At 39.1% G+C, this 72,089-nt stretch overlaps 1 protein-coding gene and 1 pseudogene across 2 annotated transcripts; both read right to left on the reverse strand.

Annotated features, from left to right (window-relative positions):
* Positions 1-3,038: 3,038 nt before the first annotated feature.
* On the reverse strand, positions 3,039-50,151 carry LOC104603166 (uncharacterized). 2 transcript variants are annotated; one of them, XM_010267126.3, is made up of 16 exons: positions 49,853-50,151; positions 49,734-49,762; positions 49,544-49,655; positions 49,353-49,450; positions 48,982-49,078; positions 48,785-48,874; positions 48,619-48,681; positions 48,412-48,486; positions 48,241-48,306; positions 48,077-48,154; positions 30,361-30,471; positions 30,166-30,243; positions 29,915-30,034; positions 9,762-9,805; positions 8,868-8,925; positions 3,039-3,428 (listed from the first exon to the last, which is right to left on the reverse strand). In XM_010267126.3, exons 1-16 carry the CDS (start codon positions 49,883-49,885, stop codon positions 3,420-3,422), a joined length of 1,161 nt encoding a protein of 386 aa, XP_010265428.1. In that variant the 5' UTR covers positions 49,886-50,151; the 3' UTR covers positions 3,039-3,419. The 2 variants fall into 2 exon arrangements, with proteins under 2 accessions (XP_010265428.1, XP_088748679.1); XM_088892553.1 differs by lacking the exon at positions 9,762-9,805 and having other exon boundaries at positions 49,853-50,149.
* A 5,940-nt stretch (positions 50,152-56,091) lies between these two features.
* LOC148789836 (zinc finger BED domain-containing protein RICESLEEPER 2-like) lies at positions 56,092-58,215 on the reverse strand (annotated as a pseudogene).
* Between the last annotated feature and the right edge of the window lie 13,874 nt (positions 58,216-72,089).

Below are 72,089 nucleotides of genomic sequence, written 5' to 3' on the forward strand. Positions count from 1 at the left end.
TTTTGTCGATACGCTACCAATATGCCCCGATACACCCCCAATATGGGTCTGATACACATGAAAGAAGACAAGACACCCAATTTCCATGTGTAGTATATGTTTTTCAAAGGTACAATATATGCCCCATATCGGGCGTATCATATCAAAATTTTAAACCTTTCTCTCTACCCTACCTCCAATCATTCAAAGTCCTTTTTGTTACATGTGCTTAGTTTGTTATCCTATCTTTTGTCATTCCAAGGCATTTTGAATTACATCCGACCTGATCCCTTTCAAAATGGTATATAGAGTAGCTCATCTCATGGGTCTGACCACTTCCATAAATAAAGTATTATTTCTCAATTTCTCTTTTCCATTCCTGATATGCCTACTTATAAGAGAGTGATTAATCCATTCAGGATTGTCTACCTACAAAAGAAGGCGGAGTTTATTCCCTCTCAAAGCCCTAAAAGCATGTTTAAAGAAAAGTTAGTTGTTGATTAAGAGCTCTAATCGAATTCCCTTTTTAACATCCCAATCCATAATAAAGCCACCCTCATCGTCCAAACTAGGGGCAACATTGAAGCCATCGGAATTTAACAAACTTCTTATGATTAATGCCTAAAAGCCAACATAGAACAAAGACACCATCCTAACATAGTACATTGTTGATTAATTAGAGAAATGACTCAAGGCCATCCTTGGCTGTTTTTTATTCTTTATGACCTTATGAATTGTCAAAAATCGCTTGTTAACTAGTTGAGCTCATGCAATAGACCTTTTTTTCAACAAACTAGCCAAATCCATAGGATGCACCATAGGGATTATCAAATGGACAAAAAATGAAAAATAAAAAAATAGAAAAAAGAAAAAAAAAAGAAAGAAAAATGAGAGTGTTTGAATGAATTTGCTCCACCAAAAGAATCATAACCGTATCTAGAGTGCAGAGGTAATAAATCAGGCATAGGCTATACTCAACATATGCTTCTTTAATATACAAAGTGTAGTCGATAATGAAATAAAGGGAGGTCTCCTATGGTCGCTTGTTTAACCTTGTGCATTTAATCCTGATAATATGAAGTAAAATCCCTTAATTGGCTCATTGAGCTTTTCTATCAGCATTTTCTTCACAATAAACATTTCCTAGTGATGAGTGTCAAAACAAGTAGAATGTTGTTAGGGTAATTGAGCAAAAGCTCAAAGAAAAGGAGAAAAAAAAAAGAAAAAAGGAGAAAAATGAAAATGAAAATGAAAGGAAGAGAAATGAACAAAAGAAAAAGAAAAAGAAAAAAAGGAAAAGGGAATGAACTTTTGATAGCTTTGCTGAAAATGAAAGATCAAGGAAGATCAGTGCAATAGTGAATTGGCAAATGAAGAATCAAGAAATAGTTAAAAGAAATTGAGGCAATTAAGATAATTTTATCGTTATGAGATCTTTCATGATGACACCTACACGCTAGTTCTGATTTTCCCTACATATTTACATTTGATCCCAAAATAAAGTCATCCCTAATCAATAAGAAAGCACGATTCATGTTAATGAAGATTATGAAGAGCAATGTCCATCCATATGACTATGAAGAGAGCCTTAATAAAAAATCAACAAAAATATAAAGAGAGAAAGGAAGTTTAAAAAGAAAATGAAAATGTGATGATAAGAGTAGACCCTGAATGAAATCTCTAAAGAGATGTCAGGTTAACTATTTCTGCATATTCACTTATTAGGTTGGGTTTGGGTCAACCAGACCTAATCCATTAAGGGCACTAATTGGCATCTTAATTTTTTTCACATAAAAATGATACATGTCTATCATCCCCTTCCAAACCCAGTGTTGATTATAGCTTAGGCCAAGGTTCAAAATTTCATAAAGTATCGGGTTGTATCGACTGATACATATTGTTCCAACAAGAGTCTGATACGCAGAACGTGTAGAAATCATCTGTTCCATTTTTTTTTTTGTATGTATCACACTGATACAAGCCTGATACACTTGTTTTTTTTATGCCCTTCATTCATTAATCTCTTTAATTACTTCTATATCTTTTTTTGGATGCCCTTCATTCTCTTATTAATTCCACTAATTAATGATACTCTCTCATTAATTCTACTAATTAATGATCCCATCTCATTAATTTCGTTTTGTTAGTATAAAAACTACAGACTTTAAATAATAGCAAGATTCAAACCTTGACCACTAGGTTTTAACAACTGTAAGTCACCACTAGGCCACACACATTTATTTGTTATAGTTGTATGCATTATTGTTTTTAAGTAAATTTTCTCTTTCCTTAATGGATATTTATTAATAAATGATAGAATTAATTATTAAAAATTATATACAAATAAATATTAATATAAATTGATGTACACACATAACATTTATATTGGTTATTCGAAAATTGATGTATACACATTCATATATTAGTTTTTTTTGTTTTCTCACATTTTATTTATTTTATCATTTTCAATAATTATTAATTGTAATTATTTATAATTAAATGATTGTAAATATGGATTTTTACATTTAAATAACTTATTTACAATCATTTAAAATTTGTAATTATTATTAATAATATATTTTTTTAGAATATATTTGAATTTCCTTATATATATATATATATATATCTTAATTTTGTGTCTGTATCCATGCGTATCCAAAACATATCCCGATACATCTCTTAAAATTATTTTTCCACTACACCTTGCATTTTCGATACTTTGAATCTTGGCTTAAACCCACATAACAGGTCGAATATATGATTCAATTGACTTCTGTTTTGTAACACTCTTTTTGGTTTGATAGAAAATAGATGTTCATTTGGGAGGGTTTTCACGCAACAGATTCAGGTATTGCAAAGTAGGGTTCACACAGAAACCCATGCAGTCATGTTTGGTGAAAAACATGCAAAGACAAAGCTACACTTGCATGAATTGCGAAATTGACTTTCGACCAAAACTATTTTTGGCAACTTCTCAGAAGTGGCTCAGTCAACACAGTTCAATCAATGCTGATGCCCTAACAAACAGGCCTTAAAAGAGAAAAATAAAGACGAGAAAGTTGTTATAAAATTTGTGAATTTTAGTAAAAACTTCTCTCAACATTCAGTTTCTCTCCTATTTTCTATCAAACCAAAAGCAGCCTTGTCTAATTACATTAGCGAAGGCATGATGAAGTTTGGTAAGCTGCAAGACGTGATAATTATGCACATTTTCAGTAAAAGCAGTTTCAGAGTAAACACATGAAGTCATAAACATCACACATTATATTTACAGCTAGTGTCCCAGACTAGCCAAGTTGATCCACCTATCAATAGTCCTTTCATTAGAGTAAGCTCATACGCGTGTCAGATGTTGTAAAGCATGCTATGGCCAACCTAAAACAAGTTGGAAACTGCATTGAACTATTGAGGCAGCATGGAGAAAAACATCTCATCTGATCTTACACTCCCTGAACATAAGATGATAAAGATGATTAAGTACAGTACAATTAATAATTAATGAAGGTTAAATTTCTTAAATCTCCCATGTTTTCTGATAAATGCTTTAACCTCCCCTGTACTTTGGCCTCTCTAAATTCCTCCCTTTGACATTCTAGAGAAATGCAAACCCCTTCCATTTGTTTGACGTTAAAAACGTAAAAATGATTATGTAGCATTTAGACATCCAATTTTCCAATGAATTACAGAATAGGAGTGTCTATTAACAAAATACCCCAGAAAGGATTTTTTCTTACCATATTTTGGGCGTATTTTAGTGAATAGACACTCCAATATTGTAATTAATGAGCAAATTAGAAATTTTTAAGTGTTTAAAAGCATGACATCATTATTTTAGGTTAAGTTCTTAACGTCAAATTAACAGAAAGGGTCTGTTTGTATAATTTCTCAAAAATGTCAAGAGAAGAATTTGAAGAGGTCAAAGTACAAGGGAGGTTAGAGCATTTGCCGGAAAACACAAGGAAGGTTTGAGTAATTTACCCTAAAAGTTAGGAAGAAAAGAATCCATGATTCATACAATTAATATCCAATGAAGCAGATCTTGTTGGATCCAAGGATAAAGGATGCAAATAAGAGCAGATATAGTGATGCTATAGATTAGTTTCTTTTACATCCAACTTGTTCAATTGTAAGCACCATTTGTGTTTTACCAGCCCAAAAACAAAGGAACCAGCCATGGCTTGGGCATGGACAAATCTATCAAATATTACTAAAACAGACACAATTTAACCTACTATTTTTATATTTGACCAACAAAACAAGTGTAGATTTAATCGTGTCTAGGGTTCAGTTATCTTTAAGTTTTATTAAAATATTGTCCATGAATGATGATGGAGCATCTTATGTGAAAATAACAGAGGGCAAGAATATGGACAACTCATTTTACAATTAGCTCATTATCATCATCATCATCATCTATTTCTCAATTTTTATATATTTTTGTAGTCTTTTAGGCAGCACAGGTAGTCAGGTACTACGGTCATTTTGTCTAGACATAGTTTAGTTCTACTTAAAATTTCATAATCATTGTTTAAATAGTTTAGAATTTAATTGAGTTTTCTTTTTTAAGTTAAAAGTAATGATAATAGTAAACTCCTACTTAAAATTTCATAATCATTGTTTAAGTAGCTTAGAATTTAATTCTTTTAAGTCAAAACTATTTTGTTTAAATAGTTTAGAATCTGTCCTAAATTTGTGCTGTTTCCTACATTCTAGCTTTCCTACTCAGATGAGAGAACCATAGTAAACTCCTATTAGGACTCTCTAGAGTCCTATATATAGAAGTAGTTGAAAGAGGGACTAGGTTAAACAATCTAGTCAAAATGATCTAGCATTCAAGACCCAATTTCGGCCAAGAGTGAAAGAGAGATTTTCCCCTCTCTCCCAACATAGTTTTTACAAAAAAAGAAAAAACCTTTTAGCATTATTTTGTAGTGCACCATTGTTGAATTCAATCCACCTAAAAGAGTGCAAAGGATAACACCCTCAATTCAAGTAGCAATTTGATCACCATTGGAGCTCCCTCATATTCAGTTGGGTGTGGACTTGGGATCTTGTTCTTTGAGAGTGAATACCACATTGGAAGCTGCACTGGTAGACTTCGTATCAGGTAACATCCTATCCAATTTGTTGGAACCAATTTTGACATGATTATTCTAAATTGATCCCATAGTTGTCAAGGCATCTGCCTAGGCAACTAAGCACTTTTTATTTCTTGCCTCAGCAAACGCCAAGCACTTTACAATAACTTACGACATTTTTATATTTTATATTTTTATACTTTGAGCTCATAATATTAGCATAAGCAATGCTACACCATAACATTCTTTTTATTACTTCACAAATCAACATGTATTTGTTAGTTTCTTTCTTTGAAGATTTTGAAGACTTAAAGAGTTACAACTTAGAACAATTGAAATTATGACTTCACCTTGTAAACAAGAAATACCAGTCAAATATAGAAATAGAGGATCAGATCAGCACCTATTGTGAATTTACTCCAAGCTAATTCACAATACTCAAAAGTAGAAATGATCTCTTTTAAATTCCTCCACCAATCCTCAATTCCTTCCTCACAGAAAATGTTAATATCATCCACAAAGAAAAAATGTGTCACAATCACTTCCTGCCTCCAAACTCTCCATCCCCTTAGGAGACTACTTTCATTTGCCTTTGTTATCATTCTACTAAACACATCAACCACCTTAGTGAAAAGCATAGAAGAAAGGATCCCCTTGCCTCAAACCCCTCTTTGCTGGAAAGAAGTCACTTGACACTCTATTAATCAGAATAGGATAATGGCAAGAACTGATGCATCCTCTAATCCATTTCGCCATCTATCTACAAAAGCCAATTTCTCCATGATCTCCCAAAGGAACTCCCAGTTTACGAAATCATAAGCCTTTAACAAATATAAGTTGCAAATTAAACATTTTCTCCTCTATTCCTCTTTTCCTCTACACATTCATTTGCAATCAGAATTTGGTCTACTATTTGTCTTCCCTCGACAAAAGCTTCTAGATTTTGTAAAATCACAAATGGCAAAAACTTGTTCAATCTCCCCAAGGACCTTTGCTAAGATTTCATTGAGGCTTCCCACCAAACTTATTGGTCTGTAATCCTTTGGGTGTAAAGCTTCTTTGTTCTCAGGAATTACTACACTAAAAGTGGCATTAGAACCCGGATTTCCTTTTCCTTTAATCCAAATGAGAAGGCGATATAATCATCTTTGATTATATCCCAGCATTTTTGGTAGACTGCTTCTCTACCAGGAGGTTGGTTTAAGAAAAGAGTTGGTTCGCTCTGCCTTCTCCGGTACAAGCCTTCAGGCATGTAAGATTTTAAAGCGCTAGGTTGGGATACCGAGCCATTAGTCACTAAGTTCATTCAAGTCCCCAAGCAAGTTGTCCCTTCTGACATCGCATTTACATAAGATTCTCTCCCAACCATAAGATTTCCTCCCTTCGGCCTAAGTTTCCTTTTGTAGCCTGAGATTATTCCTTCGCAAAACCCTGGCTTCCTTTCTTTTCAAGGACTCTTCCCCTTCTTTTGTGATATTTTTTTCTGCCACCTCATCTGATCATCTCAACCCTCCACTTCTTCCTTACCACATGGTACCAACCAGGCTATGTCACGTCATCTTCTACCTTCTTCCCACAACTCTAGAACAGTGCTGCTTTGGTTGCAATCCATATTTTGCGCCAAACTCCAAACCAGTAGATCAATTGAACAGGGGATTGCTTTTGACTTGCCACCTACAACTCTGATTCTTGTTGTGTGAAGGTCCACTATGTTAATCGCTTCCAAGACCTCTCCACATGCTATTGATACTTTCTCTAGCCAGTCCCTCACTGGTCTCCATTGTACAGAAGCTGAGATTAGAGTTTCTCGCTTCCGAATGGCTTTGTTAGGTTCAAATGGCTTACGCAGTAACATATCTTTTAGTTGTAATTTATGTGCAATAGCATTCAGAATCTCCTTCCAATCTTTTAACTTGTTCTTCACCGAAACAACCACTTTTCTCCCAGATGTCATTCCCACCACTTACATCCATTCCTGGAGCTATCGTAAAACAGACCAGAGAAAGCTTTTAGTCTGACCTCTCCTTATTTCTTCTATTTTCTGTCAGTTTACCTCCTTGCTTTCCCATGGTAAATCAACTTGCTCATATACTCTTGTAGCAGCCCTACCATAGCTTTCCAACCAAAGCTATTTCTGCTTTCTGGGATACAAATTACTTGTCTTTGTCCTCGACCAAACTGTTCTGTTAGCATCAGGAACCAGTCCTTTACATTTCTTCTTTGTTCAACCTAATAGAGCCTTTCTTCCACCTTCAACGTGTTCTTCCATCTTGGATGTTTCACTGACTGTATTGCTACATCTACAAAGCCTATGAACCAGCTTGTTGCATCAAAAAGATCCTCTTCTTCCTTCTCTCTAATCTTTAGAGAGTCTTTTCCTCTGCTTCTAGTTTACACGAGCAGAAAGTTTTTTGCCTCAATCTAAGCTTCCTCCATTTTGTTGCAAGCTCGAACTCTATTTTCATGGTAAAGAAATTTTGTGATGCAACATTTGTGAAATCCCAGGGTCTCTACTCCTGTTCTTCATTTGACATTTTTTCTTTTCCTTCTTTTTTTTTTTTGAAATAAAAATAGGGGTAGCCATCATTTTCAAGTTTTTTTTCTGGCATCTTTTTAAAACAAGAACAGGGGCTTCGCCCCTTCATCAATTTTTAGGGTTTTTTCTTCATTTTTTCAGAGACATAAAATAAGGGTTTGCCCTTTCTTCTCCTTATTAGTTGATTTTTTTTCTTCTTTTTCTATAACAAAAGCAAACCTTAGCCCCCTCTTGTCCTAGGTGATAGTTATTTCTAAGACACGAGCCTTGAAACATTATGAAGAAAAGGTTTATTTCTGAGAAACACGCCTTGAAGCACTAGGAAAAGAAAATTTACCTTTGCGCACTAGGCAACACCTAGTCAGGCGCCTATGCTTGCACGTGCCTTGAAAACTATGCTTGATCATAGAGAAGGACCAGTTTTCTCATGTGAAATTCAATTTCTAGGTGGGTTGATCTTAGAAATTTTTTAAATTTCTAGTCTCCACACCAAGGTCCAATCATTTTGGTCCAATACCAGTCTATTCTTTACCTATTAGCATTATTCCACCAGTGTGAGCTTGTCTTAGACTACTAGTCCCAAGCCCAGAGAAAGAACTGTGTCAGGTTGGCAGTTAAGCATTTGCCACTGTTATGGTCATGGCGGCAACCATAAAAAGAAGCGATTTGTTATGAGTCAAAGGGGCTACAAGGGCTAAGGGCAAAGCAAAAACATGGGTTAAGACTTGAATGATGATGATGATGACGATACTTTCTAATAGCATCTATGGCGTACATATTTGACTTGAGTCAAAAGCATGGTGAATGACATTGAATTTTATGCATATTGTGCTCATAGTGAGTGCTTCATATAAACCCTAGGGCAATTCTAGGTCTCGATTGAGTGATTCCCTTCGTTCTCTATCTAAAATACTAATTTTTGGAATTTTCTGACCTTTTATGAAAAGCTTGTTTGCATTCTTTCAAATTTAATCACCTCACCTGTCATTCCTCAGATAATTCCTCCACTATTCTTAATTTTCTAATTTTCTATATTTTAACCATCAAACAAAGAATATGCAATTCCCAATGACTTTACCCAGAACTTTTCTAACCCCTCTCAACCCATTTCTTGATTCCCAAATCTATCCAGCTACTTAATATAGTATTTTGGGTAAAATGATTTCACCAGTGCCTGACTAGATCACCATTGATTAGTGCTACCTGAAGTCAAGGTTCTAAAAAATAGGTCAAATAGGAGCTAACTAAAATAAGAAAATAAATATCAGGTGTACCTCAGCTGGTAATGAGAGAATAGAATCTCTCTCAGAATCCAAATGCCCATTCACTCTTCTGCATAAATACAAAAAGAGGTTGAAACAGATACGAAACAATGATGATGATAATAATAATAATAATAATAATAATAATAATAATAATAATAATAATAGTAGTAATAATAATAATAATAATAAAAATAATAATAATAACCACCACAACAACAACAATTAACAACAGCAACAAAAATAACAAGGAGCAGGTATGCTAGTTCAGTCATTTAGTAAAGAAGTCTAAATGAACCAGGGATCCTCAACCTGAAAAGAGTCTCCTTGTTCATCTCCCTAAACTACATTCATGAAAGAGATTTTGACCCAGAAGACTTTGCCATGCATTTAAAAGAACAAAAAACCTTGCATCATTTTAAAATAAAGTAAAAACAGTTTTGCTAGTGGAGCCATTAAAAGAACTCTAGATAAAGAAAGAATTTTTGAAGTGGCAAAGTTTGTCTGAGGCCCAAAATGGTCAGTTTTGCTAGTAAGAACAGTTTTGCTGATCTGTTTCTTCTCCTATTAATGAGAGGATATTCAGCCTGAAAGCCCTAGCCATGTGATCCAACAAGACCATTTTTATGTCAGCAATTTTTGTACTAAGGAATCAAAATATGGACAGCTAACATCAGTTGGCTAAAAAAACCTACACAAAATGGGATCTAGGGAAAACATTGACCATGGGATTGAACAAGCCACCACTACAAAAACCTATCAATTATGTAGACAGTTAAGATAGGCCACATTATCTCTCAACCTGGCAAATCAAGTATTACTTGACCGAATTAGGAAGCCTTTTCAAAATAATGATGATGATGATGATATATACAGGAAAAACAAAGAACAAATTAGTGTAAGTACCTTGGCCTCTCAGACTTTGCAAGATGTTTGGACATTATAGATGCCTGCATCAAGATGCAATTGTCCTACTTCAGTTGAACATGACAATCATACTCTCAAGGAGAAAATGTAATTTCTAGACTGCTTTGCATAAAGAGTGTTCTGCTGCAATAACAACTATATCCAAATAAGTTGTCCAGCACAAAGCCAGTTTTAACTGCTAGGCAAGAGAGGATGATAGGATTTCTCATAATGGCACCAATTTCAGTACATATATTTGCAGAATTTGATATTACATACAAATTTCTGCGGAAAAGATGGTTTACATGCTGAACTTGTGTAGAATAACTGAACTCAAAAGGAATTCAGAACAACCAGACACCCCTCGTTCTAGAAAATAAATATTCTCCGACAAAATATTAACTACAATCAGGGAAGGATGGAACTCACAAAATCACAATAGGGAAGAAAGTGAATTTTTTTGCCATGTCAAGAAGAAAAACAAAAGGCAAAACGGTATATCTCTAACAAGTTTCGAAACAGCCACTATTCTAAGCTAAACCAGAAATTCAAGAAACTCTCCAAGGTAAAAGTTCAAAATGAAAACTGTACAGAACAAACCTAAACAAACTTGCTAACTATATTAAAAACAAGAATTTCAAACAAAACTTTACTGGGCCTTCTGTTAGTTCCCTGTAAAGAAACATATGACTGCTAATCTAAAGCAATAACAAACTAGGCCTCCTGAAAATCAGTCAAAGAAAGCATTAACCATAATCTAAATTCTAAAGAAACTTCTATTCATAATAAAAGCGACATTAAAAAACTATTGGATTTCAAGGGCATACACTGTGCAACAGTTAGGTGAACGGAATATAGCTTCTGGATGTGCCTCTTGCAAGGGAATATCATCAGAGTAGTTGTTTGGCCAGTAAGTTTATTTCAATGAGTTTGTAGATTTAGTAGCAATTTGGCATACTCATCTACAAAATTTCTCTTTCTTTTGAGTATTTTGTTTCCTGAGTTGCTCAAGTTTGTTAAGTTGTCTGTTAACAATGTGAAAATTGTCAATTAGTTAAACATTGTAATTTTCTTGATCCAACAATAGAAATATTAGCGTTCATTTTGGTATTGTGCATACTGATGTTTGGGAATGATACCATAATCCTAATATAGGTAGTTTTCACTAATTACTTGTGGATAATTTCACTCAGATTTCTTGGTTGTATCTAATGTGTTCTAGCAACGAGTTTTCCCGATTAGCATGCCAATTTCATCAAACGGTTCAGTTGAAAAACAATTCACTTGATGTATGGAACTGTTTGAGATTAGATGCAAAACAGAAACTAAACAAACAAGAGAGGAAGAGAAGAGAGAGAGCTGGTGGCAATGAGTGTTAGAGAGTGAGAGTTCTGAACTTAACCTCACTCTAACACTCTAAACATTTTATTAAGGTGTTAATCTTTGATAAATTACCGAGAGGCCCTTGAGTGGGCAGAAAAATACAAAAAACAGAACATTACAGAGTATGGGCCCAAAATAAGGCCCATAACAAAGGGAAACATAACATAACATGAAATGACAGTCTATGGGCCATTCGGCCCATCTCCTCTACACTCCCCCTCAAGCTGAGCATAGATGTTAATCATGCCCAGCTTGCCAGTGTCATGTTGAAGCATTGCCTTGGAAATGCCCTTGGTGAGAAAATCTGCCAATTGTCCTTCAGAAGTAATGAATGGAAGACACTTCATCGGAGGAGACTCTTTCTCGAATAAAGTGTCGATCAACCTCAATATGTTTGGTTCAATCATGTTGTACCGGGTTGTGAGCAATGTTAATGGCAGCCTGATTATCACAATACAACATCATGGGTTTTGTCATGATCAATCCCAAGTTCTTCCATTAAGGACCTTAGCCACAACAATTCCGAGACTCCATGTGCCATGGCTCTATACTCTGCTTCTGCGGAGGATCGGGCCACAATAGATTGTTTCTTACTCCTCCAAGAGACAACATTACCAGCCACCAGACTGCAATACCCTGAACTAGGTCTTCTATCATCAATATTTCCAGCCCAATCAGCATCAGTATAGGCTTCAAGTTTCAAATGACCATGCTTGGTAAATAGAATTCCTTTTCTTGGAGAGCCTTTCAGATAGCACAAAATCCATTCTATTGCTGCCATACGAGTATCTCTAGGAGCATGCATGAACTGGCTAATGCAACTGACAGCATACACAATATCTGGCCTAGTCATGCACAGATACAAAAGCTTCCCAAGAAGTCTCTGAAAGACCCCTTTGTCTTCCAACAAAGTTCCATCCGAAGCTGAAAGTTTGTGACTCATATCAATGGGAGTTGCAGCTGATCTTGCACCCAGTTTTCCAATTGCAGACAACAAATCAAGGACATATTTCCTTTGGGAAATAAGAATCCCATCCTTGGATCTGGCAACTTCTATGCCAAGGAAGTATCTCAACTCCCCCAGATCCTTAATCTCAAATTTTGTACGGAGGAAAGACTTAAGGGTCAGAATGCCTGAGGCATCATCACCAATCACTATAATGTCATCAACATACACAATGAGATACACTGCTAGAGATCCACTTTTCTTTACAAACAAAGTATGATCTGACTGTGTCTGAACATAGCCGAATTTAACAAGTGCAACTCTAAATCTCTCAAACTAGGCTCTAGGAGATTGTTTGAGACCATAAAGTGATTTCTTCAATTTACATACCTTTCCTTGCATATCTCTCCCATACATTCCTGGAGGAAGACACATGTAGACCTCATGTAAGTCACCATTCAAAAATGCATTCTTTACATCTAACTGATAGAGGGGCCAATCAAAGTGAACTGCCAGAGATAAAAGAACCCTCACAGATGTCATCTTGGCAACAGGGGCAAAAGTCTTCAGGTAGTCAATCCCATATGTCTGTGTGTAGCCTTTTGCAACAAGTCTGGCCTTGTACCTCTCAATAGTTCCATCAGCTCTGTATTTAATGGTAAAAACCCACATGCACCCAACTAGATCCTTCCCTTCAGGCAAATCTACTACCTCCCAAGTACCATTTGCATGTAGAGCATCCATTTCAGTCTTCATGGCATCTCTCCATTCTGGAATCCCAAGAGCTTATAAGACAGACCTAGGAATGGGGTTAGAAGCAACAGAAGAGAGGTAGGCAAAGTATGAAGGAGAAAGCAGGTCATAAGAAAGGTGTTTGGAAATGCAGTGTGCTGTACACTTCCGCTTCCCTTTCCTAACAGCAATGGAGACACCAAGGTCTGGGAAGGATGATTCCAAAGGAGCTGAAGCAATACCTGTTATCTCATCTGTGATTGAGAATGTATGAGCCTCATCTGTTGTAAGGGAAACTACTTGCTCATTTCTGGATCTCTGCCTTTGATACACTTTGGGATTATGGGTAGGACGAGGAGGTAAAGAAATAGGGGCACTAGGACAAGAGGTATGAAGTGATTGGTCCTCCTTTGATTCATTTGGTGAGGATACAGGTTTGTCAATAGGCTCAACTGGGACAGTAAGAGGAAGAGCAAAAACTTGTGACAGACTCTCCCCCTGTGGACAATGTCCTTCCTGAGAGGAACCATAAAAAGGAGAAAGTTCATCAAAAGTAACATCCATAGAAACATGTCAGGTGCCAGTCTTTGGATCAAAACAACAATAACCCTTTTGTGTGGGGGAGTAACCAAGGAAAATACATTTGTGGGCTTTCGGTTCAAACTTATGTCTCTGCACACTTGGAATGTGAACATAGCAGGTACAGCCAAACACACGAAGAGGAATTGGGAAGAGATCCTTGTCTGGATGAAGAAGACAAAAGGGGGATTTAAACCCTAAAACCCCGGATGGCATACGGTTTATGAGATAGGTAGTAGTAAGTACAGCATCACCACAAAATCTTGTGAGAACATGTGAGGCAAACAAAAGGCTCCTTGCAACTTCAACAATATGTCTATTTTTCCTCTCAGCAACTCCATTTTGTTCAGGGGTTCTAACACAGAAGCTTTGATGAATAACCCCCATGTCAGAGAGATACAAGGATAAATTCTTCTCAAAATACTCTTTTGCATTGTCAGATCTGAAAACCTTAATTCTGGTAACAAATTGAGTTAAAACAAACTCATGAAATTGCCTCACAAGTCTTGGGACTTTATCCCGAGATTTCATTAAGTATATCCAAGTGAATCTAAAAGTCATCAATAAACAGGATAAAATATCTGTAACCCCCCATAGAGGATAAGTGGTAAGGCCCCCACACATCAGAGTGCACAATATGAAAAGGAAAAGAGGATCTTTTATTGCTCACAGGATAATTTTTTCTACAATGCTTTGACAACTGATAGGACTCACAATTGAGACTGGACACATTGACTCCCTTAAACAGTTTGGGAAACAAATGACCTAAAGCAGAAAAAGGTAAATGACCCAACCGACAATGACTCAACATAATTTGACTGACAGACTCTGGAAAAGTAGAACCAAAAGCAACATTCTTGGGATGATCAAAGCATAGGACAGGGGTGTCGAGCAAATTCCATTCGCTTCATGGCCACTCCCAATCACCTTCTAAGACTTCAGGTCCTGAAACACACAGTGAGAAGGGAAAAAGGTTACACCACAATTCAATGACTTGGTCAAGCTACTTACAGATAATAAGTTGGTATTTAATTTAAGTACATGAAGAGTGGAAGATAAGAGTAAGGAGTCTATAGCCTTGACAGTTCCCTTGCCAGAAATAGGGGCAAGAGAGCCATCAGCTAAGGTGATTTTGTCACGACCAGGAAGTAAATCATATGAAACAAACAAAGTGGAAAGGTTGGTCATGTGATCAGAAGCACCTGAGTCTATGATCCATGGGGTTTTGAAATTACCTGAGGTGGATGCATGGTTAGTAGAAGCCCTTATACCTGAGTGAGCAAATGCGGTGGTGGCTGGACTTCCAGAAGGGTTGGATGATGAAGTTACACCTTCAAGCTGGCTGATCATCTTTCCAAACTTCTCATTTTCAGCTTTCATAGCTGCCAACTGTGCACTGGTAGACTCAACCTCTGTATCTGTGCTTGTGGCTGCATGTGCACTTCCTGTCTTTCTACTATCATTCTTCTTCTAGAATCTGATAGGAGCAAGATTGGGATGCAATTTCCAGCAATTGTCCTTTCTGTGTTTCAGCTTCTTACAATATTCACACACCACCTCCTTCTTTCTTGTGCCACTGTGAGCTCCTGTAACCCCTTTGGGTTTAATTCCCATATTTGCAAAATGATCATTGATACTAACTCCTTGAACCTGCACTTGCCTCCTACTTTCTTCACTGCTGACCAAAGCATATGCCTGTGACAATGAAACATCTTCCTTGGACAAGATGTTTTGCTTTGTAATGTCATATTCAAAGTTCAGCCTTGTCAAGAACTCAAAGACCCTATTCCTTTCAACCAATTTCCTGTATGTTTCAGCATCCTTGAGGGTATCCCATGTCACAGCCTCTATCAAATCAATCTCTTGCCATAGAGATTTCAGGGTTGAGAAGTATGTTGCAAGTGACTTCTCCCCATGCCTTAGATTCTTCACATCACTTCTCAGTTTGTAGGCTCTGGCAACATTCAACTTCTAGGAGTAAGTTTCTGCAACACTATCCCAGATTTCTTTAGCCGAGTTCATCCACAAATAATGTTGGCTAATCTGTGGCTGCATTGAGTTCACAAGCCACCCAATCACTGTGTAATTCTCCTGCACCCATTTCTCATAAGAGGGATCCTCCTCTGGGGGAGCTTTCTTGCTCCCAGAGACAAACCCCCACTTTCCTCTACTGCAAATATGAATTTTTACGGATTGTGACCAGGCCAAATAATTGGTTCCATCCAGTTTAACTGTAGTTACAGCCAACAAGGAATCAGTTGTAGTTCCCGAATTATGTCCATATTCAGCAGTGCTCTTGTTCTCAATTTCTGAGAAGTCCATTATGTAACTTCAATTAGGGTTTCGGCAAGCCTTCCAAAAGTGACCTCATTTTCAAAGAACTCAGATTGGGTTGAAACAATAGCAAACACAGTAACACACAAACTCAGTTCAGGTCTGACAGCTGTGAGAACCAAATTCAGTGGCAACACTTTCAAGGAGAAGAAACGTTGATTCAGCCTTCAAGGAACAATCAGCAGGCCTCCAAACAATATGTATCCTTGGTTCCCAACAATAATTTCCCAAGAACAAAAAATACAGTCCACAGTACCTAAGAGGACTTTTTACAAACACTATGTATGCAACAGTCAACACTTCACTGTTAACCCAGTAGAAATCACTTCAAGAACACTCCGTCTAGGTCCAAGAAATAGCTGAACTAAAGTAGAGGCTTGTACCACTTAGTTTAGATCAGTTTTCAGCAGTTTTGGAAGTCCAATAACAGCCGAACCACACTTCCAGAATAACCCAGAAATTTCTGAGTAGAATCAGTCCAGCAATAGTGGGCCGAATGGAGGTGTGCTTTGAATGCTTTAACAGTCCTCCCAAATAACAAAATAACTCAGCAAAGAACTGAGAAAACAACTTATAGTATCTCTGGTTCGAACTTCAAACCAGGCCGAACACTTTGCTCTCTGAGCTAGCTTCGAAATCCCCTTTTTCTGATTTCAAATCCGGCTGGAAAACTTGCTCTCTGATTCTTCCTAGTCACCAAACCCTTCTCCAAGTGTATAGAAACTTGGGCACCCTCCAATGACCTCCAAGAACCAGGCGAATGACCTTAAACATTCATCCCTAGAACCTCCTCATGCAATTGGCTGAACTAGAACCACATGAGGGACATGCCAAGCAATGACCCGCTCTGATACCAAGTTGAAAAACAATTCACTTGATGTATGGAACTGTTTGAGATTAGATGCAAAACAGAAACTAAACAAACAAGAGGAAGAGAAGAGAGAGAGCTGGCGGCAATGAGTGTTAGAGAGTGAGAGTTTCGAACTTAACCTCACTCTAACACTCTAAACATTTTATTGAGGTGTTAATCTTTGATAAATTACAGAGAGGCCCTTGAGTGGGCAGGAAAATACAAAAAACATAACATTACAGAGTATGGGCCCAGAATAAGGCCCATAACAAAGATAAACATAACATAACATGAAATGACAGTATATGGGCCATTCGGCCCATCTCCTCTACAGGTTCCTACTCAACTTGGTAGTCTGAAGGGAATCCTCTTATCTATTGGAGAACGATATGGTTCACGAGAGTACTTACTCCCCAACAAAATGGAGTGGCTGAAAGGAACTATAATGCTCTTGAAGTCTCAAGAGGTATTATATTCAGCCTCTTGAAGTTCTAAGAGTATGTTTTTGGTATCACTGCTTATTTAATCAATACATCAGCCTAGGTGTGCACCTGGTGCACCTTGCACCTCAGCCCCTATTTGCTATATTGTTCATTCCTTCATTTTTTTTATCAATAACAAAGGCAAAATATTATTAAGAAAAATATCAAGTACAAGAATAAGGTACAAGAGGAAGCGATAAAATCTCGCAGCCCCTCCCCAAATGAATTACATCATAGTCCAAAATAAGCTTGTAGTCACTTGTGGTGATTGAGAGAGAGAGAGAGGGAGAGAGAGAATTTGAGGTACGGATGAGAGGAGAAAAATCAGTACTGTCTGCCACCAGTTTTCTATTTATATTAATCTTTATAAAAGAGATGAAATTACAAGTATGCCCCTGGCGGCATATCCTAGAATAAGAACAATAATAAAAGAAAGAAAAAAAAGGGCTAGTAGCTGAAAGTGTCCTACCACCAGCAGTTATAAAGAACAATTAAGCCTTACAACACTCCCCCTCAAGTTGGGCTGAAGATGTCTATCATGCCCAGCTTGTCACATAACTCATTCTATCGCGAACACAGAAGTCCTTTTGTAAGGACATCAGCAAGTTGTTCCTTGGAGTAGACATAAGGGATGCAAATTTCCCTTTTTTCCAGTTTCTCCCTTATGAAGTGCTTATCCACCTCAATATGCTTGGTCCTCTCATGTAGGACTGGGTCCTCTCACCTAGAAAGTTCTTTAGCCAAAGGACTTCAGCCACCCCATATGCCATAGCTCTATACTCAGCTTTTGCACTTGATCTTGCTACCACACTTTGCTTCTTGCTCTTCCAGGTCACCAGATTCCCTCCCACATATGTGCAATACCCACTAGTGGACTTTCTATCATCCACAGCTCCTACCCAATCAGCATCTGTGAAAACTTCCACCTTTAGGTGATTGTGCTTACCGAACAGTAGGCCTGTTCCGGAATGTTTCTTCAAGTATCTAAGGACCCTCTCTGCTGCCTCCATGTGTGGCTTCTTAGGAGAGTGCATAAACTGGCTTAGAACCCCAACTGAATAGGCAATATATGGACGGGTCATGGATAGATAGATCAGATTTCTCACTAACTTTTGGAACTGCTTTACATCTTTTAGCGGTTCACCAATACAGTCACCTAGCTTGTGGTCCACATCCATAGGAGTATCTGTCGGCCTTGCACCTAATTTACCTGTATCCCGTAATAGATCAAGGGTGTATTTCCTTTGAGAGACAAAGATACCCCTTTTTGAATGGGCAACTTCGATCCCAAGGAAATACTTTAGGAGTCCTAGATCTTTCACTTCAAATTTGGATGCAAGGAATTGTTTCAAATTATGTATCTCTGAGCTCCAACTCCCTGTAATGATGATATCGTCTACATACACTATCAATACAGCAACCTGCTCCTGACATCTCTTCACAAAGAGTGTATGATCAGACTGGCATTGTTGGAATCCCATCTCTTGAACTGCCATGTGAAACTTACTGAACCAGGCTCTGGGAGACTATTTTAAGCCGTAGAGAGACTTCCGTAGCTTGCACACCTTGTTTTCACTTCCCTTGGCACAGAATCCAGGAGGTTGAACCATGTATACCTCTTCTTCTAAGTCACCATTCAGGAAGGCATTCTTTATGTCCAGTTGATGCAAATCCCAGTCAAAGTTGGCAGCTAAGGACAGGAGAACCCTAATCGAGTTCATCTTAGCCACCAGAGCAAAAGTCTCATCATAATCAACTCCATATACCTGTGTGTACCCTTTGGCTACTAATCTTGCTTTGTACCTTTCAACTGTTCCATCTGCCTTGTGCTTAACTGTGAACACCCATTTGCACCCCACAGGCTCTTTCCCCTCTGGAGGATCCACCAATTCCCAAGTCTAATTTTTGTGGAGGGCATCAATCTCCTCCTTCATGTCATCTATCCATTCAGGGTATTTTAAGGCTTCTGCAACATTCTTGGGAACAGGGATGCAGTCAATTGCCGATAGGAAGGCTCGGTACAAGGGACAAATGTGGTCATAGGAAACAAAGTGACAATGGGGTGTTTGGTAGTGCAGGACCTAACTCCCTTTCGTTGGGCAATAGGGATGTCTAGGTCGTCCACAATGGGAGTAGGGTTAGGGGTTGGACTTACCTCCTGGGATTCTGATGATGTTAGTTGCTCAGTGTTTGGCTTCTCCACATTTCTATCACACTGCTGAGAATAAGGGTTCAATCAATACAACGTCCAAACAAAACAGTAAATAGTCCGGCCATCGGTTCAGCACCACCAATACAGACATTACTGTCAGTCTGAATGTGGTTCCCCCACTCTAACCATCCAATGTCCAAACTAGTAATCATATAATCAAGGCATGAGCCCTACGCACCATTGGATAAACAGTACTGAGACAAACTGAAACAAAAACACGCCTGTTCAGCACTGGATAATCGAGGAGTTTGCACCATCAACACCCTTCTTCGATTAGAGTTTCATTGCACCAGCACCACCCTACAGCCAGAAACTGCTAGGGTTTCCCAGAAAACCACCGCTAGGGACCACTAGGGTTTCAGCAGAAGTAGCCACCAGAACTTACTAGGGTTTCTACAGATACAGCCACTAGAGAGGACTGAAAAACAATCCACCGCTAGGGTTTCTATAGGTACATCCGCTAGAGAGAACTGAGACAAGCCGCCGCTAGGGTTTCTGTAAAGGTAGCCACGTCCAATCACTTTAAGAAAGGCTGAAGCTAGGATCGTAGGTCTCCTCCAACCCAGAAAGCATGCTCTGATACCATGTGGTCACTTGTGGTGATTGAGAGAGAGAGAGGGAGAGAGAGAGAGAGAAAGAGAGGTACGGATGAGAGGAGAAAAATCAGTACTGGCTGCCACCAGTTTTCTATTTATATTAATCTTTATAAAAGAGATGAAATTACAAGTATGCCCCTGGCGGCATATCCTAGGATAAGAACAATAATAAAAGAAAGAAAAAAAAGGGCTAGTAGCTGAAACTGTCCTACCACCAGCAGTTATAAAGAACAATTAAGCCTTACAACAAAGCTGTTCCTTCCCACCCCTTGTTTGGCAAGCATATCAACAAAAGCATTTGCATCTCTTTTGACCCACTTACAAGTCACCTCTATCCCTTGTAGCCAATTAACAATTTTCCTCTTCTCATATATGTAGAACCACCATCCAGCCTCCTCTTCTTTCTGGAGACAACTCATAACAAGCTTTGAATCTCCCTCAATTAGCAGCCTCCTGATATTCAGCTCCTTGGCCTTTTTAATCCCTTCCATAACTGCCATAATTTCACCCTCGAAGAGTCTCCTACTCCAGTAGGGCCTGAGTAGAGAGTAATAACATTACCATCGCCATTCCTGAACACTCCTCCAATGCCTGATGGGCCCGCGTTGCCTTCACTACTACCACCAATTTTGAGCTTAACAACACCTCTGGGTAGTGGGGACCAAACTCGCCTAACCACCCCCCTAAAGGGAGAAGATCTAGCAACCTCACCCCAATTCCGCATCACTACATCCCCTGGAACATCCTTAAAGAGCTCCAAGGACATCACCCAATGGATCACCTTGATTGTAACACCTTCAATAATGGCATCTCTACTTCAATCTTTTCCAAGAAATATTTGTTGATTCCTCTCCTCCCAAATTGTCCAACACACTACTGCCCTTGTGCATCTCCAAAGCAATCTCCCCCTCTAATTTGGCCAGGTTAAGAAAGGCTTTGGACATTAAGACTGAGGGTTCCACTTGCACTCAAACAAAGACAAGAACCAATCCCAAATATAAGAAGAAAAAGAGCAGGAGATTAATAAGTGATAGCAATTCTCACCACAAGCTTTGCATAATGAGCACTAGAGGGGGGAGAGGCACCGATTCTATCTTTTTCTTTGCAATAGCTCACTAGTATTAATTCTTTCTAGATACATCTCCCAACACAAACCACCTACCCTAGGAGGGATAGGGTAGTCCAAAACTCCCCAAAAGGAAAGGAAGGAACTTGGTTGCCACTCGATTGGGTAAGGGATGAGAAAAAGGAGCTACAGGTGAAGGTACCAGATGGTGTTAGGGCCTAAATTCTCCTATCCTTTTTACCAACGTCCAGACAAATCCCTTCTAGTGACTTAAGTTTATCACACTGTTCACCTCATAGTCATGAAGCCCTCTTCTAAAGCCCAAATCCCAATTACCCCCAATAAACACATTAGATAGGTCCAAAAAACATGAAATAGGTTCCTACCTACAAATAGAAAGAGCATAGAGACCAGGAATTGTGCATTTAGCGTAAGGTTGCCCACCCAAATATTATCCCATAATTTAACAAGATTCCCAGAACCCGGGCTATATTTGATATGTCGTAAAAAGAGGGGAAGAATATCACAAATCAATTTCCAAGGAGAACCTTTGTTGCCCTAGCTAAATTTCCAGAATCCCACCCATCCGCCGCAAGACCATGGATACTAATTATCACCTTTGTCCACAACTTATCCCTCTCCAAAGAAGTCTCCACAACCATTTCCCCAACAATGTCATGTTTCTCTCTTGTATGTTGCAAAGGCCTAACCCTCCATATCTCTTACTTCTACACACTATCTGCCAACTTACCCTATGATCCTTCTTCTCCTCCCCTGGCTCCCACAAAAAATCCCTCACCAACTTCTCTATGCATCTACTTACTCCAATTGGCGTTCTAAAAACAAACAAGTAGTACATAGGTAGATTAGCCAAAGTTAATTTGGTTAGAGTGATCCAGACCCCCAAGGACAAATAATTGTTCTTCCACAAGGCCAACCTCTTGGTGAAGTGTTTTTGATCAATGACCTCTTGGTGAAGTGTTCAACCACAAGGCCCAGAAATTACTCCTTGGATTATCCCCTAAAGACAACTCTAAATATGTCAAAGGCCACTATGAGACAACAAATCCCAAGATTCCTACACATTCTAAGACCTCCCTTTCCTCCATACTCACTCCCACCAATCAACTCTTATCCAAATTTATTTTCATGTCGGACAGTCTTTCAAAAATTTGAAGCGCCATTCTTAAACTCCTCACCCAACCTAATCTCACTTTTTCCACAGCAAAGAATCGTGTCATCAGGAAACTGAAGGTGAGTAATCAAAACCTGATCTCTCCCAATCCCCCAGCCCTTAATGAGACTTCTAGAATCTGCCCTTTTTATGAGTCTCCCAAACACATCAGCAGTCAAGGTGAAGAGAAAGGGAGTGAGAGGTTCCCCTTGCCCAATTCCTCTCAAGACTGGAAAATGATTAACAATTGTCCCATTGACCAAAATTGAGTAATGACAAGTTCTAATACACCCCAAAATCCACCTACACCACTTGTCACCAAACACAAAATTCTCCATGACATCCTTCAAGAATCCCCAATCCACTAAATCATAAGACTTTTCTAGATCTAATTTGCAAACGAACCCTTCCCTCCCATTTCTCCTCATATCCTCCATGACTTTCATTAGCAATTAAAATCTGATCAGTTATTTGTCTATCTCTAACAAAGGCCCCTTGATATTGTGAAATTATGCATGGGAGTATGGCCTTAATCCTTCGATAAAGCACTTTAGCAATTATTTTATAGAGGTTGTTAACCAAGCTAATTGGTCTAAAATCTCTTGGATGCAAGGCATCAGCTTCGGGATCAAAGCAATGAACGTTGAATTTAGACCCAAAGTAATCACACCTCTCTCATAAAACTCCGCAAACACCTTCAATATGTCATCTTTTAGCCATATCCATGGAAAACACTGCATCCATTATTTCTTCACTGTTAAACCTCCTTTCCAGCGAATCCAGCCAACTCTTTGACTCCTCTGAAATCTTAGGCCACTCCAAACCTTCAATCCAAATCCTCTCGTTCAAGGGCTTACTAAAAATAGATTTAAAGTGCTCCACAAAGATTTGACCAACCTCACTCCAAACCTTCAATCCAAATCCTCTCATTCAAGGGCTTCCTAAAAATAGGTTTAAAGTGCTCCAACTTAGACACTAAATTCTTCTTCCTTCTCCCATTTGCCAAGGCATGAAAAAATTTTGTATTCCTATCTCCCTCCTTTATCCATTTGCTCCTTGATTTTGCCTCCAACTTATTTCCTCTTTCAATAAAAGATCCTCTAAATCCTTCCTTAAAAGCCATCTTTCATTCCTATCTCTCTCCCCCAATGTACCTGTAAGTTCCATTCCTTGATATTTCCTTTAAGCTCTTTCAGTTTCCAATGGAACTTCATTCCTTCCCACCACACCCTTGGGTTACTCTCCTCCCACCAAGCTTTAATTTTATCTTTGGAACCATTAGAACATAACCACATATTCTCAAACCTGAACGGGGTTGGACCTCTACCTCCCATGTCTTCCTCAGAAATAGAAATTGGCTAGTGATCTGATGTTACTCTTGGTAATTCTCTAAACACAAGACTTCCTCAATGCTCCTCCGAATCGACTATAAACAAAAATCTATCAAGTTTAGAGCAAACTTGGTTGGCCTATAGGTTGGACTAAGTGAAGTTATTATAAGCAAGAGGAAGTTCTTTCGGCCCCAAAGCATCAATAACCGGATTAAACCTCCTCATGCTCAAACTTATTCTCCTTCATGGGTTGTTACTTTCCTCCAAAAATCTTATCACATTAAAGTCCCCTCCAAAATACCACAGCCCCTTGATGTCATTCAATTCCTCCCAAAAATCATTCCTTCCTTGATATCCATTAGACCCATAGACATTTGACAAAACCCACTCAAATCCATCAAACACCTGTTTAAACTTGACTGAAACTGAAAACTTCCCCACCAGTTCCTCCAATTCAATAACGACCTCATTATTCTACATCGTCACAATACCACTTGAAGGCCCCATGAAGGACAAACAGCCCAAGTCCATCCCCTATATTTTCGAAGACTCCTAGCCCATTTCCTATTAAATTCCATCACCTTAGATTCTTGGACCAGAATAATATCTGCTTCTCCTTCCCAAACTCCTCTTTGGTGATGGTTCTCTTGCCTTCCCTAACCCTCAAGCATTCCAACTTACAATCTTCATTCCTTAACACAAAGAAAAACCTCTTTTTTTACCAATCCCCCCTATTTGTTCCCCCTCAACCTACCCTTCCTTACACTAAACTCCTTATCTCCTTCTTCATCTTTTTTTAATCATTCAACTTCACTCAACTTCCTTTTCCTAGCCTTACCCCCCCTCCTTCCTCAAATATGTTTTCACATCGTCAGGCACTTGTAACTTACACCCCAATTTCTCCTCAAACTCAGCCATTTGAGCCTTCTGCCCCATTCCCTCACCTCTCATCCCCCCCCCTCACCATCACCTTTAGATAGCATAGCTTGTTCAACGGGTTCACTCCTAACTTCTCTTACCTCACAATAATTCCCTTCCTCCAATTCTTTCATCTTCAATTCCTCAAAGAAAGTTCAATCATCTTCCACATTTCCTTACTCCTCACCTCTTCTTCACAAATTAACACCTCCCCTCCATCCCTCATTTCTTCTTGCGGCAAAGGACACTTCTTGGGATCTGGAACAATAGACACAGGTACAAAGCACATATTAGTGTTTAACACTGAATTGACACAAGTCCATGGATCCTGGAGAAAGAGAGACTCAGTATCAAACAATGTCCTGCTTGTCTTTCCCTAGGAATCATCTCAGTGCTCACCACCTTCCTTAGGTTGGATTTGGGATGGAAGAACACCATCAAGAAAATACTTCTCTGATTACTGCAAATACTTTGTTGGAATTTCTCACCACCCGCCTTCATCCACTGTACCCAAAGAAAAGTTGGAATTGTTTTTTTCATCAATGAAAAGAATGCCAGTCTGTAGAGAGTCCTCCCTCTCCCCCAAAAGCCCTTCCTCTTTGTCTTTGTTTGAACCCATTGGATCAAACTCTGAAATAGCATCTTCATCGTCATCCTCCAAATGCTCGCAATCCTCCCAGCTCTTATCAACAATTTCATCATCTTCAAGCTTCTGTCCTGAGTATCTAGGATTAGGGTGGTTGACAACACTTTGAGTTGCACTCCCTTGCGATGCCTCTTGGGACCCATTGCCAAACCAATTTCAGGCCTCTATTTGGGGTACAACGGGTGTTTGCATTTCTACTACAACTTCATCCCATGTATGAACCCATTTGGGTATAGATTTTGGGCAGCAAGGACCTCCCTTCTATCCAAGAGGTATATGCACTGGTTCAATCTAAGGAAAGTATGTGGTCTACCCTGAATCCTCCTAAGGGGGAGACAATTGCTTTAGCAGTAAGAGGTAACACAAGTTCAACAAGAAAGGGGGAAAACCAATAAAAAGGTAGATGATAAAGATAAATTGTGTTGTACTCACTATCAAAATCCAGGCACACCCATGGGACTTGCTAGGAATTGAATGGGAAACAAAAGTGAGCACAAGAACTAAGCAAGAAATCAACACAAGAACAAAGCAAGAAACCAAATCAGAAGTTCACCTCAGCAAATTTAGCATCTCATGAGCCTCAAAGTGGTTTTTCTACCATGAGTTCTTCTCAACATTGCCCCCCTAGTTCTGATCTCAAGGAGGATATTATTAATTCCTTCCATGACCATTTGAAGCAATATGGTAGGGCACTCAAACAAGCAGATTTTGGATCCACTCCTTCAACCTCTTTTGCTTCCTTCTCAAGTAACTCAGCTTCCACTTTCCATGTATCTACTAATACCCCAGAATCCCCATTGGTTATTGATTTCGGTGCTTCAAATGATACTAGTAATTGATCAAAAAAAGTCAACATTTTCCATTTGTACACTCTTTTCTCTGGAAAAGATAAAGTGAGGTTAGATGATGCATCTTTCTCCTCCATTGTTGATCAAGGATCTATATCTCTGCCTTTGCCCTTTCATTATCAAATGTTTTACATGTTCCAAAGTTGCTCATTAGCTTGTTATCCATTAGCAATATTACACATGCCTTGAACTGTTCAATTACCTTTCTTCCACATTCTTGTGTTTTTCAGAATTTGACCTCTAGGAGGATGATTGTTAGAGGGAACATGGTTGATGGTCTCTATGTGTTGGAGAATAAAGTTTGTCTTGTGGCCTCAGAGTCTTTGAGCCAATCAAGTAAGAGTCAAGCTAATTTGTGGCACCATCTTTTGAGTCCTTGAAGTACTTGTTGCCAAAATTGCTTTTAAGTCTGTGTCAGTCAGCGATTTTCAGTGTCAAGTGTGTTGGTTGAGTAAGCATTGTAGAACTTCAATTCCTTTACGTAATAAAAGATTGGATTTTCCTTTTTACATTGTGTATTCTGATGTTTGGGGATTTTCAATGCCTATGGTGACCTCACAGAATTTTTGGCCTCTTGTGGCTCTCTTCACCAAAGCTCCTATGCCAAAACCCTTCAACAAAAGGGGGTTGCTGAGAGAAAAAATCACTCTAGAAGTTTCTCGGGGTTGCTATTGCAAATGAATGTACCAAAACGATTTTGGGTGGATGATGTTATGATTGTTGCCTATGTTATCAATAGGATGCCATCCCAGTTATTAGAATATAAGTCTCCTCATCAGCTTCTCTTTCCTAAGGCCCCAATGTTTCCCATACTTATGTGTGCCTTTGGTTGTCAGTACTTTGTTCATGACCTATCTCCTACTCGTGGTAAACTTGATCCCAAAGTTATTGTTTGTGTTTTCCTTAGTTATCCTCTTTCTCAAAAAAGCTATCGTTGCTTTGACCCCATTTCAGAAAAAATATTGTCTCTATGGATATCTCTTTCTTTGAAGATGTTCCGTATTTTCCTATCTCTCCTCAAGGGGGAGTTTGAGTGAGGAGAAACAGAAATATACACAAGTTTCATTGCCTTCTCCTGACCCCCTTCCATTTCGTGTCTTCCGGAGACAACGTTACAAAAGCCAAGGAGAAAAAAGTTCAACAACCACAGAGCAACTAGAAGCTATGCAACCAAAGCCATTGAATTCTTAGAGGTTGGATCCCTCACCACATCCAAGTACCATAATTCTAGTTGATATCCCTTAACCTATTGATATTGACACTTCAAATTGTGATTTGAACCTCCCTATTGCAAAAAGGAAGGGTGTTAGATCATGCACCACACACCACCCCCATGGCTCATTTCTTGTCCTAAAAGAATATCTCATCCTCATTTCGTGCTTTCCTATCTCCCATTGATAGTGTTCCCCTCCCTAAGAGTATTGCAAAGGCTTCACTTGTTCCTGAGTGACCAGGTGCAATGAGGGACGCGATCAATGCCCTACACAAAAATAGCATGTGGGAGTTGGTAGATCTTCCTAAGGGAAAGGAGCCTGTTGGGTGCAAATTGGTGTTCTCTGTGAAACATAAGGTAGATGGCTCAATGGAGAGATACTAGGCTCAACTGGTAACAAAAGGTTTTACACAGGTGTATCGGGTTGATTATCTAAAGACTTTTGCTCCAGTGGCAAAGATGAATTCTATGTGGGATCTTCTCTCTTTAGCAGTAAACCTAGACTGGAAACTCCATCAACTAGACATGAAAAATGCCTTCATAAATGGTGATTTGGAGGAAGTATACATGATTCAACCTCCTGGCTTTTGTGCTAAGGGCAATGAACAAAAAGTCTACAAACTGAAAAAATCTTTATATGGTCTAAAACAGTCACCAAGAACTTGGTTTAGCAGATTCCACCAGGTTGTTCAACAGATGGATTTTAAATAGTGTCGAACTGATTACACACTCATTGTAAAGAAGGAACAAGGAAGAACGGCAGCCTCAATTGTCTATGTTTATGATATTGTTATCACTATTGCCGAGTCTCAAAGATACAAAGGTTATGGCTACACGATTTGAAGTGAAGGATCTAGAGCCACTACATTACTTCCTTAGGATTGAAGTTGTTCACTCTCAATAAGGTATCTTCATCTCTAAAAATAAGTACACCTTGGAACTCCTGAAAGATACAAGAAAAATTGGAGCCAAACCAGCAAACACTCCTATAGATGTGAATCACACACTCAATGACTATAATGATGAGCCCTTAAAAGATCCAAAACAATACCAAAGACTTGTGGGTAGACTTCTCTATTTATCTATGGCTAGGCTCGACATTACATATGTAGTGGGAGTCCTCAATCAGCTCATGCATGCACCCAAGGCGGCACACCTAGAGGCAGCAGATAGGGTTCTCAGATACCTTAAGAAATTCTCAAGGACAGGTCTCCTCTTCAAGAAACATGGACATATGAAAGTTGAGGTTTACACTGAAGTTGATTAGGCCAGCTTGGTGGATGACAAGAAATCAACCAGTGGATATTGTACCTTTGTAGGAGGAAATCTTGCTACTTGGAAAAGTAAGAAACTAAGTGTGGTGGATAAATCTAGGCCAGATGCAGAATATAGGACCATGTCCATGGAGTTGCTGATCTAATGTGGATAAAAAACATATTAGGCAATTGGGTTTTCCTTTTGATGATCCTATGTCACTCTATTGTGACAATAAAGATGCTATCAACATTGCAGCCAATCCAATGCTCCATGATAGAACCAAACACATTGAAGTAGACAAACATTTCATCAGGGAGAAACTAGAGAAGTGAGAAGTGTGCCCTCCATACACTAGCTCAGAAGAACAATTTGCAGATGTTTTTACTAAGGGATTAAACTCCTTGCGGCATTATCATCTTTGTGACGAGTAGGGGATGATTGATAACTACACCCCAACTTGAGAGGAAGTGATGTAATATTAGTTGTGTCGCAAGGGGCACTTTAGTCTTTTTCTTCCTCTTTTGTTTTGTACGGTCGCCCTACTCTATAAATATAAGGTCTAGCACTGCTAACCTATCTTTTGGCTCTCTAACATTTTCTCCTCTTCTTCTCTCTTCTCTTCTCCTTCCTCTCTCTTCTCTCCTCATTCTACTCGGCTGAAATCATTTGCCTTGCCCCCTCCCCTTCAATATCTCTTTTCAATCTTTCCCACTAAACTCCTTATCTCCCCAACATGTTTCTCGTAGAAACCATCTCCCAATTAATTAAATGATCTCTTTTGACATCACCCACTTCCCAAAGAAAGTTCCTCATTATTTTCTAGTTTTTTTGCCACCAAAGTCAGTATTTAAAAGACTAGTAAGAAATAAATTGGAAAATTTGACACAGTAAATTCCATAGGGTATTCTTCCTCCCAACAAGAAATAGGACAACTTCCAAGTTGCAAGCTTTATAGATATTCTGTCCATGATGGAACCCCAGAAGTTACACAATTTAGGATTCCCTCCTAGTGGTGGCCCTAGACACCCATTGGCCCTAGACACACAATTTAGGATTCCCTCCTACTATTTAGAATTATTTTCAAAATGACCATCTTCTCAAAGCATTGTATTAGAAGATGCATGGTTCTCACAAAACAAGTATATTTATATCCCCTATGCTATAATAGATTTTTCTTTCAAGCTGGAAATAGATCACTAGGCCCTCAATTTAACTATTTTGGCAATAGTTTAATCATAGCAAAAAAAAAAAAAAATAGAGGTTTGACAGAACATAGAAGAACAAAATAATTAAGAGAATATAGAACTGAAATGTTGGAAGAATGATTTAAACCAGGGCCCACATGATGGTTAAGTGCACAAAAAAATATTAATTTTGAAGCTATAAAGAAATGAAACAAATAAAATTATATTGAATGATTACCAAAAAAGAAAGAAATGAAATAAACCAATTTCACTCAAAACCCAATTTTTAAAAGAACTAAAATAGAATATAGAAGCATAAAACAAATGTTAGTAATGTTGTTTTCTTACTAAAATCATGTCTTGTGGTTATCGCTCAATCATGTGACTGAAAGGGGACCCTACCTGCTCCTGGATGATACTCCTTGCTTCAACAAGTTGAGCCTCAAGTTCAAGTTCCCGTTCAGTTGCTTCAGAAGTAACCTCTGCTCCTTTCTGTGCATCTTGTAGTTGAACCATGCGTTCCTTTTCAATTGAGAACAAGAAATTAGATTTTCTAAATAAAGCATTATGTGTCATCAATTGATGCAACCACTTGTTTCCATGAAAATATAAACAATAAAGAAGAAATCTGTAAAAATAAAAAATCATTTCACCTTTATAGAAGCCATTTTAGTCCGCAAGCTCTCTTCTATTTGATCTCTAGCCATATGAAAAGGCAGATCAAAGACATCCTACAAATAAAGAAATATTCAATAATTGAATCTAATCCCCCAAAGAAGTTATAAAAAAAATCTATTTCACAAAAGAGAAACCCTTTTGCATCGTTCAAGAATGGATGTCGGCCATACCGTCCTCCCACCCAATGGGGACTGTGGAGGATCTGCATCAGGTTTTTCGCTGACAGCTAATGTTTGCTTGGTCAACCCATTTGGAGCATTTAAGAAATCACGCATATCCATCTAGAAAACAATAGTTCCCAAAACCCACCTTCAGTAGTCATGCAAACTAAAAAAACCACAGTTTAAAAGCACCACTAAGAATGATGAAGCAATGCAATGCAAAATGAGCCATGTAGTGAAAGCACGAAACAATGAGTTATGAGAAGAAGCTCACTGCAAAACAACAATAGGAAGCATTTTTACCCTTTGAGAAGGAAGTGAGAATGCCAACAGCTGATAAGATTACAGCAAGGAATTGCCGAATACTATATACGTCTTTTTATAGTTGGTAAGCCCGTGCCTTAGACTGTTAGACTTGTGAATGTCTCAATAATCCTATCCTACATCTCTTTTACTATGGAGAGGTACATGTAGTTCTAAGTTATATGTGGCAGGATGGAGGCAACAAGGCATGGCATTAGGCAAATATTTGGGTTCTCTCTAACTCACAAATGACTCCAAGATTTTTTTTTTTTCGAAGATAAACAAAAAAGAAAATTGTATTGCTGAAAATAAAATATACATCTAAAAGTCAGAATGCAAATCTTCTTTCTTTAGACCCTCAAATCCTGGGAGTACCAACATCCAGCCAACAGAAAAAGAAGAGATTACCGCCCCAACTTCTTCCAATATTTTCGTTCTCCCTTCAAAAATCCTCTTGTTTCTCTCCCTCCAAACCTCCCAGCAGACAGCAAATGGAATGCAGCTCCAGAGAATTTTTGCTTTAGTACTTCCAAGTTCCAACAACTCTTGGCCAATCACCAAAGATTCCAGCAGAGTCCACTGATGCCCATCCAGTCGCCTTAAAGAGCTTAAAGAAGGACCAGATCCTTTTCACAAAGAAGCAATGAACCATCAAGTGCATAACATTCTCCTCTTCGGCAAAACATGGCATATATCTGTTTGGGAATTGATAGCCTCGTTTCTTTGATATGTCCTGCGTAAAAAATGCAGCCTCTAGAAATCAGCCATACAAATGCTTCGGTTCTTGGGGGGACAGGTCTCCTACAAACTCCTCTAATTGCATCAACCTCCACCCGGGACCTCGTTAAAGCATTATACATGGATTTGACAATAAATCTCCAATCTTTAAATTCTTTCCACCATTTGATCTCAGCAGATGAAAGACCAATTTCCAATTCTTGAAGCTTGAAGCTTGGTTTCCCTTTGAGGGCGACAGATTATGGCACAAAGTGATTGAGAGCATTCATGGGGTGATTGGAAATGGCTGGGATGCAAAAGTTTCCCCTCACAGTTCTTCAGCTTCTCCTTGGAAAGCAATTAATGAAATCTACCCTACTTTCCTCAATTCCATCCGGTTTGATGTGGGACAAGGTAATAAAATTTTGTTCTGGAAAGATCCAAGGGTAGAGGAAACCCCACTAAAAGACAAATTTCCTGATCTCTTTGCGCTATCTAACCTCAAGGGGGAAGCTATATCCATGTTGGGATCACTGTATCCAAATGGTGTGAACTGGAATTTGGGCTTTAGAAGGGGACTAAGGGAAAATGAGTGTGTCTTTAATCCAATTGTTGGACCTCTTAAGGCAAATCCACTTGGACCCTTCGTTTGGAAGACTCTAGAATTTGGGTAGGCTCTCCATCTGGCCTTTTTTCTTGCTCCTCTTTCTTCAAAGAACTTGCTTTTCCCCCAACCTTCTAGGTGGGGTTTTCCTTATGAAAGAAATTTGGTGCAAGCCTATTCCCCCGAAGATCCAAGCCTTCTGCTGGGAAATATTCCTTGGTAAGGTAAACACTTGTGATATGCTACAGAAAAGAAGGCCATATGTTTGCCTTTCTCCTCATGTGTGTTCATTGTTGTTTAGGGTTAAAAATATATGTTGTAAAATAAATAAATAAATAAAATATAAGGCTTGAGGGGCCAGATTTGACAGCTGGCCCATTCCACATAAATTAAAATTTGTTCTGGTTATGGAGGGAGTTAAGCAACCACCCCACGTATGAAGAGTGGGGAGGCTGATCTAACCTCCCTACCCCATAACTGTCTCCTCTATATAAGGGGGAGAGGAGAAGAAAATTGGGCAGCAGATAGAGAGAAGGGAGAAGAGAAAGAGATAAGAAAGAAAGAGAAAAAGAGAGAAGAAATAGAGGAGGGAATTTGTAGTTTGGCTGATTGAGGTGTAAGGATAGGCTTACACAGGTATAAATCTTATCCTTTCCATCCATCTCTTTAAAATATTATCTATTTCAATCCTTATCTTCTCTCTCTCTCTCTCTCTAGAGTTCTGTTAGAACTCAAAATCTTATTTCAAATTACATATATGCATATCTAGTGGAATCCCATCCACCTCAATGAAAACAAAAAATAATGATAATACTGGGGAGCCTCTGATATGTCGGTGGATTCTATCCACCCCAAAGAATTTCAGTAGGCTAACCCAGTGCTGTCAATACACCTAAAATGGGACAGGTGTGCTGACCTGTAACAGCACTTGGCCACCTGTTGCAACACTGTTGCAGACTTGAAAAGGGGGACACATGTATTACTGTGGCAGTCTATGTTGCCACTTGTAAATGGCAGGCTTCTGGGTCCCACTGTCAGTGGATCTTATCCACTTAAAAAGGGGACACCACACGTGTTAATGTTGCAGACCTGAGAAAGAGGACAGATGTACTGGTTTGCTGTTTGTTGCAGCCAATATTGCCATTTGTAAATGACAGACCCCTAGGACCCACTGTTTCAGTTTGCTGCCAACTGTTACAGAGGGACCCACTGTCATACGATGTGGATCTTATCCACTTTAAGAAGATAAATTACATTACCCCCTGAATTAGTTAAGATTCAATCGGTGAATCCTATCCACCTCAGTTATAAAAAAATATATCTAAATAGATAAATAAAATATAATCTAAATTCCCACTATCAAATCAAACTAGTGGGTCCCACCTATCAACAGGGCCCACTGTCAAAATATTTAAGTTCAAAACATTAAAGTGGGCCATGCCCACTATCAAATCAAACTAGTGGGTCCCACCCATCAGCGGGGCCCACTATCAAAATATTTAAATTCAAAACAATTAAGTGGGCCATGCCCACTATCAAATCAAACTAGTGGGTCCCACCTGTCAGCAGTGCCCACTGTAAAAATATTTAAGTTTAAAATCTTAAAGTGGGCCACGCACACTAACAAATCAACATAGTGGGTCCCACCTATCAACGAGGCCCACTGTCAAAATATTTAAGTTTAAAATCTTAAAGTGGGCCATGCCCACTAACAAATCAACCTAGTGGGTCCCACCTGTCAGCAGGGCCCACTGTCAAAATATTTAAGTTTAAAACATTAAAGTGGGCCATGCCCACTATCAAATCAAACTAGTGGGTCCCACTGTCAAAATATTTAAGTTCAAAACATCAAGGCCCTGTTTGATGATTAAGTACTTGTTAAAAGAAGTATTTGTTTCTTAGAAGTACTTATTTTAACAACCACTTAAGACTGTTTGGTAACCCACTTTTGAAATCACTTTTTATGTTTTTAAGCACTTATTGGGGTGGGTATGTTTGGTAAGCTACTTTCCCCATAAGTGCTTATATTGACACAAATGACAACTTTAGCCCTCACTTCACAACTTCATCTTCTGGTTCTTGTTCAGATGCATCCAACAACTGTTTCTGCTTCGTATGTTTCTTACTAGTAGAATTGTGATTAGAGCTCTTTACAAGATCTTCTTCAGCATCCAGAATTTCTTCATCCACTAATGAATCAAGAACAGATGGAATTCTATCAAATAACTCATTGATCCCATCATCGGTTCCCCGCAATCTTCCACCTTTCCCCTTGAGCTTCTTCGCAAGTTTCCTTTCCAATTCCAAATCTTCCTCAGCAAACACAACGCCTTTCTTCATCTCCATTTCAATATACTCTTCAAACTTTGTCTTTGATTTCCTCTTCAAATTCTTCCTCTACTTCACCATTGTTTCCGTTGTATGATTAGAACCACATGATAATCGTTGCTACATCGATGCAAACCAGGACACCCTCTATACACATTCCCTCCACCAATTCTACAGAGACCGTTACATCACTGGTGCTGTTGATTTCGCCTTTGGTAATGCAGCCGTGGTGTTCCAAAACTGCAAACTTATTGCTCGAAAAACTGCAAAGTGATTGCTCGAAAAGCCATGACTGCACAAAAGAACATGGTGACCGCACAAGGCTGGATCGACCCCAATCAAAGTATAGGAACGTCTGTCATGTGCAGTCTAACATTGGAAACCACATAGATACGAAGAGCTGGTCAGAATTGAGTGGCGATTTTGCGTTAAAGGCTTTGTATTATGGAGAGTTTAATCTACTGCGAGAAATTCCATTCTAACAAAAAATAGGGTTTTTTAAAAGGATAAGGTAATAGGGATGTTTAATCTATTGAAACAGGGATTAGGGCTTGGGGAGATTAGCTTTGTTCTAACAACTGATGACCACCGATGTGAGTAATGGTTCTCGGATGAAGAAGAAGACGGAAGAAGAATGAAGAAGAATGAAGAAGAATGAAGAAGAATGAAGACGGGAAGAAGAGGAAGAAGAAGAAATAAGAGTCATTGAGGAGACTGGAGAGAACTTTTCTATCTTTACCGTCGGAATTCTTCCCGTCGCCGGTGGACCACGTTTACAAACACCGGTGTATGTGAGTGGCTGATGGAATGATTTTCTGGGTTATGGCTGGGACTGGGAGAAGTAGAGGAAATGGAAGGGACTGAAGGAGTTCGAATGAATGGAGGAGGAGGTATAACCCTCATGGGGGTATTTTAGGCATTACAAAAAATTATTAGGGACTGGTTCATCCCATTTATTTGGAGAATTACTTCTTCAAGAAGTACTTAAAAAAAGCCAACTTGAAGTCACTTTTTTAAAGAAGTACTTCTTTGAAGAAACAAGTACTTCTTCCCCACTTTTTTACCAAACACACAAAACCACTTAATGTGTGGTCCCAACTCTTAAAAGAAGTACTTCTTTTTAAGTGTTCTCAAACACTACCTAAAGTGAGCCATGCCCACTATCAAATCAAACTAGTGGGTCCCACCTGTCAGCAGGGCCACTGTCAAAATATTTAAGTTTAAAATATTAAAGTGTCATGCCCACTAACAAATCAACCTAGTAGGTCCCACCTATCAATGGGGCCCACTGTTAAAATATTCAATATAAAATGTTAAATTTGGTCACACCTAGACCTGTTCATGGGTCGGGTAGCCCGATGGCCCGGCCCGCACCCCGGTCGGGCTTGGTCATGTAATTAGGCCCGTGGGCCTGACCTTGGGCCTAACACAGTAAGCCCGACTGTGTTTCGGGCCGGGCTCGGGATTTGTCAAAAAAGCCCAGCCCAGCCCGACTCAACATTATATATTATATAAAATATATAATATGTATTTTATATATTATATAAAATATATAAATAATATAATATTTATTAAAATATATATTTATAATTTAATATATACATTTTTTATTCTTTTCTTTATAATCTCTCTCTCTCTCTCTTCAGCCACTAACAGTATGGGCTAAATTTCGGGCTTGGGCCCGGGCCCGGGCCCGGGCTTCGGGCTTTTATGAGGGTCGGGCTCGAGCCCAAGTTGTAGGCCCGATGGTCGGGCCGGGCTTAAGCTCGGGCCTTAGAAAATTCTGTTAATATAGAGTGAAAGCCCGGCCTGAGCCCGGCCCGAGCCCGACCCATGAACAGGCCTAGTCACACCCACTATCAAATCAACCAAGTGGGTCTCACCTATCAATGGGGCCCACCGTTAAAATAATTAAATGTAAAATATCAAATTGGGCCACATCCACTATTAAAATATTAAAGTGGGTCATGCCCACTACCAAATCAGTATAGTGGGTCTCATTTTTTTTACCAATTAATGGGACTCACTGCTCTACCAATTGTGGGGCCCGCTCATGGGTATAACCACTAAGAATCCAAGCTGATGGGACTGCTTATACCTGTTATTGAGTTTCACCCTTACAAAGTAGCTCTTTCACATAAAATCAAAATCAAGGGGTATTTCCTCTAAGCAATATAATTAAGGGGTTTTAGCAGACATAGTGCATGCTTATACACCCTGAATAGAAAAACCCTAATTCTACTTAAGTTCTTTTTTTTTTGTGAATTATGATCAAAACAATTGTGTAAGAAAAGTGGTAAGATCTTTTCTCATTTAATGATATCTTGTTCTTTTGTGCACCGAATTTGGGAATTCTTTTGTACTCTCTTTGGCTGCAGGTGGTTCCCCCTCAAGATGTGGCAAGACTCTTCAACCATGAATTCTTGAGACAGCGAAAGAAAAGGGGGATGGTAATGTGGAAAGCAACAAAGACAGCAATTTGCCGGGTAATATGGGAAGAGAGGAACAACAAAATCTTCTTGGAAAAAAGTAGAACAATAGAGGAAGTGATTGATAGTATCAAGGTGAAAGTAGCCCATTGGGTAAAACCCTTGGATAGCTTTCAAGTCTTCTCAGTCACAGACATTATAAGAACATGGTCCGAAGTAGCACAATCATCGAGAGTGAGAGATAAAGTAAGGCTGGAGTGGAAACCACCAAAAGGCAATAAAGTAAAGCTAAATTTTGATGGGTGCTCCTTTGGAAATCCAGGCATCTCAAGAATAGGATGAGTATTAAGAAACTCTGAAAGGAGGATATTGGCTATGATCTCAGGACCGGTTGGCACCGGAAACTCAGTGAAGGCTGAACTATTGGCATTACTACAAGGGTTAAAGCTAGTCAAACAGCTAAGATAGACATGTTGAAGTGGAAGGGGATTCAAAAGTAGTAATTTCATGGGCAGCAAAACAGCAGCCATACCCCATGGATGTTTAAACATGTGATTAGGGAAGTGGAGAAGATAGCAAAGGAGGTTGAGGCTGAATTTAAATGGGTCTGAAGAAGTGCAAATGGGCTAGCTGATGGCTTAGCAAAACAAGGGACATTGAGACTCCCAAGCCCCTATCTTTTTGTTTTTTTTTTTTGGTCTACACACCAAGTCCCATTTAACCAAATAAAGCTTCCTTTTATCCACTCTAAAATTCCAAAGGAAATCCCTTTGCACTCTTTCAATCTCTCCCACCACTGGAGAAGGTGCCTTTAATAGGGAGAGATAATAAATTGGCAAATTTGAAAGAACACTCTTAATTAAAATTAGTTTCCACTCAAGAGACAGAAATTTCCCCTTCCAACCCGCCAATTTCTGATCAATTCTATCTAGAACAGGTTTCCAAGTGGAAGGGGCAGCTGCCCTAGCCCCAATAGAAAGCCCCAAGTAGGAGAAAGGAAATTCCCCATTTAAACATCCCAAGGCTCCAGTACATTCCTCTAAAACAACTTGATGAATATTCTCCCACTCCAATCATAATACTTTTGCTTAGATTAATCTTAAGCCCAGACAACAGTTGGAAGCAATTAAGAATACCCCTAAGGTTATAAACCTGCTCTACAGAAGCACCCAAGAAGATCAAAGTCTCATCTGCATATTACAAATGAAATTTGGCCAGCCTTTCTCTCCCAATTTTTAAGCCAGCAACCAACCCCACCTCACTTCCATGCTCAATCAGCTTACTCAACACCTCCATTACAAGCACAAAAATCATAGGATCCCCTTGCCTCAATCCTCGTGATGCACTGAAAAACTTGGTGGAAACCCCATTCACCAACACTGAAAAGGAAGCTGAGGAGATACATGCAAAAATCCAGCTTCTCCATCCTTCCCCAAAGCCCATCCTTCACATCACTTCTTCTAAGAAGCCCCACTTCTAAGTCAATTTTGCAGATCACCCCTGCCTCCCCACTTCTAATTCTTGCATCCACACATTCGCTAGCAATCAAAACCCATCCAAAATTTGCCTACCTTGCACAAAAGCCATTTGTGTCGCACCCACCACCAAATTCAACACCATCTTCAGCCTTCTGGACAACACCATGGCAATGATTTTATAAGGACTACTAACTAGGCTAATCAGCCTGAAATATCACTCTGACAACCCCATCCACTTTCAGGATAAGAGAAATGAAGGTTGCATTGGAAACTTTTTCTAGTTTTTTCTCCTCCCATAATTTCTTCATCATATCCATAAAGTCTATATTGATCTTCCAGAACATTTTGAAGAAACCAATGTTAAATCAATCAGGCCCCAGGGCCTTATCCCCCTTCATCTTTTTGACAGCATTACAAACCTCTTCCTCTTCAAATTCTCTTTCCAGCTATTCCTTCATCCCTACCTCCAACTGAGCACAAGCTAGCTCCTCCAAATGGCACTTCCTACATAATGGCATACCATGATATCCCTCACTTCCCAATAGCAAGACATCTTGCAGACCTATAAAACTCCCCATAATTGATCCAAATGAGTCTAAGTCATGCACCAAAAACTTAGAAATTGAATCAATAAATCAGGTTTTCTTCTCCAGAGTGTGACATCAGCAGGACATCATGGTAGGGATGGTGTGAGAATGTGACATCAACAGGACATCATGGTTGCAACAATCAGCAATGATTTGAAAACAGTTTGGTTACCAAGTTATCAATCTAGATATGTGGCAGATAGAAAAATAAAAAAGAAGAACAAGAAGAGAAACAAGGTACTTAAGAAGAGAAAATAGATTTGGGAGTCGAAAGTATCACTTCATTAGTCATCTCATCAACATATATAAAATACCCAAAAAAAAAAGTGTATTTATATATGTTAGCGTAGGGGTATTTCTGTCTTTATACCTAGATTAATGTTGCTGATCTGTAATGTTGTGTTGGAACCAGTGCTCCTAACTTAAATAAGGGCACATATGTCTTTTCAATTAATTTTAATAATATAAATACTGCCTGGCCGACTGGGAGATGTTATGTTGAGTCTTCCAGTTCGAACCAGAATTTCTCCCTTCTCTCTTTCTCTCTTTCTTCCACCTTTCTCTTTCTACATAACTGATCTCAGACAGACAGAACTCTAAGGCAGAACCGAATCATAACAATATACAATGTATCTAATAGAAGGTTCTAAACTTAAAAAATCGAAAACAAATAATTCTTGGGAATTGGAATAAATGTGTTAATTATAATTTCTCCTAACTACATCACATAAAATTTCATTACTATTAATGGTTTATTATCTGCAATCATAACTATTCGGAGGGCCCATTGCTTAGTATGGTAAAAACTCAGGCTGACAAGAGTAAGAACATGGGTTCAAGTCTAAGAGCAGCCACACACATTATAGGCTTTGGTACTATTCACACTCCCAATGCTAGATGGTTGGTTAACCTCAAAATCTCCCTAGTCCCTCCTGTGTAAATCTTCCCTATACTGTCTTCCTCTGAATCTTCATGAGAAGACCTAAGGAATTTTGGATTGGGTTTATCAAAAGTTGTGGCATTCTGGAGCGACATCATCATCCACACCAAATTAGAATCAGATGATAGGTTTACTCCCTTCAGCTTGCCTGAGGAACAAGGGTGAGATTTTCTACCCTGCTTTGCCGCTGTTACCAGAGGTGATCCTTTGAAGTGTCAAAGAGGAAGTTAATAGACTTGTATCTTCCTTTTTATTTCAATAAATATTTTTCATTTATCTTCAAAAAAACGACAACAGACCGAAAACACCATCCCCCATCATTCGTCTTTGTATTTAATTAAGATAAAATTCCCTTAATACAAGTTAAGATAGCATCCCTATAATAAATTGACTTTACTTGATTTTACTAGATTTCTCTCTCTACTCTTGATATACTTTAGCATTTAGTTATAATAACATTCCCTCTCCTTTCTTCTATCAAATCAAAGAACAAAGTATAAATATGCTTTCTCATATTTTTCAGTAATCATTGATCAACCCAAACTGGATTCAACCTACAATGAACAAAATTATGAATATCTGTTATCATATTTTTAGTAATCAGTAATAAGAAGTATTCAACAACATAATATTTATCATATTTTTAGTAGTAACCAAAAATACATTTAGCTTTTATCAAACAGAGCAATAGTGGATTTTCAGTAATAACATAGAATTCATAATCCAGAATTTTGAACCACATAACTTCTCTTATATTTTCATATTTTCATTGTTGGTGTTGAGTATTCAACCACATAATTTTCTCAAAGCAATGGTTCTAACAACATTAGCTGGTTATCACCAGTGCCTAACCACATTGCATTAATAGTTTCAGGTGGTGACAACCAGCTGAATATGTCCACAACGTATTGCCAGGCTGCAAGGTTATATCTGCTTTTCCTATAAAGGATTCCACCTGATATTTCCTGTTTTCAACTAATCGGCTATTGTGTTCCTTCCACAAGCTCCAACACACCAACGGCAGCACCCAAGAGCTTTTAAATAGATTTAGGAGATCAAGTTCTGTAAGAGAACGGACAAACAGGTTGAGAAATAGGTGAAGAAAGACAAGACCATCGATTGCAACCCTTGCAACTGAAAATCGCAACACTTGAAACAGAGAACGAAGAAAATGAAAAAAAAATCTGGAAATAGAAGAAGGGTAATGTCCTTTTTGAAAGGCAAGACTGAAATAATAAGATGAAATAAGAAGACAAAATGGAAGTTGATGCTGCCGAAGTGAGAGATTGAACCTTACCAGAGAGATCGACCACCAGTGGGAGGAGTTTGTGCCATTGAGAGTTCCGTCACCCAAAATAGATTCCTAGCTCTCCATTTTCAGGAAAAAACAAACAGAAATGTTTTGATTTGTTAAAAAAAAATCTAGATTTTTGACCTCACATCCTTGAGGAGCAACCTGAGAATGGAGTGAAGATGGCTGTTGAGACTTGAGAGCAAAAAGATGAAGACAAATATACTCGGTTTAGGGACTTTTTTCACGAAGGGATATTGTGTTTTGTGGTACATTACTTAAACACCCATACTTTCACATGCAAAACAAGCACGTTCATTCATTTAGAAAAGACATAGCGAGAATGAGGATGAGAATTTCACATCCTTGGATGCGAAAAAAATATGGCTTCCAAGAATCGTGCCTTGTGAGAAATTCTATCAAAAAATGCAGCGATTCTCCAAAACAGGCAAACCCAAACAACATTCTACTCTGAAGAATCGCAAGAATCGCCAGAAGTGATTCTCCTGAGTGATGCCAAACAGGGCCTAAAAGAGTGAATTGGACTGCCTGAGCTCCTCAGTTCAGCCACTGGTTCAACTCTTAGTGCCTTTTCACATACCTTGGTTACCTCACCTTTCTCACTTGCCACCACATCAGCAAAGGATTTAAACTTAATCCTAAGATCAAAATTAGATGGCGCAGATCTCTCCACTAAAATGGCACCATGCACTCCACCTTTCAGCAGAGGGAACAGTTAAGTTGCCTTCATACAATTTGAAAACCATTTGTCTTCTTTTCCAAAATCACCACCTGTCCTAAATTTTGACATGTCAATTTCTTCTTCCTTCGGCAAGCCCTTCCACAACTGAGCTTCCATCGACAATGGTAACCAGATCTTGTAGGTAACTTCATCGATGACCAGATCCACCAATCTAGGAACTTCTTCTGGTCTAACTCCCTCCAGAATGAAGGTCGTCGCACTAAAGTTCAATGTATCCAGCTCCTGTAAGGAACCTTCTGGGAAAGCACAAATCTCCTCCATTAAGCTTCCCACTTCCAAAAGAGCTTTGCCTTCCAGGAACGGTATTAGATTCAGCAAACCTTCAAGGGAAATCCTTTTTCTAATATCCTCTGCTATTTGTTTCCAGTTGCAGCCCTTTCTGTTGGAATAAACTATGAACTTCTTACACCACTCCATGAGGCTTTGATTAGCTCTGGCCTCCTCATTATCTTTCTCCTTTGACAAATAAGGTCGGTTAGCCAGCATTGGCTGAGAGGTTTTGGTTTCACTGACATCTCTCCACAGGAATTCCTGTAATACCTCCGTGAAGAAGGTCTGTTTGACCCCACTCCCCAGAATCTCAGCTAGCTCTCTCAAACTTTCATCTTCCAAGTTAATCCCTGCTATAGAACTTTTTCCCCAAACTACCTTCAACTTGGAAAGTGATTCAAAGGAAGTGATGAGCATAATTGTCAAGGCGATGCCTAGGCGGGCGCCTAGGCGACAAGGCACCCTTTGAGGCTCGCCTAATCGCCTAGCAGTTTTCTACTTCCTACTATAAAATACTTTTTTATACATTCTTTTTTGAGATTATAATAGACATTATTAAACTAAAATAATCATTTTGTGTGTTTATATACTAATTTCTTTTTATTATTTTCTTATTTATTAGGGTTTAATCAACACAAACATTGCTATATTGAACCCTCAACGACTTAAAAACCTGAACCAATAAGTAAGGAAGAACTAAAAATTTTATCTAATCAGCACATTTTCTTCTTCCTTCTTCCTTCTTCCTTTTCTTCTCATGAATATGTTGATTTGAAATTTATACTCCTCTTATGAAAATCATGAATAATTATTAAAGAAATATGGTTATGGTACCCAGGGAACCACCCTAGGATCTATGTTTTTAACATAAAAAATCCATCGCCTAGGCGACAAGGCGCCCCCCAATCGCCTAGCCTCGCCTTGGTGCCTTGAAAACTATGGCGATGAGCTCATGCGAATTTCTTATACTCTTTTGGTTACCTCCCTCACAGAATAAAATGATGATGTCCGCAAACTACAAATGAGTGTTTGTCACCTCAAGTCTTCCTATCCTCCATCCTCCAAATAGGTTTCTCTTATCAACCTCCATGATCATCCTACTTAGGACATCACAAATTAAATTGAATAGGAAGGGGGAAAGGGGATCCCCTTGTCTTACTCCTCGGAAAGTAACCTCTAGCCACACCATTAATCATGATCTAGTATTGTACTGAACTAAGGCATCCCTTCATCCACATCCTCCACCACTCCCCTAACCCGATTCTCCCTATAATTTCCAAGAGAAAAGACCAATCCACAAAGTCATAAGCATTCTCTAAGTCGAACTTGCACACCAAGCCCCTCCCTCTGCTACCAACACCCGTCGGTAATATGTCTTCAACAAAGGCACCTTGATGCTATGAGATGACCAAAGGTAATACCTTTTTTAGTCTTCCGGCTAAGACCTTTGCAATATAACCTTGTAGAGGATTCCCACTAGGCTTATTGGTCTGGAATTTTTTGCTTCCTTCTTTCTGGGAATTAAGGCAATGGAAGTTGAGTTTATACCTTAAGAAATTTCCCCTTCAATGTAGAACTCATTGAAACCATCCAGCAAATCTCTTTCGGTGAGATCCCAACACTCCTGATAAAAAGCCAAAGAGAAACCATCGGTCCAAGAGCTTTAGACCTTTCCATTGAGAAAACCGCCTCTCTGATTTCTTCTAGAGAAAACTCCACCTCTAAAGCTACAGCCATGGCTTTAGGCACTCTGATCCATTAAACATCCGGGGGGAGATGGCTCCTCTCCCCTTGACTATGGAATATACTTTTAAAATGGTCCACAAAAACCTTAATAATCTCCTCCTCCCTGGTTATATCACGTCCATCCACTTCTAGCCTAACAATTTGATTTTTCCTTCTCCCATTGGCTAGAAAGTGAATATATATATATATATATATATATATATATATATATATATATTGTATTGAAATCCCCCTCCAACAACCATTTGCATCTACATTTTTGCCTCCAAGAAATATCTTCCTTCTTAAGGACTTCTTCTGACTCACATTTTAACTTCCACCTTTCCACCCTCACTACTCATAGTTGGAAGAGCTTCTTTCTTATCTTTAAACCCTTAAGCTTCCTCAAGAAGTTAACCCCTTTCTTCAAGCCTCTACTCCCTACCTCCTACCACCAACATTTGACTTTTTCTAGAAAGGTAAGGTCCTCCAACCACATGTTTTCAAACTTAAACAATGAGGGGGCCCTTATCGAATTTGCTTGAGCTAGACAAATAGGGCAATGATCCGAAGTCACTCTCACCAATGCTCATGAGATTAAATCCTCCCACAAAACTTCCTAATCCATTGAAAAAAGGAATTTGTCTAGTTTAGAACAAATCGGAAAGTTTTGAAAATTTGACCAAGTATAGTCAACATGTAACAAAGGTATCTCTTTCTGTTCGAAACTTCGAATAAGTCTACAAACTCATTAAACTTCGTCATACTTGTGGTGATTCCCCGGCTTGGATTGTTTGTCTCTGTTGAAAACCGGATTATGTTGAAATCACCACCCAAACACCATGGTTCCTCCCACAAGCTTCTAATAGCACTCAACTCTTCCCAAAAATGGGCCCTATCTTTATGCCATCAGTCAACCTTCTAAATTTGATTGATACTGATAACTACCCTAGTAGCTCTTCCTGGCCCTCCAACTCTTCATTCCTCCAAATGGTGAGAATACCTCTAAAAGCTCCTCATGAAGGTGCAAAAACCCAGCTTAAGCCCCTAACTTGCCAGATACTCCTGATCCATCTCCTGTCTATCTCTTGAAGGTTCGTCTCTTGTAATAGCACCACATCCAATTTCTCCTTCCTAAGAGCATCTATAATTAGTCGTCTCTTCTCCGCACTCCCTAAGCCCCGCACATTCAAGCTTAAAATCTTCATATCTGCAACAACAATGAACCCACACTTTAGAGCATACATAATAGCCTTCCCCTCTTCTACCTTTTCTTTTGCCTTCTTCCCTATCATATTCTATCTTAGTAGCTAAAAAAGCTCCTGGCACTTTTCAAAGCCTCATGAATGGTGTTTTCATGCCTTTTTTGTGTCGTCATATATTGGTATTCTTTGACACATCTTGGTGTACAGCCCCAATTGGCTCACCTATTTGGAGCACCTACAATGTACCTTGGACATATTAAGACACCATCAATTGTTAGCAAAACTTTCCAAATGTTCTTTTGGAAAACTAAGGTCAAATACTTGGGCCACATTATCTCAGGTAGAAGGGTACAAACTAATCCAAAAAACCTCAAGTGTGTGGTGAATTGGGCCTGGCCCACTTCTTTGAAAGGAATAAGAGGATTTTTGGCTTAACCGGTTATTACCATCAACAAATCAATGGTTATGGCCTCATAGTTAAAACCCTTATCAAACTACTTAAAAAGGGGGCTTTCCATTGGATTGAAGAAGCTGAAAAGGCATTTGAAGCACTCAACATTGCAGTAACTTATGTCCACCATAGTGCTGCCTGATTTTTCTAAGGAATTTACTATTGAAAGTGATGCATCAGGGAGAAGAGTGGGTGTTGTGTTAATGCAGCAATGCCAACAAGTAGCATATTTTAGTAAAGTGCTCTCTCCCCCAAACACAGCTCAAGTCTACATATGAAGAGGAATTGATAGCAGTTACTTACTTTGGCCATCCAAAAAATGGAGGGTCCATCTTCTGAGGTGGCTCTTTGTGGTGAGGAATGATCACTGCAGTCTAAAACACTTATTAGAGCAGTTGGAAGTCCAAAGCTACAAAAATGGACTGCTAAATTATTGGGTTATGATTTTGTGATTGAGCACAAACCAGGTCTGGTCAATGCTTTATCTAGGCCAAAAGAACTAAGCAGTATGGAGGTCTCACGGTTGCAGATTTCCCTCCAAGATCAGATCAAACCAAAAGCCTAGGAGGATTCGGAATTGGCCCAGATTCGAGCCTAGTGGACTCAGAATCCCAGCAGTGTGCCTGGCTATTCAGTGGACAGGTCAACTCTATTTTATAAGGGCCGGTTGGTGGTGGCCTAAAATTCGGCCCATCATCAAAACCCGTTACAGTCATTTCATGATTCAGTCCTTGGTGGGCATTCAGGCATACTCAGAACATACCAGTGGTCGGTCACAGTAAAAACACATTACCCAGTCAGCAGTCGAACTACTTCAGCCCCTACCAATTCCAAATGAGATCTGGGAAGATATCACAATGGGTTTCGTCACAGGCCCTCCCAAATCAGCAAGAAAATCAGCCTTTTGTGGTTGTGGTGGTGAACCAACTGAGTAAGTATGCTTATTTTGTTGCATTACCTCACCCATATATTGCCAGTATAGTAGTAAAGGCATTCATTGATAATGTAGCAATGTCGCATGGCATCCCTAACACCATAGTCATAGATCAAGATCCACTCTTCATAAGCAGATTCTGGGAAGCTTATTTCAAGCACCAAGGAATTCTATTGTACTGTGCTACTAGATTTCATCCTCAAATGGATGGACAGACCGAGGTGATAAATTGTTGCCTGGAAACCTACCAAAGGTATTTTATTGATGAGAATCTGAAACAGTGGACACATTGGCTGCCTTGGGCTGAATACTGGTTCAACACCACTTTCCAATTTCCATGCCTCTAAAGGAACCACTCCCTTCAAGGCTGTTTATGGATGGGATCCTCCTTCACTCTTACCTAACAAGAAGGGGTCCTCTACTATTGCTGAAGTAGACCAGCAACTATCAGCTCATGATGAATTGATTCAACCCTTAAAAAGGCACCTGCAACAGGCCCAACAAAGAATGAAGTCGTCATATGATAATAAGCATCAAGGTGTGGAATACAATCCAGAAGTCATGTGTTTCTTAAGTTACACCCTTACCAGCAATCCTCTTTAGCTCGTTGGGCTTGGCAAAAATTATCACCCAGATACTGCAGTCCATTCAAGATCCCGGAGAGGATTGGCCAAGTAGCCTACAAGCTGGATTTACCTGCATCTTCCATTATGCACACAGTCTTTCATGTGTCTCTCTTGAAGCTATGCATTTCTCCCCCCTACTGTTGTTAGTCCAACTTTACCTCAGTTCACTAATGATGGAGAGCTGCTTGTCCAACCCCATAAAACCACTGCAGAAAGGTGAGTGAAGTCTGACAATCGTACCATCAAGCAAGTGCTAGTACAGTGGACCAACCTTCCAATTGAAGATGCTACTTGGGAGGATTTGGCTATCCAGAACCAGTTTCCCTCCATCGACCCTGAGGGCAAGGTCAATCTTAAGGGGGAGAGAGTTAATAGAACCCAGAGATCAGTGGAGGAACAGGGCCCGAGCACTTCAGATTCAGCCCAGGCCCAGGATCCAACTCGAGTGTTGACCCACAAAGATATTCTCTACAAACCACCTCTTAAATAATGTATATTCTAGGACAATTCAGCATAGTTAGTTACTACGTTGTCATTCTTGATGGAAAATTGATGTAGGAGGCTATAAGTAGCCATTCAAACAAAAGAAGGAATACAAGAGAAATTTCCCTCCAATTCTTCTCCCCACCCCCCTCTCTCAAGGAGGCAGAGCTCCTTCGAAGCAACTCCAGCTCCCTGTCCTGCTCCCGGTTTTAATATCAGTATTCTCACCTAGGAGTTTTTATTTACTAATATGATTGTCATATGAACCTCCAATCAATTAAAATTACCTTAAGCATCACCAAGGACAATAAAATTAAAAACTTCTGCATATACCTAGATCGAAAAAGAAATTTTGAAGAAAAATTGCATCACAAAAGAATACAGCAATTACGGAATAATCAAATTGGAAATTTATCTGCTTCTTCATCAAGAACCATAAAAGACTGTAATATCACTTGTCAAAAAATAGAAAAAAAAATGAAGAAAATGAAGCTCTTCATCAGTAAAAATAAATGATCAAATACAGAACTGTGCATCTTCACAATGACTAAGAACGAGATCAACAATATCAATATGGGTTTAAGTAATGACCTGCATTGAACGCAGCAATGCTTTCAAGTCAGCATTTTCTGCCATTAATTCTTGCTTCTTTACCTCATAAGCATCCACCTGCCAGTTGTTAATGCAAATTAGCAGTAATAACATATTAATCAACTTAAAAATAAAGAAAGAAGAAAGTAAGTCATCCTTCATACAATCATTTTATAGAAATCATTGTCAGCCTTCTTTCCATTCCATGTCCCACGTTGCCTCCCTTCTTTCTGCTTACACATATCATTAATACTGTTATGTGGATATAGTCAAATATTTCTAACTTCTAACTATATACTTATGTCCACTATCACCAATAATTAAATTATGGATACCTGAAGTAAATTCATTATCTCCATTCCTGATCTAGATTCTTTCTTTTTCTCCATCAATACTTGGTTTAACCTCTCCTGCAAAGTAGAAAATGGCATAGATTTATCCTTCTAATTTCTAAATTTTTTGCATTCAATAATCCTATTGTGTAAAGCATGACACGCTAAGAGATTTCCATAGAAGGTGCAAGAAAAGTGAAGTGATCCTACCTGCAGCTTTATATACTCCTTCTCTTTTTTCTTCATCTCATGTATCTGTTGAGTCCGCACTTGCTTTGAAGCATTTAAGGGAGCAAAATGAATGTTTCATCAGCAACCATAAGCTTGTATCTTAGGACCAAGAATTCAACCAAAGTTAAATCAAAAGCATCCAAACCTGATTCCCAATGACCATCTTTTGAAACTCATCCCGCTCCTGTTGTAGCTTTTCAATTTGGGCTTTAAAGGCTGCAGCAGCCTTAGCTTCCTGATAATATAAAACATAATAAGAAAAAGAGGTCAAGCTTATAGGTGATGATTAATAATAACACTAAAGTAACAAATTAGTTATAATAAGAGTTAACTATTTCAGACATTGCGAGTTAGTGTCGCCAGTTCACGGTCTTTGGCTGCTAACTGTGCCTCAAGCCTCTCAACTTTAGCCTCTAATCTTGATATATCAGATAGCAATCTATGACATAGGGAAAAAAGAGTAAAGGTTACCAATGAAAATTGAACCCATGGTTACCCTACTTCACAGACCAAGTAATCAGAAGAAGCTAAAAAGTATCATCTTCTTGTTAGATATTTCATGTCAAAAACTTCAGATCCAAAGAAACTTGAAATCAAGCTCGATTAACAGTGACCCAATAACGCCAGATCCTGCTCCAAACATAACGTACAAAGAAACCAAAACAACAGAAAATGTACATTCAAGACACCATGAAAGAATGAAATGCCTTCACCTCTGTCTCTGATCATTTGAAGACTCCCTAAACTCAATATCTCTCTGTCTCTGCTGAAGTAGAGAATATATGCAATTGCAGGTTCGTGCAATGGAAACCTGTTATACATCAAACCTAGAAACCAATCAGTGAAACACAGCAAAGAAGCAGGCATAGATTCAAAATTAACAAATAGATAAAAAAGACCTAACCGGATCATTAGCAAAAAGATCCAAAGACGCTGGAAATCCATACGTAACCAGCGTATGGTTCAAATACTTCGTACAATGCTCCAAGTTCCCAGCATCAGCAAATGTATACTCCCTGCAATACAAATTAATATCCTAGCAAAACCACATTCCAAACCCTAGAAATGCATCCAAAAGACCCAACAAAACTCACCCAATCCCGAATCCAGATTGAGTAGAAGCCTGCAAGTAGTTTAGGCCATCAATAAAAAGACTAAAGAAAGAAAATGCGTTCGAATTCTAACAGCATTGTTATGGTTTTCGGAATCGTACTCTAAGATCGAACTCTGTTTCCGTTGTGGTCATTTTGGGGGTCCCTACACAGCTTCCCTTTGCTCTAATGGCGAAGACGGACAAACGCAGTGAGGGAGGAGAGACGAAAAGAGGATTTCTGGAGCTTCTGAGAATCTTCTCTTCCGATCTACAACTAATGCATTTGGAAAATGATTGGGAAATTTTAAATCGGTGATTCGGTGTTCGTAGAACGGCTCCGTCGAGTGTCGCCTGTTGGTTATTAGTTAATTAGGTTATGCTAATGTCACTCCCGGGAAGATAGAGACACGTGACAGCACAGGACAATCATAAGATGTGTTTATATATATTCATAAAAAAAGGTAGTGCGCTCGCTGATGGAATTCACATCTGCGCCTAACACAGCGCGCCTCACACACCCTACATGACATCTCAGCGTACACTGGAAATATCTCTCGTGATGATATTTTCGATACACGGTTGCGATGTGATGATATAGGACGTTTTTGAAGCGCGCTACGTGGGGCGCATATGTGATTCCTCGCTGATAGCGCATGCCAGAAGCCTTTACTTTTAAATTGAACCGCGGGATCCGTTGGAACTTGGAAGGGGGCAGATGCACGTGACGATGATGACTCGTCACTTGCTGCGAGATTTTTAGTTGTATAAAAGGAGCCTGGATCTCCTACCCGCTAGAACCCTGCGAGATTATAAGGGGGGAGATGTTCTCAATTAATACGACTCTGCCCACGCCTATCCACGATACACCACCCCCTGTGAATTGGGAACATCTCCCCCTATATAATACTACGTTGAGATGTTCTCTATGTATGACTGTGATAAATGTGGGTGAGTTCTCGTCGGCAAAAAATCCAAACTCGTGTAAAAGGAGTCCACATCTCCGCCCCACAACGCTTCACAGCACATCCCCGTTGTATATTGAGAACATTTCTCGATGATGACATCATCAGGACTGATACTATCATCAGGAGATGTTCCCAATACACAGCAAGGATGTGCTGTGGGGTGACCCTTATGGGGTGGAGATGTGAACTCGTGTAAAAGTGCATGAACTTGCATCATGCATCTCTGCCCCACCCTCCATTGCCCCACAAACGCCCCACACTATGTGCGACTACCACATGTCAAGTCGCATACGGTGGGGCATTCCCATGTGCGGGGCTAATAGGACAATTGTTAGCTCGTCCCATTAGCTCTAAAACGTTTCCGCATGCGAATTCCACGATTTCCTTCTGTCGCTAATCTTTTGGGTAACAAGAAAACTTCTCTGAACAAGAGTCACTTCTTATGGATGGACATTGTGGCCGACAAAAGTTGTCTCTCTCTCATTGGAAAGAAACCATGGCATATGAAAGAGCGCATTCGTCGTCCCTTCCCCTTCCCATTTTCCAACTTCTTTCTTTCTTCACCTCCAACAACAAGCACCCTCCAGTGTTATCTCCTCTCTATCCCTACTTCGTTCCTTTCATTGCCGACATTATCATCTTCTTCAACCACGGTCATCGGATGTAGCTCCACCCATTCTTTCATCCTACTACTACCTCTCCCATTATCTTTCTCTCTATTTCCCTATTCTCTCTCTGTTGTCTTTCGCTCATAGTCACTCCATGCCTTCTTTTTCAGCTCTGTTCATCTCCACCAACCAAATTGGTCACGTTACCATCTCGACCATTCTTACTCTCTCTCTCTAACGAACTACTTATTCTCCATCCCTCTGGTTGCTATTCTCTGCATCAACTACTTTCCATATCACCAACACCGTCACAGCTACACATTATTCTCCCCCACCGTCCACCATTCGTCCCATTGCTCTCCCCCTCTTTCTCCCATATATTCTTGTAGGTTGCATAATGCTTGCTACAACTGTCTCCATTTTCCATCACCACCTATCCTTATTGTAACCCACCATTTTCTCAATCTACAACCACACAAACATAGAGTCGTCATCCCTTGCAACTTCTTCATTTCCACCCTCTGCAAGTCTAGTCCATAGCCGCTTCAACCTCCTCTCACACACCGAACCACTATCTTCGTAAAGCCATCTTCACCTCACCATCCATAAACTAATCTCTCTCTCCGACTCTTCTTTTTTACCGTACTTGTCAACTTCTCTCCCACTGCAGGGTGTTATCTCTCACCATAACTACCACTGTTGCTGTTCACCATTGCAATTACACTAGAACACCACTGAACCACCGTTGACCCACCACTTTACTCACCGAACATTAATGATGGAGTCACCTTCTACCAATCAATGAACTACAATGGAGAAGCCGAAAGTGATGAACTGAAGTGTTACCCAATTGTCATCTCTCACTACAATCATCAATTCCTATATTAAACAACTCTTCTGTTCACTCGTCTGTCAAGTAAGGGACTAAGGCGTCATTTTTTAAAATGTTGGTTTGAGGTTGAGGGGCGGGAATATGGGAAAAAGGAGGTTTGGGTTCGTTTTGGGGCTAACGGGACGACCATTAGCCCCGCATGTGGAGACGTCCCACCACGTGCGACTGGACACGTGGCAGTCGCTCGTTGTGTGTGACATTTGTGGGGTGACAGGCGGTGGGGCGGAGATGCAAACTCGCGCTGTGCTGGCAAAGCATCCAACCGCTGACAAGTTGCCCACAGAGGTATCTGCTACCAAAAAAAACAAAATAAAAATAAGCACATCATATGTTTATAGAGTCTGGATCTCTTACCTCCTACCCACACAAACTCCTACATAGGATTATGCAGCAGGGAAGATGTTCCCAATTCACAGGGGTAGTGTATTGTGGGTAGACGTAGGCAGAGTTCTCATAGACAACAGGAGATTTAGAATTATGTTTATACAACTAGTATATGAGGAATCTGGATCACCTACCAAAAAAATTGTTCTAACACCCTCCTAACATGATTCGATGTGGCCACACATCTCTACAAGGCATGTCCCACTTTTAAGTGTGTGTAGTGTCGAGAAGATTGGGAGGGTGTTGGAACGTTTTTTGTTGGAAGGTGATCCCAACTCATTCATGAATTCGCATTATCTTCGGTCCACCATTTACATGTACCCTTTAATAGTTTCTTACCACATAGTGCAATTCATCCAATCGAATATTTAACAAAAGGGAAAATCTATGATGCGTGAAAGACATGATATCGAAAGAGTTTTGACCAATCAAAACCCATCCATGAATTTTGATAAATAACACCTGATTGGCTACCACATTTATGATTCCAATTAATTGGTTTGACATTTTTCAGATATCATATATTTTCTATATCATGGTTGAATCCTTAACAAAATCTTACATTTAATTGTAATGATGGGATCCACAGAGTTGTTTATTTTTCATTTTTCAACATTTTCTTTCTCTAAAGTCCAATCCCTTTATGTCTCTATCTCCCCCTTCTTATTCCTTCTTTCTGCTCACATAACCCCCATGAATAAAAACCCTTCATGTGACAAGTATTGGGAATGGAAGGTGATGGTGCGCAATCTGGCAGCTCCTTGCTGGTAGGTGATTCGGATACCGAGCTGGATAATCCTTTGTTGTAAGGGTGACTTAGATGCTGACCTAGATAGTTCGGTGGGGCCGCCTATAGAGAGATAGTGTTAGAGTGTCTGGTTTGCTTTACCCGGGGTGGGCACTCCGATGCTTAAGTCAGTAAACTAGAGGTTTTTAGAGAGAGCTAGAATGCTAAATAACCAGAGTATGCGAGAGCTGAATCGTGCGTACCATTTCTCAAGGAAGTGATGCCTTTATATAGGTGTCAGGAACTAAAGGCTCCTTATAATGGGTCCGAGATTCTTGGGGAACCACTCCCGCTAAGTTTGGAGAGGATCTCTCTATCAGTTACGTGATCCATGCGGAGGGCTAAGTTTGGTTCAATTAACTTTGATGCGGACAATGCGGGTAGGCAAACTTAACGGTTGAACATCATTACCCCAAAGAAGTCGGTCTCGATAACTAGGTTAAGGAATATGTCAGCAAGTACATCTCGCAGGTTGCAACCCTAGACCCTAGTATGCTCGGCAGGTCCTTAAGGATGTCACTTCCCACATTCAGGTCCCTGGATGAGGTGCTACTAGCTGCTCTATCGAGGTGATCTGCTTACTCGGTGTTGAGATGTCATCCAACTGGTAAAAAATGCCATGGGTCATGATGTTATTTGGAGGACCAAATTACCCTTCATCAATTGCCCCCACTCCTGAGTCGATACTAGCTCGGTGAAGGAGCTCATAGTAATTTTTCTCAGTCGATGGGGATTTGTTCAGCCGGTCCACAAATTGCTCTGCCCACTCTCTCAACTCAGCTCAAGGACGTGTGAGACTACGATGAAGTTCAAATTTCAAAATCTAGATGGGCATGCAAGTTAGGCGCACAAAATTTAAAATTCAAATTAGCTTGCACGCAATGCAGTTTTCTTAACTGTCGTTTCGCCAATAGGGCGCTTTAGCAATCAATTTTCTTCACCAAAAAGCTATAAATAGGGTGGTCACCACTAGGGTTCAACTCGTACTATTTTGAGATTTTCGCCAAGGGAGAGGGGTGATTGGTTGGAGGAGAATTATGTTGGAGGATTTTTGTTAGGTCACCAAGTGAAGTTTGGCCCACCATCGATTTCTGTTTCCTGAAAGCAAGTGAGTTCCTTTTCCATTCTATAGTCATGTCTTCAACCGATTCTGAAGGAGGGTCATCATACTCTACTCAGGCCGAGGAGGGGAGCTCGAGACCTTGACATCTCAACAGGAGCCCGAGGGTTCCCCATTTGGTCCTAGCAAGCTAAGTGGGGAAGAGATTGTCAATTTAATTTCGATATTTCATATTCCCATTGAGTTTAATTGCATTTTGCCCGGCCCAGATCAATTCCCATTGAGCCACAGTCGAGGCGAGGTTTGCATCTTCGAGGAGGCATTGACTGACGCCCTATGTTTTCCTTTGAACCCTTTCATTGCCAAGGTGCTTTCATTTTTTGGTGTTTCCTTGGGGCAACTCCATCCCAATGCTATCCAGACCCTTGTAGGGACGATTTCTCTTAGCAATCGTTTAGGTTTTCCTTTGGACATAGATATCTTCTTGGGGCTATGTAGTATAAAGTAGGTCACCAACATGCCCTACTACTTTTACTTGTCTTCTGTCATGGTTATAGGCTCCTAGGAGGCTTTCCTACAAAAATTAGGGATTGGAAGGGTAGGTATTTCTTTCTTTCTCGAGAGGCTGGCTGGCCCGTGGATACCATTTAGAGACGTGATGCGAGAAAGGCTCCAGAAGTAGAGTTTGATGAAAAGTTGAGTCTTGAAGTTCAACACCTTGTGCATCAGTAGTTACCAGTAGACCAATTGCTAGCCAAATCTATGCTCGTCCAGGCCGGCCTGAGTCCCATAGGTATAGGGATGCAAACAAATCGAATTGGATTCGAATTGGGGTGGATTTGAATTCAATTCGATAAAAAAAACAAATGACTCAAATTCGAATTCAAACCCGTCGGATTTTGCATTCAATGGTTCGAATTTGACTCTGACCTTTTCATTGGATATTCGATATAGATCCGATTTGATTCGATTGAGCATTTTCGAATCAAATATCCAATTCAAATATCAATAATTTAACTTGTAACCTATGCATTATCAACAATTTAACACACTTCTAAACATAAATTTAACTTGTAAATTTTCACCAATTTAACTTACACTTAACACAAATTTAACATGTAAAATTTCAGCAATTTAACCTCTTAATTATCAACAATTTAACATTGACTTCTAACATAAATTTAACATGAAAATTTCACTATTTCAATAATTTAACCTGTGAATTCAGCAATTTGAAATGTAATTTTCAGCAATTTAAAATAATCTTCTAGAACAAATTTAACCTATAAATTATCAACACATTTACATTTAATTCTAGCACAAATCAAACATAAACTATTAATTCATCAAGTGTTTAAGTTCAACCACATCATCCTTAAGTCTGAAACTAAATAAAAGTTAAAAGTCAAAATTTTAAAAGTTCCAAATGATCAACACCAAACTCAAGAGTTTAAATTCAAAGTTCAAGTCCTTAAGATTAAGGACTAATCCAAGAAGTTGTTGCATCCACCAAGTTAAACTTCCAATCAGTAATGAGGCAATGACAATCCATCTCAAGTTCTTAACCAACTCCTACAACAAATAAAATAAACTATAGGATTAGAATTCAAATAAAAGTAAAAATAAAAATAAGTCAATAATGGGTAAAAGTAATCTTACCAAATCAGCTTGTTTCTGCTACATCAACATCTAAAACATATGATATAAACAAAAAAAATCAATAATTATAGCTTGCAATAGCAACATCTAAAACATATGATCTAAAACATTTAAATGAACTTACCTGCTACAACAAAAGGTTCTAACCAACTTTACCCACGCATTAGAGCCTCTACAGTTTATGGCCTTAACCGTGTGTGATATTTATGAATGACTCTACCATTAGTACTAAAAGTTTCCTTTGATGCCACAATAGTGACTGGAATGGCTAAAACATCATGGGTCATTGCTACAAGCCTAGGACGTTTGTTGTGGTGTATCTTCCAATATCCTAAAATATCAAATTCTTCGGATCGATGAAACAAAGATTCTTCCACATGCCATTTGTCAAAATCATCATCATCATCATCATCATCTATGTCATTAGCCTGAACCTCACTATTTGAACCTAAGTTGCCACTACCTCTTTCAGTGAGGGAAGCATGTGACTCTAATGGGGCGGAACTACTTAACGTTGCTTCATACTCCATGTAGAGATCAAATAAAGCCATCCTAACCTTTGAAATGTATCTAAAAGCCTCAACACCATATATCTTATTGTAAGAGAACTCAACAACCTGCATCTTGAATTTAGGGTCAAGTACAACTGCAACTACTAAAACCATATTGCAATATTTCCAATATTTATCAAACTTTTCCTTCATTTTGGATCCCATTGATCTTAAAAATTGATGCCCACTATTTTCCCATTCCCGCAACATGATATGGATTTTACAAACATTCTTAAAGAAAATATTAGCAGTTGGATAATCCTTTCTAGAAAATGCAATAGTGGTGTGATGGTGTCATAGAAAACTTTCAAACAATCATGAAAAATTGTCCCTATTCTCCATTCCTCTAAAGATGCACACATCTTATAATCTATATCAATATCAAGTAAATGAAAAAAATGCTTCTTTCATTCCCAATGCACAATCCAACATTTCATATGTAGAGTTTAATCTATGAGGTGTATAAACAAAAACCTCTCTCTTAGAAAAGAGTTTTACCTGATATTTAGCATATTGGAACCTTTGCTCTCAAAGTTGAGAGGATCTTGAGGATCTAACATACTTAATGCTCTTCCTTATTTTATGCAATAACTCTGAAACCTATCCCAACCCATCCTGCACAATGAGATTAAGAATATGTGCATTGCAACGAACATGAAATAGTTCACCTGAAAGAGGGAGATAGGACTGATCACTAAGATGCTTCTTAAGCCCTCTAATCATAACATCATTATTGGAAGCATTATCTATTATTATGGAAAACAACTTCTCATCAAGATTCCATCCTAAAAGTGCATTCAAGATGACTCCAAAAATGGACTTTCCATCATGAGGAGATTTCACAGTAGTAGAAGAAAGAATCCTATGAAGCAATGCCCAACCATCATCAATATAATGAATAGTCAAAGCACAATAAGACAATCTTTGAGTTGAAATCCACATGTTAGTAGTGATATTAGACTGGCAAAAAGTGTATCAAAATAGTTATGCAAGTTTTGTTCTCTTGATTATACACTTTCAAACAATCCTTCCTAACTAAAGTCCTTAAAATCATCTTGAAAGATGGGTTGAGACTAGAAGTAATTGTTTCAAAAAACTGATTCTCAACAATATTGAATGGACAACCATATGACATGACAAACATCACAAGGTTCAACCTACTTTTTTCATGATCAAACTTAAAAGGTTCAAGGATAGGTTTCTCACTAGCATTCTTTTTGTATACTAGCAATTGTTGACGGTGATCATTATATTTCTCCGCCTTGCACCTTAAAAGATGTTTTTTCAAATGAATTGTTCCACTTGTGCTCACTCCAATAAATGATTGGTGACAATGCATACAAATAGTATCTTCAATGCCAGATGGTTTCCTTACTAAATCAAACTCTTTCCACACTTTAGAAGTCTTTAATCTACTCAAAGTCTTGGTTTTTCGTTATGGGTTTAAAGAATGGAAGGCACCACCCAACTGACCTTGACATAAACCGGTTTAGGGCAGTGATCTGACTTGTTAGCTTCTGTACTTCTTTAATTATCTTGAGAGGTTGCATATTTAGGATGACATGGATTTTGTCCATGTTGGCTTTGATGCCACGTCGATTCACTATGTACCCAAGGCTTCGATGCCACGTTGATTCATCAACATAAGCTTCTACTTTATTTCCAATTAAACCAGGAAAAATATTTTATTTACAAGGTGTTAAAAGGTCACCCCAATGCTTTTTAAACCAAAGGGCATAACTTTATAATACTACAAGCCCATCTCGATTACAAAGGTGATCTTCTCCTCGTCGGCCGGATCCATTATTATTTGGTTGAACTTTGAGTATGCGTCCATTAAACTTAACAACTCGAACCCCGAGATCGCGTCTACCAGGCGGTCAATTCTAGGGAGTGGGGTGTTGTGCTTTGATTGGTCGACGTACATGCGCCACTTGCCATTAGCCTTCTTAACGAGTATTGAGTTAGCAATCCAACTCGGATATTGGACATCTCTAACGAAGTCTGTTGCGAGGATCTTTCTTACCTCCTCATATACTATTTTCCATCGTTCTTGGGCGAGGTTCATTTTCCTCTACTAGATTGGTCTGAGAGAGGGGTCTATGTCGGACATTTCTGTTGTTGACCAAGCGAAAACATCTAAATTTTCAATTAAGAAACTTATTTAGTGAGAGCAAAATAGTTCAGAAGGCGAGCCCCGATCAACACCATCTTCTTGGGCTTAGTGTCTGAAACTGGCACTGGGACAATATCTTCCATAAGGCGAACTCGATCATAGGTGTTTTCTGGGGGCGGTTGTAGGTCGATGTTGAAGGCCTGTTTTCCTATGCCCTTTAGTGCGGCTACATAGCATTTATGGGACTCAAGGTAATCAACTCGCATGACTCCTACTCCAAAAGATGTCGGGAATTTCATCACTTGGAAATCATGATCGAATCGTACTGAGTTTACCACCAAGCCCATCATCACTGGAACCCTCACCCGACCTAGGGGTCGAACCACCTCTCCCCGGAAGCCAACCAAGGGGACGTCAGTCGGTTGTAGCTCTTTTCTGTTGAGCTCTATTCACCAAAATGTGTCCACGAAGAAGATGTCGGTCGTGCTTCCAGAGTCAACCGGAGTCTGTTTTACTTTGAAATCGTTTAATATCAATTTGACATAGGGGGCATCATCATGCAGGCACTGGATTCTGCGAGCATCGTCTTTTATAAAGTAAATTACCTCCTGTCTACGTGCACGCTTTGGTGGAATTTCGTCATCATGCTCGAGGTCCCGAACTGAACTTTTGCCTACTGAGGTGGTGCACCCTGCTACTATCGACCCACTTGTGATCATATTGATGACACCATAGATGGGCTACTCTGTTGGTGGTGGGTCTCAAGGGGGCTTGTCCCTATCTTGATCCCTGCTCGACTATGGTACATTTCAGGGCGGTTCGGCAAGATGGCCTCTATCTTCTCTCTTAATGAATTGTTTCAAATAACCTTAGTGGATCAACTTCTCAAGCTCATCCTTGTGGTTATGACAATTCTTTATATTAAGACCGATGTCTCGAAGAAAGTGGTAGTACTTGCCCGGGTTTCTTTTAGCAGGGTCTCCTCTCATCCGGAGTGGTCGTCTAACATGTTCAACCATTTTTATTTGCATCAATATCTCCCCTATTTTTGTATTCAATGTATTGTAATTTCTATTATGTACTAGGGAAGTGTGAGAACACCGTTTGAAAGGCTGACTACTTTTGCATGGAGACCAACTTCTCTGTGGCAACGTACTGCATTGGTTCTGATGAGACCTACTATGCCTTGGTGACTTACTTTTCCTGCATTGCTTATTACTTCCTGATTCTTTTTTGTCATTTTCTGCTTGGCGTTCAGTTCTAACCGGGATACGAGCGCCTCTTCATCCTTCATAAACTTGGCCGCTTGGTTAAGGAACTCCTCCATATAGGCTAGAGGGTTCAACTCAATTTGCAAGCACAAGTCCGGGTGTTGAATGCCATTGACCGCTATAGAGAGTTGGACGGCTGGGTCAAGGTTAGGAATTTGTAAGCGCTCTAGGTTGAATCTCTTAATGTAATGCCAAAGTTTTTCAATCCTCTACATGACATTTAGTAAATAGGTCATCAATTTCGAACACCTCTAACATGTCACGATGTGGATGGTGAATAGGTTGGCGAACTAGTTCTAGCTTCTTATTGAGCCTGCAGCCAATCCTGAAATCCACATCCAAGTTGTAACTCGGAATGTTGTTGAAAAGGCCATGTAGAAGCCCACGTCATTCGCGTCGTGTAGTATCAGGGCCTGGAAACTGTCGAGGTGGTCAACGAGGTCAATTGTCCCATCATAGGATTCTAAACTAGGGGCCTTGAACTCTTTGGGCTCTGGGGCTGCGAGGATCTCGGTAGCCAATGGTGAGCTGTAGGATACTAGTTGTGCCGGCGATCTGGTTGGCCTCCTTTTCACGTTTCTTCTCCACCTCACTTGCAACTGGAGTGATATGACTCTTTCTTGTAACGCGGCATGTGTGACTGCAACGCCTCTTTCAGGACCCTTCGGTCAAACTGGTGGCTTCCGTCCCAATGGATGTGTGGCTCGGCTTAGTTCATTTAGCGGGGCTTGGTTCAGGTTTCGGGCAAGAACCTAGTTCTAGTTATGGTCAGGAACCTAGTTTGGGTTTGACCCAATCTTCTAATTTTGTTGTTATGGATGTTGCTATTGTATCCCTACCAGGGTGACAAATCACTCCTCCCATGTCCTCATCTATAAGTTCATTCCACAACGTACTGCACCAATTCATTTAACTGGCACACTTCAATCCCAGCAGGAACCACTGAGGGCTCGACCAGAGGGAGGGGCGCGTTCACTTGGTGCAAGGGAAATGCATGGTTTGGCATATCTAGGACGCTTGGTAGGGTCAAGGGCTCTATGAATTGCCCAATGGTCACTAAGGGGACCTCTGGGTGTGTTACAAGCTAGTCTTGCCCCCCAATGTGACCTGGTTGTTGTTGTTGGCGGGTTGGTTGATTAAGGAAGCCATTGAGAATTTTGTGATGATGCGATGTGAGAATTTAACTTTTGTTGTAGTTCCTATCTACAACGTTAATTTATGGTGTGCGATTTGGCAGCTCCCTGCTGGCAGGTGACTCGAATGCTGAGCTAGATAATCCTTTGCTATAACAGTGACTTGGATGCCAAGCTAGATAATTCGACGGGGTGACTAGCAAAGAGACAATCCTAGAGTGCCTGGTCGCTTTACCGGGGGTGGGCACTTTGATGCTTAAGTCAACGAACTAGAAGTTTTTACAGGGAGCTAGAATGCTAGATAACCAAAGTATGCAAGAGCTGAACTGTGTGCCCTTTTCCTAGGGAAGTGATGCCTTTATATTGGTGAAAGGAACCGAAGACTCCTTGTAACGGGTCTGAGATATCTGGGAAACCGCTCCTGCTAAGTTCGAAGAGGATCTCTTAGTCAATTACGCGATCCAAACAAAGGGCTAAGGTATGTTCGATCAACTCTGATGCGGACAATGCGGGTAGGCGCGCTTAACGGTTGAACGCCATTACCCTAGAAAGGTCTGTCTCGATAACTGGGTTAAGGAATAGGTCGGTAAGCACATCTCACAAGTTGTTACCCTAGACCCTAGTCTGCTCGGAAAGTCCTCGAGGAGGTCGCTCCTTGCATTGATGTCTCGTAGATCGGTAAGGCTGAGGTACTATAGGTCGGTCCTAGACAAGGTGCTACTAGCCACTTTGCCAAGGTGATATGCTTACTCAGTGCTGAGATGTCATCCAGCTGCTCAGAAATGCAATGTGTCATGATGTTATTTAAAGGGCCAAATTTGCCCACATCAGAAGATCTTCCAAAAATTGTTTTCTTTGGACAAAGATTAAATGGTAGCAACATTTCTTTTGGATGTCTAAGGTCATCTTTCATGAAGCTTTAGAGAAATAGCAAGTGGTTGTCAATATTTACAACCCAAACAAAACAAACCTTGTTTGCTTACTTGCATTAGTTCCAGCCTTGCCACTTCTTATGCTCTAGATTTTGAATTTGCACCACTATTTGGATTATTTTCCTCTTCAAGTCCTTTCTCCCTTGCTAGAACTCCACCTTATAGAACTCTTGTCTTCAACTAGCATTACATTTGTATATAATAGTACAACTCACCTATCATCATGTCTCTAACATTCAGGTGAAATCCATGAAACTCATCAAGTAGTGACTAGTGATTAAGCTCTTGCAAGTTGCATTACTTGTCCTCCTTGCTATCTGCTAAGCTACTAGGGATAAGAATGGACTTGGAGTCTTCGAAGATGATAAGAAGATGTCACCAAAGGGAACATGAGACTTAGCTCAAAATAATATGAAGTTTAATCTCCTCCGTAGAGGATGGTTTCCTTATTTATAGAAATGAGGTAAAAGTTATGTTGCATGAAGAAAAAAATTCCAAAATATTCTTGAGCTCAAGTAGTGTTTGGGAATAGATCCTATCTATTCCTCCCCATGCATTTCCCTCAAGACTACAATGTCGTTACAGAATGACCTTAGGCTTTCTCCAAAGGTGATGCATGCTAGTACAACACTCAAATACAACTAATCATGGTTTCCACGAGGCACTTACCATGCATCTGACACCCTTAAAGCCATCTACGCACTTTATACCCCTGATATGGTCTCACAAGGTTTAATTGAATTAATGGGTTTTGATAATCTTGTGAGGTAAAATTAGTTTTCCCTCACAAGGTTTGGTTCATAATATCATATTCGTCTTGCCTCATGACGCGTAGTTTTCCAGAGATTGAATTAGTCTTGCCTCGTAAGACATCACTCATGAGGTTGAATTGTTTTGCCTCAGTAGGCTTGGATCGTGAGGTCAAACTACCCTTGCCTCGCAAGACGTGGCTCGCAATGCCAAATTAACCTTCCCTTGAAGTGTTAGTTCGCAATGATGAATTATCCCGATTGTTGGGACCAATGGTCTTACCCAAGAGGGGTAAATTGGGTAGAGATCTAAAAACTTTGATGGTTTTGGAATCTCATTCAAATTCACACATAATCATGCTCAAGACCCTTCTCCTCAAACTGAATTTTTAAGCTTTATGACAAATGATATGCAACAAAATTTGAAGAATTAGTTAGTGCAGTTCATAAGTTAATCAAGATGAAATATTTCAAATAACAAAATTGTTGAACTAGGAAACTTGAATCTACAAAACAAGTAAACAATATAGTAGTAGGAAATTCACAAGTTAGTAGTCAACAATATAGCACAATAACAACATGGATTACTGACAAGAAGATAGCAAGTTAGTATATCAATAGTTAATAAGAGAATAATAACAATGAATACAAATAACTACAAAAACTAAAGTGCAACTAAAAGTGGAGTATATGGTAGTTGCGCCTAGTGATGCATGCCTTAGTAGTTGAAAAGAGAGGAGTAGCCAAAAATAAGTAATGGGATTAAGACTTGCTAGATTTGGATAGCTGAGGTATGAACTCATTATCAAATTAGCAAATTAACTGAGAAAAGTAAATATTAGAAGGATGTAAATGAACAATAAATGTAAATAATATAACAAAAAAAGCAAAGACAATAAGTAAGTGTAGTTAGTAGAGTTAATAATATTAGAGCTCAAACTGTACTAATTGTCCTTGTATCTTACAGATATAAAGAAAATAAACAAAATACAGAACAGGTCTCGAGGATTCAAGTATTGTAGTACTGAAAGAGTTAGCATAAATAAAATAAACTACAAACCTGAAAAGAAATGAAACGAAAAAAAATAATGCATATAAGATGTTATAGAGGTTCGGTCAATCTTGCCTATGTCCCCTACTTGAGACCACAACTAAGGATTTCTACTAATGAATTGAACATCCCAAATACCAACCAAGCCTTTACAACCAATAGGACTTTACAGGTGTCTATAATACTTAAAACAATTGGACTTATAGAGGTGCCAATAAGACCTAAACTAGCAAACCTTCTGAGTGCCTACAATACCTTATAGTTGGGCTTAATAAAGGTGTCACTAGACATTAAATGATGTTCAATTTTTTGAACACCTACATATTCAAAGATCTCCACTAATATAACATAAGAGCAAGTTTAGAGGAATAACAACCCCTCAATCGGTAAACATAAACAACTTACAATTCAGACTAATTCTATTGCTAAAGTTTCTAAATAAATGCTCATAGAGGTGTAAAAATGGGTTTGCCAACTTTAAAGTTATAGGGATAGATTGTATCAAGCACGATACGTCCCCTAGGACTGGGTTAGGCTAAAGGTTTGAGGCCTACATCCTATATAAGCTCATACCGACACGGCTCACAAGCCAAGCATGACGCAACAAAAAACTAATCATTGTATCAACACCAAATTTATGCCTGGTCCTTCACCCTACCTCTTTATACCCGCTTTTAAGACTTCGAAACTAGAAAACATAACCAGATGAACTTAAGACTTTCTAAAATCTAAAATTACCCCTTACGTATAAAGCATACAAATAAACTTAAAAATTACTAGCTCGATCCAACAAGATCCCCAGGCTTAGGAAGCTATAACTTTGCTACATGTTACATTTCATCACCAAAGTCCAAAGATCTACCGTTCATCACACCGACTTTCTCCCTAACGGTTCCAATCAATGGAATGTTAAAACCTTGACTCCATGAAATCAAATTCAACACATCCATTGCCTTAAGGATAGTAAGACAAGATCAATCACTAAGTCCTACTTCGAGTCTACGACCATTAACCATAAAAATACTAGGATTCCATTTCAATGACCTTGGATAAATAGACTAGATAACTGATATCAATAAATTCTTTCTTAGATTGGAACCTTCCACTTGACCCCTCATCTTTATCTATTCCCTCACACCCAATTTCAATTCAAAACTCCCTTGTTTAATCGTTTAATAAATAAAGATTCCAATTTAACATTTACGATTAAATCGCATATGAAGTTGTAGCCCAATAAACCAAGCACCTCTCATTAGTTCGGAAAGGTCATATCAGACCATCCATTGAATGCATTTCAAGTAATACAAAGGATAAAATATCGGTGGACAAAAGTGAAAGATTATGACGTCGAGAGGCTATAAGGATATGCCATTTTGACTTCTATTCAAAGAGAAAAGTATGTTGAAAAATCACGTAAGTCCGAACCTTGGCTCATTGAGGACTACCCTGGAATAGTACGGAAACAAAATCACGTTTAGAGAAGATTCAAAGAATAAAACCAAAGCCGAAATAAAATGAAATAACAACTCTTCACTAAATACATAAGAGAAAATTAACACAAACCTCTCACGGCATTGTCCTAGCTACTCTTTATATAGACTTACACCCTTGTGGCTCCTACAAGAAAGTTTCCTAATCTATGAAAACACTCCATAATAGAATCCTATTAAAACTCCAAAAAAAGAAAGTCGTAATTGAACAAAAATTTGGAAATCACGATCTAATGCTAACTTGGTAATTATGAATTAAAATTGAAGTTTTGCATTGACGTAAAAAAAATTGGAAATTATGATTGTCAACACTCGATTTTTGCTCGATCCACCGCCTAAACCTCCAATTTGCCTCAAACACCCGATTAGACCCTTCCAATCTCTTTGAAACACCCAAAAACACAAAAATCCTAACTTTTATCCCCAAAGCACCTAAATCCACCGTTAAACCCATCAGATACCAATCCGATGGCCCCGATTAACATCCATCTGCACTTCAATCTAGAATACCTACCTAGAAAATCTTAACAAAAAATTCCTCCATTTACCTTATCATTAATCAAAGATTCCATTCCAACCTCCTTGTTAGCATAAAACACCTACAACCCATATCCTCTTGATCCAAACACATCTAAACCAAATAGACCTTTCCAATCACCCTAGAATGGCAAAAAAACCCTACATATGAAATTTTAACCCAAAATACCTCCATTTACACCTCCATTGTTTCAAGATTTCATTTCAAGGCTCTATATTGACTGGATTTCAAATCCGCCCAATTTGGGCCTAGTTGAACCAATCACCTCAAACAGCCTAGAAACCTCACCTTGTGAAATTTCACCCAAATTTGCCTTTGTTTGCCCCTTCATCATACCAAGATTCTATTTCGAAACCCTGATTGACCGAATCAAAGCCCATTCAACCCAATCCGACTCCGCCAATCTCAGTCTACCCAAAAACCCTACCCTACCAAATTTTAGTAAAAAATCCCCTAATTTACCCACTCACACAAACCCCGTCATTTCAACCCTATGCGTTTTGGCCCAAACCCCATCATTGAACTAGGACCCCAATTTGACCCGTTCTTTCAAAATTTGCCAAAAACCACCCTTGAGTTTTCCAACAATTACGAAATTGTCATTATAAGGAAAAATTGCCGATAGGTACCCTGTACTTTAAGTCGAGTGCCAATTTAGTACCTAGACTTCAAAATGCAACAATCTTGTACCTAAACATTCAATTTGCGATGATCTAGTACCCAGCGTTAACTCACCGTCAATCAAAATACAAAAAGTCATAATTACCCACCTACAATTTTGAGCAATGCATGAATTAATTATCAAAATGTCGAAAATGACCCTAGCCATAATCCTTTCTCTACATGTGGGAACCACTTTTCTCCCACTCTGTTACCAGAAATTCCAAAGAAACCAATTCCTTGCGCCGATGATGCCAAGTGAATGCAATGCCAAGAAAGTTGAAATCAACGCTCGAATGTGACACCAGAAAAAGTTGGAATCGAAGAAACCAGTGCTCTGCTCTGTGTATTGTGGAAGAAATTGTGTCCCCTTTTTTTTAACTCAGTCTTTGTCGAAGAAGGCGACTCTTCTTGTCGGCACCGAAAAGGACAACTTGGGTATGTTTTTTTTGCTATTGTTTTCTATCATGTTCTATGCTTTTTTAACTATCATTATATTACATCGACTTCATTTGGATTTTAATTCAAGATTTTTTAGTGTTTTTCATTCCCTTTGTTGTGGACATATGGTTAGATATTACCAAGATTGATGAATGGCATATGTTTTGAAGTAGGATTTAAGGCTTATAGACATGGTTTGATCTATCTGGGATAGATGAATGGCATATGTTTAGTAGGGTTTAATGTTGTGCATGGGGGATGTTTCCCTTTCCTTATATGATCGGTCATTGTTAATGGTGGTTCCCTACTTTGTTTGCTAGACATGCATTCATCTTCATAGGCAGAAAGTAAATGTATTGCACATGTAAAGTTTGACAAGTGAGTCACCCAATGTAGCTGCACACTAGATTTTAGTTGTTCACTTTGTTGACTTATTCTTAGCTGCTCAATCCCTGACAAGTGAAACACCCAAGCCCTAATACTTCATAATCCTAACAAGAAACTCCAGACTGATTCCTAATCAATCATCTACTACCGTCTGATCAATTGGAAATCACAAAACAAATAGGATTTGGACTTTGAAAGTTTGGTTCAAGTCCATATGGTTCTGGCAAATGATTCGGTACCATATGTCAAACATAAGGTTTAAACCTATGGTTCAAAACCATAGTTTGATCGTGGTTCTGACCTATGGTTAAAACCAATGGTTCAGACCTATCGTGTAGACCATGGTTCAACATTATGGTTCAGAAACATTGGGCAGAACTATGGTTGAGACAATGGTTCTGACCTGTGGTCCAAACCATGGTTTAGCCTTATGGTTCAAAAATGTAGGGCAGAATTGTGGTCGAGACCTATGGTTCAAAACTATGGTCTGACCATGCAGGTTATATTGGATTTTTTTGTGTATTATATCATTTATTGTATTTATTTGCAGATGTATACAGCTTTCATCCACCATGGTGGTACATTCATTGATTTACCACCACAAATCTACTGTGAGGGTGATGTTATTGTATGCAACAATGTTGATGGTGATTTACTTTCATACATTGAGATAGTTGGCATGTTGAAGGAATTGAGATACTCCGGTCATTGTCAAGTATGTTAGAGGAAGCCAGGATACGACATTGATGTGCACATGGACTCATGGCTCATATATGCCTTTATGTTATACATGAGGTGCACGACATTCAAGAGGGTAATGAGGCAAGCTCTTCAAGGCCTTGGACAGATGAGTATGATGAGATTAACATCCCATTGGATGGAGGAGATATTAGTGGTGATGAAGAATACAACAATGATCATGATGACCAATCCACACCAGTAGAGGATGATGTTAGTAGTCTTAGTGAAGCACAAAATGATCATATTAACAAACCGCATCCTCGTTTTCTTGTAGAAATGAATGTTCTTGGGTCGGAGTAGTTAAATGATTATCATCAACCAGAAGAGTTCCTTTGTCCACATGCCTCGGGTGAGGAGAGAAATGGATTCACCCAACTTGGTGGGGATGAGATTTGCCAATCCAAGTACATTTAAGGAAGCACCGGTTAACTTTGCCATCATACATGGCATATAGTTTGATTATGTGAAGAATAATAAAGAGAAGGTCATGATAGTTTGCAAGCAAAAGTGTGAGTGTGCAAGACTGGGAGTCTTTACAAATCAAAACTCTTAGTGACAAGTGTGAGTGTGCATGAACACTAAGGAAGGACAAAATGTCATCTACATGGCTAGTTAATAAATATCAGAACAAGTTTATTGAAAATCCTAGCTGGAAAGCCCTTGCTTTGCGCAATGAGACTCTAAGGGATTTTAGAGTTGATATTAGTAAGTAGTTGACTTACAGAGCCAAGAGAAAGGCAATTTTCCATATTAAGGGGATACATAGTGAACAGTACAAGAGGGTGGTCGATTACTATCATGTCTTGCTGAATTCAAATCTGGGTAGCATTGTGAAAATTGGTTTCAAGGAGGAGTCCTTGGACAATTTGAAAGGATGTTTATTTGTTTCAATGCAATGAAAGTTGGCATTTTGGAGGGTTGTCACCCATTCATAGGGCTTGATGGCTGCCATATGAAACTACCTAACTTCAGCCATATCCTCTCGGTCGTTGCTTTAGATGGGAATAACTACGTATTCCCAATTACATTTGTTGTAGTTGAATCTGAGGGCAGGGAGTTGTGAACTTGATTTTTTACTTTGTTGTTTGATGCATTTGGAGGATCAGAGGAGCATGGTTGGACCTTTGTTTTTGATAGGCGGAAGGTATTATACTAGTACATTTATGTATTTTACTTTTTATATGTGCATATATACATATATATTAAAATGTATTTTACATTTTACTTGTGTGTTATGTTGTAGGGACTTGTGGAAACTTTTGAGAGATTGTTGTCGAGTATTGAGCACCGCTTTTGTGTAAGGCATATGTATGCCAATTTTAAACTTTTTTTCAAGGGGAAGGATCTAAGGGACTATTTGTGGGGGGTTGCTAGTCCATATACATCTGTTGAGTTTAATTGGTACATGGATAAAATGAAAGAATTGAACAAAGATGCTCATGACTAGTTGGGAAGGGTGTCCCTGACATTATGGTCCAGGTCAGCCTTTGGACCAAGAGCCCGCAGTGATGGCATCTGTAATAACTTTTCAGAGTCATTCAACAAATGGATATTAGATGTTTGTTACACGCCTATTATTAGATTGGTAGAGATTATCAAGAGGCGGTTGATGACTTTAGTCCAGACAAGACATCAACAACTTATAAATGACAATGTACCTGTTTGCCCCAATGTCAGAAAGAAGATACAATGGCTTAAAGAACATGCCCATAACTGTTTTCTTGTATATGCTAGGATGTCCACATTTGAGGTGACCTATTTCGATAGGATAGCAGTTGTAAATCTTGGGAGGAGAACTTGTTCGTGCTGGCGGTGGGCACTCATAGGGATACCATGTGCCCATGCAATTTCTTGCATAAAAATGCAAGAGTGTGTACTCAATTACATTAATCCCATTTACACCACTGAAAGATGTATCTAGGCTTTTAGCAACATAATTATCTAGATCCCAAATGAGTCTTAGTGGCCCATTGTACATCAACCAGTACCTATCACCCCACCCTCCATCAGGCCACAACCAGGAAGGCCAAGGAAACTAAGTAGGAAGGGGCCCGATGAATTGATAAGTGGACACAATGTGACACAAAGGGGTAAATTTATGACATGTTCTAAATGTGGACAGACTGAACATATCATCAGAGGTTGTAGGTGCCAACATTAGGGAAATTCTGAGAATAGGGTTGATGATGTTATGGGAGGCGGTATTACAATGGATAGGGTTCAAGCATCAAATATAGGTCTATCACAAACATCATCATCACTGAGGGCACAAAGACAACCTCGGGGAAAGACCATCGGTACAAGGGGTAGATCATCGACATCTAGAGGTGGGTCATCAAACCAGAGGGGTAGACCATCATCTCATAGTGGTAGATCAAGTGTTTAAATTCCTCACCAGATTTGTTCTCTACAACTACCATGACCTCAAGTGTCAACTATAGTTGTTGATTTTTATTCCCAAATTGTATTGTATTTAGTTTACTCTCATTACAAATTGTATACCAATTCTAAACCATGGGTTTGGAGACAAACATTAACTTACCTTGGTGTATCAACATTGTTGTAGGAAATATTTAACATGGATGGTGATCCTCCTACACAATAATATTCATGGTTCTAGATGGTGAGATGAGATTTTAACTTGGCTCTTAAATAATTAAGGGTGGCAAATGCGTGGGTTGGGTAAGGGCTGAACACCAACCCACCCATATTGACACAGCAACCCACCATGACCCATTATCAATCCTTATTAAAGGGTCATAACACACCCTAACCCAAACCCACCATGACCCACACATATTGACCCACTTGGCCCATCCGTACTGACCCTTAATCACTCTCACCCATACTAACCCACTTACTATCACTGATAAATACAAAATTGGGTCGGGATGGCTCGTATATCCAAAATAATAAATTTTGAGAGAATAATCTTTCTCAAAACTACCACATGACAAAAATGAATCAGGTCAACCTATATACCCGAAAATGCAAAAATTGAAGATAAATGCAGAAAATAGTAGAAAAAGCAAAAAATTATAGAAAATACAAAAAAAAACCAAAAAATTATGAAAAATGTAGAAATACTAAAAAATTATAGAAAATTCAGGACTTTTGCAAAAAAAATGCAAAAAAACCAAAAAATTATAGAAAATGCATGAAAAACACCAAAGGTGCAAAAAATATGCAAAAAAGCAGCGAAGAAATTGTTGGAAATGCAAAATTTTAGAAAATACCAAAAAATTACAAAAAATAAAAGAAAATTGCAGAAAAAGCAAAAAATGCATAACTTTTATAAAACTGCTTTCGTAAATGTGCTTTCACAAAAGTACTTTTATGAAAATACTTCTATAAAAGTTCTTTCATAAAAGCAATTTTATAAAAGTGCTTTTATGCGTTCCTAAAAGTAGTTTTGTAAAAGTGCTATTGTAAAAGTACTTTTATAAAAGTGCTTTTATGCTTTCATAAAAGTACTTTCATAAAGTGCTTCCGTGTAAAAGTATTTTTATAAAAGTAATTTCGTGTAAAAGTGCTTTGTGTACAAAATTGCATGTGAATAAGAAAGTTAATAAAATCCATTTTATTTCACTCTTAATCCCTGAGTTCATATAACTACAATTGTGTTTTTTTTTTTTTTGAGATTTAGTAAGAATTGATAAAGTTGACTTTGACCCAACCCATCTTGACGTGCACGACCTATTCCATCTTGACCTTAATAGATACCCTTGACCCAACCCATCCTGACCCTTTTCAACTAACCATAATGGGTTATTCGACCCATATTGACCCACCAATAGATTGGGTGTGTATGGGTGGGTTCCAAGGTTGGTGGGTTGGGTGAGTCAAATGGGTTAGGGATAAGATTGCTAGCCCTACTTAAATTTATCTCTTGGCATCCATCGGGCTGATCCATAGTTCCTAAAATGCTCAAATCTTTGATAG

Source organism: Nelumbo nucifera, chromosome 8 (assembly GCF_055504915.1).
Source record: "Nelumbo nucifera cultivar China Antique chromosome 8, China Antique-T2T, whole genome shotgun sequence".
Taxonomy (NCBI): domain Eukaryota; kingdom Viridiplantae; phylum Streptophyta; class Magnoliopsida; order Proteales; family Nelumbonaceae; genus Nelumbo; species Nelumbo nucifera.

What these genes read in the sequence shown, in the direction of transcription:
- LOC104603166 (XM_010267126.3), bottom strand. Translation starts at nt 49,885, where the DNA reads ATGACCACAACGGAAACAGAGTTCGATCTTAGA. An exon ending in AGATGGTCATTGGGAATCAG is followed by an intron (nt 48,682 to 48,784) that starts GTTTGGATGCTT and finishes AATGCTTCAAAG; the next exon opens with CAAGTGCGGACTCAACAGAT. An exon ending in CTAAAATGGCTTCTATAAAG is followed by an intron (nt 30,035 to 30,165) that starts GTGAAATGATTT and finishes TCAATTGAAAAG; the next exon opens with GAACGCATGGTTCAACTACA.